Source organism: Camellia sinensis, chromosome 3 (genome assembly GCF_055761805.1).
Source record: "Camellia sinensis isolate YWXY chromosome 3, ASM5576180v1, whole genome shotgun sequence".
Lineage (NCBI taxonomy): Eukaryota > Viridiplantae > Streptophyta > Magnoliopsida > Ericales > Theaceae > Camellia > Camellia sinensis.
In genome coordinates, this window is record NC_138963.1 from 79433070 (window position 1) to 79505158 (window position 72089).

Below are 72089 nucleotides of genomic sequence, written 5' to 3' on the forward strand. Positions count from 1 at the left end.
ACCTGTTGTCCAACACAGTAGTATTTAAGAAGAAAAATGAGCCACAACCGTTACGTAATGGCGTTACGTAACGGTTGCGGCCGCTTTTTAAAACCTTGCACACACTGCACTTGCACTCGAATCTACATCACTTTTTGTGCACGAAATATTGATATACCTATATTCTTGAATTTTATATGTCTTAATCCATTACCCTTGCTCATGTTTTGAATCCACCTTCATTTTCTTTACTGTTTCTAGATTTCCTATCCAATTTTTGCACATTTCCATTACTTTTGCATAATCTTAGATTTAGGATTGGGATTTACTAGAATGATAGGAAAACTGAAACATTTATATTCTAGAATCTCCATAGGATTACCAGAACCTTCAACCCAAAACACTCTAGGGCCTAAATCAGAAGCCCTAGGCATCCAAGCATTTAGCCGAGATAATGGGAATGTTCAATTAGAGAGTAGACTCCCCTAGCAAACTAGAGTACTTCCATCAGAAATTTAACATTTCGGTCGATGTCCAAATTAGACTAGCTGGTGAGAACGAGTCCATCATATTCGAGGAAAACAATATGCCCTTTCCCGTGGTATCAATCATTGAGGATGGAATTAGATTCCCTCTTGACATCATTTTTAGAGAGATGATGCACTACTACTACCTTAACCCCATGCAAATACCAATAAACACATTTAGGATAATCAACGACATAGCCAAGTTATGTCATTGACATAATGCTAGGCTTACCCTACCCGATGTCCAGTACTACTACACCATGTATAGCCTTAAATCTTCCAGTGGCTTTACCTACTACCTCAAATCTCGGTTAGCTGCCTACAAGATGATAACCGACTTCCCAAACTCCAACAAGGGTAACAAGGGTGCTAAAGAAGACTATTTCATTGTCTCGGGTAATTGGGAGTTTGCACTAGATAATGAACTAGGCTTTTTTCCCTTGCGCAGAGGGATCTTTAGAGAGGACAAGGGTAAGCGCTTAGTTTCTTTAGATCACACACTTTCAACATAACTCTCTCATACTTAGTCAAATTCTCATATTTGTTTTCTTATTTTTGAAGTACTTCCTTAGCCAAGCAAGTCCTTTCACAAAACATACGTCAAGCGACAGGACCTTATCCGACTTTTGGGCCTTTCTATCAAGGAGCGCAATGCCCAATTCTGTTCAACTATGTGCTGATATACATATCTTCTTTGCCTGACATTTCATTTAGAAGTAGAACTCCACCATTTGTAACAATACCATCAGTAACATCTTTTCCTCGCCTAGATCAGGCCTTTACCTCTGATCTAGTAAATCAGCTATCCACTTCGGTCCCATCTCAACATATTCCACCTACTCAATGCCAACATTGCTGCTGACCTACTGATGCTCCAGCAAAGAGGACTTACAGAAAAAAGCGTTAAGCTACAGATATTCCGACGTACAACCCTCCAAATCCACCGCTTGCTTTACCCGTCTTCAAACTCGGCACTGGAGTTACCGTCACTACCACCTTAAAAGAGATGGGTCACAAGCCAGCCACCGCTGACAATCTCCTAGCCAGTCTCCCCGACGTTGTGACCGTTCAATCCACTCCTTCTCCATAATCTATCCAGAAATCCAAGAGGGTAAAAAAGACCAAGGAAAGGGCCAAGGTCACAGTAACTTCTTCCTCAAATAAAAAAGACCTTGAGGACTGCATGTCCATCTCTCAGATGGTTGCTGAAAAAAAAAAGACGTCTGAATCCACCGAGGCCCCTACCAACAAGAAGTCGAGATCAGTTGATCTTAGGAGTAAGAGGGACGTACTTCTCGAGGACGCATGGCTCCCCGAGATTCGAGTTAGCGAAAGGCTTTTAAAAGTCAGCAACAGTACGATAAAAGACGTTGAAGTTAGAGTCGCATTAACCATGCGCCTTCTTCTGCCCACTAACATGGATACCACTAGCGACTGCAATCAATATGGGAATTTTGCTCTGATGATAAGGCATTTGATTATGGTAACACTTCTGACTTTCCTTTTTAAATTTAATCTTCCATACTTAGTAAAATAGTGCTAATTTATTTATTTCATTGCATGCCATTCAGCATGCCCACTCCCACGTAGTGAAGACCGAGTTGATGAAGAAGGATTTGACCAAGAAGACGCAAGAAACATTTAACTTCCTCTCCTAACTCAACAAGGCCAAGGCTAGAATCAAAAGTATGTTGGACAAGATCAACGCTGCAATGGCTGGAGAGCGTAAGGCCAAGGCAGCCACTAAAGTCACCGAAGAGAAAACTACCAAGGCCGAAAGGATGCTGCCTGAAGCCTTGGCTACAAAGGAACAAGAGATCAAGGCCACTGATAAAAAGGCCTACAAGGAAGGTTAGGCTAACGTTTTGGACCAATACATGAAGCAAGTCAACCAAGCCTGCAACAAAGGCTACTATCTTGGCTGGGTTGCTGGTCTAAATGAGCTATTAGTCCTTGATGACTCGTCTCTTCGAGATATTAACCAACTTGATGTGCTTTTTCTCCCCTCCTCTGTCCAATCCAAGAAGGAAGAGGAAAAAGAGAAAGACGAAGGCACAGGCGCTACTGTTGTTGGGGCTAAGTCCTCAACTCTAAATGATCAGGTCCTGGACTTGACTAAAGAGGATGGGGACGGGGTTTCCAAGTGTACCTCTTCAAAAAAGGCCGACACCTCTTAAGTCGATAAGAGCCTCGAGGATACTCTAAAGAGATAGACCAAGAAGTCACAGTCGGCGTCGAAGATGAGCAGGCTGTTACACTGTCCACCGAAGCCGACACACTGCCAACGGCCAAAATGGAACAAACTGATACATTACCCCAGCATCCAATACTTAGGATTTTTTTTCCTTTTGCTCTTCAGTTATACTTTTTTCTTTTTTCTATCTGTATCTTACTTTTGATCACTTTTTTGCTTTTGCAAGGCCCAAATGTCATTTGATGAGTTGAAACAAGTTCTTTCATGAATGCAAGTGTATTTTTGACTAAGTGTTAGATGCTTGCTTCTTTATGCTACCTTTATATGCCTTGTATACTTTTGCTATCTTTGATACTTTGTTTCTCATGAATTGTTTTAAGTACAATATCTTTGATATCATCTAAGCATGAATAACAAAACTTTTGAAAATTTCACCAAGTGTCACTCTTTTCAATTCTTAGACCAAAATGTAGCTTATCTCAGTTCTATTCAGAGAGCAACTCATCTCGGCTCTATGCCTCCTAATGTGAACGTAAGTTACAGCTTAGGTTCACATTAAGGTTACATCATCTAAATCTTACCTAAGTCTAACTTAGGAATCCTTGACCAAAGTCATCGTGTTTAGCTCATCTAAACAAAACACTTAAGGCTTGACCTTAGTGCATCGAGAGTACTACTTACCTCGGCTTTTCGTTCGTCTTGTTTCTTTTTGAAATAGCTCTTTAACTTAGTTCAACTCTATCATCTTAGCAAGTCTAAGTTAAACGTCTTGTTCCTTTTGTCTTATCTAACAGGCTAAACATCTTTTAGATTATATCATAACTAAAAATAAAGAAAACTAATGATAGAAAAATTTCAAATTACTAGTATTCCAAAGCCTGGGCAACTTCTTACCATCACAATCTTCTAGTCGATTTGCTCCATTACTGGTAGCTGAGATAATTCTATATGGTCCTTTCCAGTTTGCGCCAAGTTTACCCTCTGTGGGATTTTTCTTGTTGCCGATGACTTTTCTTAGGACAAGATCCCTAATTTGGAATTCTCTAGGATTCACTTTTTTTTTTGTATGCCCTGGCTAGTCTCTGCTAGTATGCCTCTATCCGAATTGTTGCTCGTCCCCTTTTATCTTCGATAAAGTCTAGATCTCGGGCTAAAAATGCATTGTTTGTCTCATTCTTTATTCCTTGACTTTTGACTCTAGGAATGCCGATCTCTAGTGATATAATGGCCTCAGTGCCATATGCCATGACAAAAGGTGACTTTCTAGTTGATCTTCTCGGCATAGTACGATATGTCCATAGAACATTAGGCAACTCTTCCACTTACTTGCCTTTGGCAGTTTTCAGTCTCTTCCTTTTACCATCTAAGATGGTTTTTTTAGAGGCCTTGGCTTGGTCATTACTTTATAGGAACTTGGGAGTTGAATAGTAGTTCTTGATCTTGTATTTTGTGCAAAAATTCTTGATGAATTTGTTGTCAAATTGGCTACCATTGTCTGCCATAATGGCTATTGGAATCCTGAATCTAGTAATAATGTTCTTTCAAATGAAACTTCTTACGTCCACATCTCGAATTTTGGCTTAAGGTTCAGCCTCCACCCATTTTGTGAAGTAATCTGTAGTTACTAGCAAGTATTTCCTCTATCCAATTCCTCGGGCAATTGCTGAATCAAATCCATGCCCCACTATGCAAATAACTATGGACTGGATACCAGGTTCAAGTCTCCGGTTGGCTGATATATTAAAGGCACAAATTTTAACACTTCTTGCATTTCCTAACATAGGCTTCTGCGTCCTTCTATATGTATGGCCATCAGTATCCTTGTGATATGGCTCCGTGGGCAAGAAATTTTCCCCCTACATGGCTTCCATATACTCCTTCATAGATCCCGTACAAGAAGTTTTCAACCTAGAAAGGGTTCACACATCGCAATAATGGTTCGGTGAAAGGCCTTCTGTAAAGATGTCCTTCGGCCAACAAACAAAACCTTGCTGACCTTGGTCTGATCTTGTGTGCTTTTTTTTTTGTCTCCCGACAGCTTGCCATCCCTAATGAATTTGATCAAAGCATTCCATCTAGCTTGGGCCTAACTTTATGCACATTGTCGTATACTCTGTTATCAGGGGCTTAACGCTTGGGCCCGACAAGTAGTCCACATAATGGTTCTCTGCAAGTCTGACTTTATAGCAGATGCTTTGTTTTTCAGTGCATCCGCATGACTGTTGTTTTTTCGACAGATCTGCTGAAGTCGACAACTGTTGAACCGTGCTAACAACTTGATAACCTCTTTGATATAGGCCACCATCCTCTCATCTCGGGCAGTATACTCTCTCATTACTTGGTTTATGATGAGTTGGGAATCATAATAGACTACTACATCATCTGCTTCAACTGTTACTACTAGCTTTAATCCAGCAATCAGTGCCTCATACTTTGTTTCGTTATTTAAGACATTGAACCCAGTTTGATGGACTATTCCAATACTTGTCCATCCGGTGAGACTAGTGCTACTCCTGCCCCCATTCCATGTATTTTTGAACTGTCATTGACAAAAAGGTGGAATGACTCGCCGATGTAAATATCATAAGACTTTGGCTTCTATTGTTTTTTCTTTTGGGTTTCTTTCGGGCCTACTGGCTTGGGTTTCTGCACTACCAGCTGTGTTTCCTCTGGCTATTCTATGCATCCTAGGCCAAGGTTGATGGGTCTTGGCTTCAAGCCTACACTCGATGTATACTCAACAACGAAGTCGGTCAGAACTTGACCTTTGATTGTTGTCCTTGGTTTGTACTCTATGTCATACTGACCTAGAACTACAACCCATCGTGTTATTCTTCTTGATAAGTCTCCATGTTGCAATAGAGACTTCAGCGGGTGCTCCGTAAGCACTACAATCTTATGAGCTTGGAAGTAATGGTTTAACTTTTCAAAGCCATCACAAAAGCGAGTGTCAATTTTTCCAGAGGCAAGTATCTCATTTTCGCCCTTGCCAATATTTTGCTCATGTAATATATTGACTTCTGCTCTGCGTCTTTTTCTTGGACAACCACTACACTGATCACGTGGTTTGAAAGCTCCAGGTAGAGAAATAGTTCCTCTTCTAGGATTGGGTTTGACAATATGGGTGGGGATATCAAATATATTTTTATGTCGGCCAGGGTAACTTCTCATGCTTTTACCCATAAGAAATCTGTGGCCTTCTTTAGTAGCTGAAAGAATGGCTTGCACTTATCTGAACTCTGGCTTATGAATATGTTCAATGTCGCTGCCTTGCTAGTCAAAATTTGGACATTTTTTGCTATTATTGAACTCTTCAGGCCAATGATGGCCTTGATCTGATCAAGGCTTACTTCAATTCCTCTTCTAGTTACTAGATACCCTAGAAACTTACTAGATCCTTCTCTGAAAGCACACTTGAAGGCATTTAGCCAAAGCTAGTATGCTTTCAAGATGTCAAACACCTCATTGAGGTTAACTAGATGATTATAAGGTTCCCTGTTTTTCACAACCATGTCGTCAATGTAGACTTCACGATCTTCCTAATTAGATGCTTGAACATCTTGGTTATGAGTCTCTAGTATGTTTCCCTTACATTCTTCAATCCAAAGGGCATGACTCTATAGCAGTAGAGTCCCTTTGGAGTGATGAATGTCATTTTCTCCTCATCTGGTTCGTACATGGCTGTCTGGTAATAACCTCTGTATGGATCAAGGAAGCTCATCATTCCATGTCCTGAAGTGGCGTCCACGAGCTGGTCTATCTTGGGCAAAGGGAAGTAGTCCTTCGGGGCAAGCCTTATTTAAGCTTGTGAAATCTATGCAAACCATCCACTTAGTTACCGTCACTTAGTTACCGCCACCCGTTACGGCCGCTTTTGCAATGTGATTGAGAATTACAGGTATATCAGCCGTAGCGGCTGCCATAGTGGTCATAATGGTGTTATAACGGCCGTAACGGCCTGTTACGCACTGTTACGTAACGGTTCTGAATTACTTCTTTCAAAAAAATACAAAAAAAAAAAAAAGTTGAAAATAGAGGAAGAAAGATAGAGAGAGAAGAGGGAAGATAAAGAACATATTATTGATTTGTTGAAACTGTAAGACCTATGTTATTCAATTCAACTGCTATCACACAACCATTTTGTTTGTGTGTGTCTATCTATATATTGTTTAATAATAATAATAATAATAATAATAATAATAATAATAATAATAATAATAATAATAATAATAAGTGTGGTCATTATCTATTTGGCTTGATTAATGTATATATATATATTTAGGCTTTTATTTATTCTCTTACTTTTATCATTGTTTATCTTATCTATAATAGTTAGTGATTGATTTTTTGTATAATATAAAGTCATTAATTGTTAAAATAAAATGTAAAAAACTCAGTTTATAGTGATTTAAAAATATGAAATATATTGGATCAAACTTAAAAATTTATAAAAATTGATCAATATTTATTTTAAAACCCAAAACCCAATAAATATGATCATGGAAAAAAAAATGTGCGTATCGGTAAGTTTTTTTCAAATTGTGCGAAAAATAAAAAAATTCACGATTTCGATTACCGCAACCGCAACCGCGCCACCGCCACCGTTACGGCCACCGCAATCGCTTTTCAGAACCTTTAGTGTGTGGTGTTCAGGATATTAAAGGAAACCAGAAACGCATGGAGTATATATATTTAAGGACATGAAGAGATTTTTAGGAATTGAAATAGAGAAGGTGCAAGGATGAAAAACTTACAAAATGAAATCAGAGAAACGAATGCCGGAATTTGGTTCGCCAAGATGAGATGCCTCAGTTGATCGGAACAGAATGGTGGTTTTTGGTCCCTAGAGATGATAAATAGGAGCAGTTGCAGGAAGCTCGAACGGATGTCAATGGCGATTTAGAGAGAGTGAGTATGAGAGCGTTGTGATTACCGAATAAAGAGATGAAAAAAGTGAGAAAAACTTTTGATAGAATTCGAAAGGGCAACAAAGGCAATGATTTAACCGCCTAGAGAGACGTGTCCATGCTGACGTCAAGCGGCATGGGATAGAATTGACGTGACATAGATGTGAAACGACGCGTTTGTTGTGTAGAGGGTATGCTCCAATTTGGTGATGACACGTGGGGAAATGGTTGAGGCAGTTATGGTGTGACAGCTCACACGCATCTTGGATTCTTGGAATTCTTGACATAGTGGGTCTTAATCCCGGTAAGCAATGTGATCTCGGTGGAGATGTTGAATTTGGGTAACATGAGACATGTTAGTTCTTGATCCTTGATAACTGGACACTTGAGTCCTTATTTCTTGACAACGACAAGTCATGATCTCAGTTAGAGGAGTATCTCTAGCCTGTTGTTTAGTCAACATGTTGGAAGATCAGACGATGTAGGTTTCATTACCTCAGGTTACCGAGGTAATAGAAACCTAGGGCAGTTGTGGGGACATATTTTTTAGGGTTGTCCACGTGGCCGAGATGATTAGCTGAGATGCCACGTTGACTAGCCATGTTGCAGAGATTGTTGTGATATTGTTGATATATGGTGTGGTATTATCAAAATTCGAGACATTCAGATAGAGAACAAAAGTCCTAAATAAGTTGAGGCGCTTAGTTCAGATAGAGATAAGGCTCTTTAATGGGATCATTCTTATCTAACTAAGAGTCTGAAATAAATGCTACGCTTGAGTCCTATGAAGTGAGACTTATAAGGGATGAGGGCACTGGTGACTATAAAAATAACGCACCTATTTGGGTCTAAGATATGCTTTTTCTTGTGAATTGTTCACTTGTTTGATATTTTTGAGAGATAATTTACTAACTTGATCGTTAGAGTGTCCTCGGGTGGATAAGCCACCGCGGTATTTCTTATCTTCTTGTATTCAGATGTTTGACTTAATCTATTCTTCTGTGTGCTCTCTAGCTAAGTTATCTAGATCTTGACAGAGAGATCTGTTTGGTTATAAGGTCAGAAATCAACACCTGTAGTAGATCAACCATCATTTTTGCGCCTCTCTTTCTCTCTCTAAATCAATACAAATAGGTGGAGACTTACAAGTTAGAAATAGTTCAAACATTGAGTTTGCATTCTTGTAGCATAAAAAATATATAGTGAAAAAAAAACTACACATTAAATAAAGAGAAAATTATACTAGCAGTTCCTATATTTTGTCGTTTATGTCATTTTAGTTCCTATAATTTCAATAGGCTCAATTCTGACAGTTAATTTTAGATTTTTCATCAATTCTTTTTTGATCAATGATTTTGCATCAATCTGCTCCAATTGATAATGTCGTTGGGACTTTTGACAGAAAAATTTCGTTGAATTGGTTAAGGTAAAGTCATTAAATTGATCAAATTTATAATTTTAGTCCAAAAAATATCACACATGCCACTTAGTTGTACATTTGCCACAAAAAAATGTTAACAATTAAAATCAATTTGATCAATTTAAGATAAAGTAAAAAAATAATCTAATTAAAATTATAAGGACCAAAATAACATAAAAGACAAAATACAAAGACTAACAATTTAATTTGCCCTTAAATAAACTTAATTTGTACTCTCTTTTTTTAACTCCATCCAACTGTAATCCCTTTTTTTTTTTTAAAAAAAAAAAAAATTTAATTCCTTTATTATTTTACTATGTTATGTAATTGTCATACATAAGTTATATTTTTTATGTTACATAAACATACCCTCTATTCAACTTTTTAAGATAAATTTTCAGAAAATTTATAAAATAAACCTTCGAATTTGATTCTTATAACAAAATAAATATTAATTTTTTAATTTTAATAAATTTAAGCTGTAATCTTTTGATTTATTTTCAATATAAATTCTCTGCCTATTTTCATTTAGTAAAACTAATAAAAAAATGATATTTTAGTTATTAAACTCAATAAAAAAAAATTTTTAGACATTTTATTTACACTTATATTAAGTTTAATATCTATTTTTTTATTGATTTATTTAATGGAAATAGGTGAATGGTTTAGATTGAAAAAAAAAATTAGAGTTTAAATTGACAAAATAAAAATTATAATTTATTTTAATTCAAGGGTCAAACCTTGTTTTTTTGTTTTTAATTTCTCCTAAATTTTTTTTATATAGGTTTAGTTTCAATATAAATTTAATTGTAAAATAAATTTAAAAGTAATAATTTAATCATTAAATATATTATCAAACTCATTTAATTAACCATGTTATAATTTAACATCATATAAAATTATTTTGAAGAATATGTTGATCTGTGGAATGTAGAAAAATAATCTGTGGAATGTACAATATATATATATATATATATATATTGTATTTTGCATAATTATTTTGTGTAGTGTATACTCCAACAATATTTTTCAATCTTGAAATTGGTTTGTCTTGGTTATGGGGTCAATGATCATTTTGTGGACTTGCTGTCAGGTATGGGCAGTCCATTCCGTTGGCATTTATGGCACAACCCCCATGCCCACCTATCACTTAGAGCGGGGCTTTATGTTGTCAAGCATATAGGAAAATAAAGTTACGCCTTTATCATTATTTATGAGTTGATATAATAAACGTTTGATCCTAACAATAAATAATGTAACCATTTAGAGGGTTGCTGTTTCTTTCCCCAAAAATATAGCCGTTCCACTCCATTCTATTATTGGTAAAAAACATTACACAAATCAACAATAAAAATAAAAAAGAAAGGACAACCCTCCAAACGATTATATTATTTATTATTAGGATCAAACGTTTATCATCTCATCAAAATTCATAAGTAGTGGCGAAAGCACAAATTTATTTTTTTATATGCTTGGTAGCGCAAAGTCGGCCTCACTAAGTGGTAGATGAGCATGAGGGGCTACCCCATAAATACCAACGGGATGAATTGTCAAGCACTGATACCATAACCATACATGGCAGTGAGTCCATAAGGTGATTGTTGGCCCCATAATCAATGGTTTGCTTAGTCTGTAAATATAGTTAGTAACAAAAGATGAATCAAAATACTTACAGTGATGCCTATCTTGATAGAGGTCTATTTTATGGCAAGATTAGGCAAAATAACTAAAACAGTCTAATGTGTCCCTTTCAATAGTAGGGTTACAAATGAATAGTAATTGTGAACAAACTCGAGTTCAACTGGATAAAAACTCGTTCGAATTCTTTAAAATCTTAATAAATAAGTTCAAACATGTTAAAATTCGGTTCATTAGTTCGACTCGTTAATTATCTCGTTTAATATTTATTTAATAAATAGAATAAATATATTATTTATATATTAAATAATATAAAAATATGTACAAAAAATAACATAAATATGTTATTTATATATTTAAATAATATAAATGTAAGTAATAGCTAAATTTATTTATATGTACATAATAGCTAACTATTATTTCCGATGTACCTAAAAAAAAAATTAATTAACTATAGATAATACATTTATATAATAATAGTAGTATATATCATTATTTTGGTACGGAGTTAACTTTTTTTTATTGTATATATAATTGTAAAATTAAAATTTTAATTTTAACTTTAGTTTCATACGCAAATATGAATTTATAATTTATTTATCTCGTTAAGACTAGTGAACATGTTCAAATTCGAGTCAAGCTTAAATCAATTGTTCGAGTTCGGTTCGTTAAATTTTCATTAAAATCAAGTTCAAGTTCGAACTCATTAAAATTTTAATAAATAAACCCAAATATATTAAAACTCGAATCGGTTTAATTCAACTCATTTGCAACCCTAACCCTATGAATAATAATGTTCTAAAAGATCCATTTTTTAGTTATAAAGATCCTACTGAAATATATATCAGTGGTACAACATGCATTAATTAATATACACACTAGTGTATCAATTAGTGTTATGTCATTATTACTGACCCACCTATTATACAAATTACAAATATCCTAAACTTCTAAAATTATGTCACATAATCTATTAATATACTAATTAATACATCAATTAATATATATAACATTATCCACTATATATATATATATATCATCATCATCATCCATCTCAACTTATCTTATTTAATTATTTTTCAATCCATTTAATTTTAAATTCGTTGAATTGAAATTCACAACTATTTAAATGGATAAATTGAGGGGTATGAAATGCAAAAGGTGTGAAAATTGGTTTTTGGGGCTTCGTATTAAGTCAATCATGATCTTTCTCCAAGTTTCTAGGCCGCCCCTTAGAATTGCAAATTATTGTACTACCAGCATCACCATCTCTCTCTCTCTCTCTCTCTCTCTCTCTCTCTATACAATGGATACACCATGGAATTCTTCTTATCTTCATGAGAAACAAAAAAGGTAAATACTTTTCTCTTCTTCTACTATGCGTTTCCGATTTCTTTCTCCACCTCTTTATTTCACTTGATTCTTGGTTTTCTACAGAGCTTTTGAACCAAAGTCTTTTTTTCTTCTTTCATTAACATTCTTATGATTGTGTTAATTTCCTTTTTTCATTATTTTTTTGAGTGATGTTTGGTTGAGTTGAGTTGAACCTTTCTTTTGTTTTCTTTTCTCTCTCTCTCTCTCCCTCTCTCTGTGTTAGGGTTTTTATCTGTGGTTGTTTGGAACTTTGTATTCAGTGTTTTCTACACTAGAAGTGGTCTTTATTTATTGATTTTCTTTAATTTATTATTTTTTTAAAAGGTTTTCAGTTTGTATTTGTAGTTGACTCCAATTGCTCTGATGTCTTGTGTGTGTTTCAGATTGGGTTTACTAATATATATATACATATATATCACGTTGCATCCTATTGAAATTATTTTAGACACAAAAACTATATGTAATTCAGAATTTCAATCTAAGGTGGAGATTCAATCTTCTTGTTGTGGTGAACGATTTTGGATTTCAAATTCTGGGTCATTTCCTAGATTTCTTTGGCTATGCTCATTAGATCTTAAGCTGAATTAGACTGCAAAACTGATAAGAGGAAGAAAAGAAAAAAAGGTAAATTACATTGACCAACCCTAAAATTTAAGAAAATACTGTAAGTTTTGTAAGTATGACATAATTACATTGAGCTTGCGTGAGCTTTTGATTGACATAGCACTTGGTATTTTTTCCGTTGGAAATTCATCGTTGGAAAATCTCATTTTCTTAATATTTAAATATATATTTTATTTTATTTATTTTTGTATTTTACAATCTTTTCTCTTACCAAAAAGAAAGCCATTGTAGTTATTCTAAAACTTTGAGGTTGGCTGTATTTTCTTTAAATCTGGAGTGAAAAGTGGAATCAACCAACAGCCCCTGCGCTAAAAAGGAAAAAAAAAATTAAAGAAAAAAAATTAAAGTTTTGGCACTAAGGAAAAGTTGGATGGCCTAATTTCAAAATAGGCCTTAAATGGGTAAGTTTTCATAGTCATGATCGTAGCATAACATATGACTTAGCTTGTTGCTTTTCTTGTATGATTCTATAATTGTCCTCAAAGTTTCTCTCTATTGATTTCTTGGAATCAACGGTTAATTTCTTGCTTCTTTTTATGTTGAAATTCAGTGTTTTCTTTTAATTAGATTTATGGCATATTCAAAAAAAGGCTGGTACGTAGCATATTGGCCGGTTCATATCAGAAAAATCAGGTCCCGTTACGGATAACCACCGGTATTGCGGTATGAACGAAAATTGCAGCCGTATCGCCTGGTTCCGTTACATAATGGGTTGTAACCCTTTTTCAAGTTATTACACAAGTCGTGACGAACTAATACTCATCCCGATGGTTCCGTTACATAATGGGTTGTAACCCTTTTTCAAGTTATTACACAAGTCGTGACGAACTAATACTCATCCCGATGGACCGATACTCATCGTGACAGGCTGATACTCCTGTAAAAATGGTTAAAAAATTTCACGGCCACAACGCTCGATGCATGATACGTACCGGCCAATACTATTGATGCCGATATTCCGCGATCGATGTTATCACGTTATCCCATACCGTGCTTAGAACCATGATTTATGGAGGAAAAAGAAATGAAAAAGGAAATGTGAACAAATTTAACCTATAACTCGTACACTTTTCACAAATTTAAGATCCAAATGCAGTCTTAATTTCTTCTTTTTTTTTCCCATGTTCTTGTCATAGGCAGAACTAGATTGTTGATGATCCATCTCTGCATTTCGAATTTAAAATACTCATCTATAAACTTGCAGGTGGTTGGACCCCCTTATCCGCCAAGACAAAGGAGGAGGGGAGGAATATTCAGAGTTCTGTTATAGGAGTAGAATTCTTTTCATTGTATCATATTTTTGGTAAGAAAAAAAACCAGCAATCAATTAAGTTGTTCAATTTGATCATTCTTAAGTTGTTTCTTACTGATGATTTTTTTAATCTTTGTTGCAGATAATCACCAAAACATTGGCATACCATTGCTTGACAACGAGAGAGAGCACGCTAGTCTGCATTCATGCATCGAGCATGACTGTTTACAAGCGTGCTCTCTCTCGTTGTCATAGATTTGCTTGCTGAAGTGGGTTGATTTCTCTTTTTGTTTCTTTGCATATGCAGTAGCAGGTGACTTTTACCTACCCATAGCTTGGAGTTTGTTTTTAGCTAAGCTACTTTCATAACTCCATGTTTTTTAAGTTCCTTTTCCAAAATATATATGCATGCCAAAATCAACTCTAAAAAGTTTGAATCTGGATCCTCTAGTGCATTGTATGTAGTGCTTCTGTGGTTTTCCCCATTTTCTTCCCTCTCCTTCCCTTCCATATCTCCAAAATGACATCGCGTTAAGGCACTACAGACAATGCACTACAGAAGATCTGGATGAATACTTATTGAGTTTCTTATTTCATGTTAAGCTTGATTAGCCACTAAATTTTTATTGTTAGTGAAGGATGAACAGTAGGTATATGTTTAACACATACAAGTCAAACATTTTTCGAAAAGCTGGGCAAAAGGAATAGAAACCTGTGGTAGTGCTGTTGATGCAAAAGTCTTTTTTTCATATACATATATATATATATATATATATAGAGAGAGAGAGAGAGAGAGAGAGAGAGAGAGAGAGAGAGAGAGAGAGAGAGAGAGAATGGTGATGAGCAATTCGATTGTTCTGATGAACAGTAGGCTCTTTCCATTGAGCAACAAAGTCGAGGTAAAAATTTTCAAATCTGTACCTTTAAGCAGTCATTTTAATGATGAATTTGGGTGCTGATAGGTGTTTCTAATTTTCTTCTATTTCAAAAGTTTGAAGGAACATGCGACTTTATGCTATGAAGTGAAATGCATCACGGCTGATTCTTTTCATGGCTGTGATGATGTTTTCAGTGCTCTTCAGGACTTTAGTCTTTGGCCTGTAATTGACTTGTGTATATCTTGTTCTTCCTCCTCTTCTTTAGGACGGTTTTAATGATTTTGTTGTTTGCTTTTTTTGGTATTAGGTACTAAACATGATCTTTTGAACAAAAAACATACCTTTTTTTTTTTATCAGCGAAGAAAAGGAAGCTTTATTGATGAAGACCGAATAAGGAAATACAACAATAAAGAAGAAGGGGAGGGGGAAGGGAAAGGGGAAAGATGGTGAGTTGGATCACAATATATATATATATATATATTCCCAATGTTAGTTGGATTGGATGCAATGTGTATGCATAATTTGTCTATGGACAAACTAGAACTAGGAAAACATTTGACAGTGGACGGAGCTGTTGCAAATAGGAGAGCTAACTACTGAACATTGCAAGAGTTTAGGATTTCCGGTATAAAAAAAAAAAAAAAAAAGAAAGGGAAAATGTTTGGAACTAGGAAAAAAATTTCATAATTTGACTATTAATGATGTGATATGATATGTGTTAATTTTTGATTTGTTATACACTTAATAATATAAAGCTTAACTTTATCATTACATCATTATGAGTGAATTTTGAAATTTAAAATTACAAATTTTGAATATTTTTAAAAAAATGCGGTTTTAACCTCCAACCAACCTACTAAAAACTCATTGTGTCTAGACTAGCTTGTTTTCTACCATATCAGGGACAGAACTGGGGTGGCTAAGATATGAATATATTTGTTTTTAGAGAAATTTCAAAAATAAAAATCTTAGAATTGATTTGGTAACAAATTAGACCTTAATTTTTAATATCCTTGGTGGTTAATTTATTTCTTTCTCATTATAGGAGTTATAGTTAGTGATTGTTGGATTTGGCTTGGTCAGCGGCTTGGGCAAAATTATTAGGCTTTGTTGACTTGTAAGGAGAGATTTTGATATCTTTTATGGTGGTTAATTTGTCGGGGACAATTTTTTATTTTTGGGCTTACTTTCAGTGTGAAAGGATTGTTAAATTCCTATGTGTCTTATTATATATATATATATATATATACAGCTGGCGTTTGGAGCTTTGTCTTAGCTCCAAGCTCCTCTTTATTGATGTACTATTCCATACCTTGTATGTTGTCATCAATAAAGATTTTTTTCGCCGATCAAAAAAAAAAAAAAATATATATATATATATACATCTGTATTTTGATTCTAAAAAAAATGCTATCATATTGTTCTAGTGTATTTGTAAGATGAGAATTAGGGAATTAGTGCACAGCTTGAGTTACAATCAGACAGTTGGCGAAAACAACTGGACATTGGCTTTGAAAGATATGGAATGCCACACACGTGATAGCATATAGTATTTTGGAACATTTCTAGCAATCATTTCTTTCCCAACTACGAGTTATAACCCTCATCCACTAGTCATAGGATAGGGATTTTTTTATTTTTTTTATTTTTTTTAACATCGATCTTCATCACACACACACACACATATATATATATATATATATATAGACAAATATTCAGGCATGATGATATGTTTTAATTTGTGGAAAATGGGATTTTTTTATTTTTTTTTTCTGTGGCTATGCTTAGGTGATTTTTGTAGAATTGGATGGGTTCAGTTATTACAATGAGTGATAAACTCATAACACCAAAACACCCTTTCCTAAAAATTTGGACAATAAGATCATGACAATTTTATTATATAAGGAAAATGAGATTTTTAACGAGAAGACTAGTAAGAGTTTTAAAGTCTTATATTAATTTTTAAAATTTTTCAAATTTTAAAAATTAAAAAAAATTTCATTGGTTAGAGCATCTCCAACCATTGTTGCTATAATACTATTGCTATTGTTATAATTTGGCAATGAATGGTATTATTTTGTCAAATTATAGCAATAATGCTCCAATAGCCATTTGCTATTTTGGCAAATCTCAACCAACTTTTCCTCCAAATTTGTAGGTATTGTTTGGATATAAGTTTTTTTGTAATTTTATTTTTGTTTATTTTTTGTCTTTTGTGACATTTTTTTTACCTGTTTGTAAAAAAAATTATATATTTTTATTATTCCCAACTAAGCAAATATAAAAAATGAAAAAAATTGAAAATTTGAAAAAAAATAAATAAATATAATTCACCCCACCAAAAAACATATCACTACATATTTAATAAATTTTTTTTAACTACACATAAAAAATAAACAATCACTAATTACCCACCAACTAGACAAATATAAAAAATAAAAAAAATTAAAATTCAGATATATATATATATATATATAAATTTTGGCAATTATATTTAAAATGAAATTAAAAAGAGGAGAAAAAAAATGATATATATAACTTTTTTATTTTAGATAATTTTTTTGGCAATTATATAAAAAAAATTAAAAAATTAAAAATAATAATAATAATCACGCTATTTGATCAGACCACTTAAAAAGTTAAAACCTTCACAACCACTTATTTTTCTAACCGTTGGATTATATCAACGGGTGCCATCACATCCTATTTGATCAAACCACACTTTCTTTCTCTCTTAATCTTTTTCATGCCCTCATTTCTTCTCTCATTTCTTCACAGTGAGAGAACTCATTTCTTTTCACATTTTTTCACAGATCGTTCTCCCTTTCTCCCTCTCTCTCTCTCTCTCTCTCAAAATCCCTCTTCACATAACACAAAGAAATGAAAACAAACATGAGATCCAAGATCGTAGATCATTCTCCCCCATTTCGCAGATCGCATCAAGGAGCACTATTCGAGCCCTCTTTGTGGATGGCAGAAATCGAAACCCTCGTCTCAAATTCATCAATCACCAGAAATTCCTGATATTTATTATTTAAAATTAGTTTGAAATTGCTTGTTTGTATTGAAATTTTTTAATTATTGTTGTTGTTGTTTGTGATTTTTATTTTATTTTATTTATTTATTTATTTTTTTTTGTGTGTGAAGGGTTTGGTTGTTGAAATAATTTATGTTTTAAAAAATTCTTGTTTTAAAAAATTTGGTGAATTTGGTTTTACAAAAAATTAACTTTGTTTTGCTGGGAATGATGAGGGAGGGAAGGAAGAAAAACAGTTGATTTTTGGTGAGTTGGCACATTTGGCATCTGCCAAAGTTGGTGCCAAATTTGGCAATAGATTTGGCAGCCGCCAAATTTGGCAACTGCTATAGCATGCTATTCAAGAAGCTATTTTTTGCCCAAACTGTCATATTATGACTTTAGCAGCTATTATAGCAATGCATTAGAGATGCTCTTCGCTTTCATTTAAGAATATAAAAATGTAACTTTAATTAGTTTATGAGTTATTTGATAATTTCACATCGAAAAAAAGAAAAAGAAAAAATGAGTTGTTTCATTTATATAAATTGAATCTTATATTCTTATTTAATATTATAGTGTTGTGTATGTTTCAATTTAATATAGTTTAAATTTTAAAATAAAATGTAAAAGATTTAATTAATTAATTTTTATGTATAAGTTGGTTGGTCTTTTGACTATGATTTATTTTATAATTTCACATCAGGAGAAGAAAGAAAAAATGAGTTGTTTTAATCATATAAAATGAATCTTATACTCCAATTTTACATTTTAAAATTAAAATAAAATTTAAAAATTTTAATTAATTAATCTTTGTATAAATTAGTTGGTCATTTGACCTAACCAATTAGGCTTAACCGTTTTTGGTTTGACTAGTTTTTCAGTTTAACCACGATTTATTATATTGAGTGGGTGTTTCGGAAGTTGTTATTTTAGTAGGTTTTTTTAGTTTTTGATTATTTGTGGAGGAAATTTTTTTTTGTGTTTTGGAAGATAGTTGATTTTTTTGTAGTTGGATGTGATGTTTGTGAGAAAAAAAATGAAATGATTATGGGTTTGATGTGATATTTTGTCTGGATTTATTTTTTTATTTTTTGGTTTTTTTAACCTATTTTGTCTTTTAGCAAAAAACTAAAAAAAAAAAAAAAACTCTTCCGAAACACCCATTGATTTTCTTAATTTTACACAATTAAATTTTTTTTTTTCCATTGGTTAACTTTTATTTAACCATATAAAAATAAAACTATAATTAGTTTATGATTTATTTTATAATCTCATCACATCGGGAGAATAAAGAAAAAGTGAATTGTTTCACTTATATAAAGTAAATCTTATACTTGCATTTAATATTGTAGTGTTGTGTATAGTTCAGTTTAACACAGTTTAAATTTTAAAATAAAAACTCTAATTAGTCTATGATATGATTTATTTTATAATCCTATACCGGGAGAAGAATAAAAAAGTGAGTTGTTTCACTTATGTAAAGTGAATCTTATATTCTCGTGTCTATTTATATCTATCTATATATTATATAAGCAAAGGGAGGTTTTAACCACAAGGGTTGTGAGAGTTCCAAATTCTCAACATGATTTTTTAGAATTTTTATATTTTTAAATAATTAAAAAACTTTCATGGTTAACCCAACTAAGGGGAAAAAAAAAAAAAAAATTCTAATTATCCTTTAAATTTAAATTTAAAAATTTAAACATCCCACTAATATAGAAAATCATGTCAATTAAAAACATAAAAAAAATAAAAATGATTTATGCTTAAAGAAAGATCTATTAGTTAGTTCATTTATTAAAATAAAAATAAAAAAACTATGAGAAGTATTGATTTCTTCCAATCTTTCCTTCCTAAAAATGATAAAAGACCTAAATCTTTAGATACCTTAAACAACTTAAAATTCAATATAAGCAAACTCCATATTCAATCTTTTTTCCGAGGCCAACCAACTCTCTACAAATCTATGTGTGTAAAACAAGGTTAGTCTCTCTCTCAATGATGAAAGGAAAAGGAAGATTACAACAGGGGTGTAGGGGTGTAATGATGAGACACTAAAAGTAGGTGGTCAGACTCATATACGAGGTTCTGTGAGAAGTTTGAGTGGGTCTTCGAGGGCCAGACCTGGTATTAACTTGGAGGTTCTTTTGGGCAAGAAGCAGTGCACTAATATAGCCATTGGGCCATATATAATTACCTAGGTTCAATTAGTTTAACATTATTTAATCTAATTTAATCATTCCAAATCAAATTATAATTAAACCTATCATAAAATCATATAAATCCTAATTAGCATATAACACTAATCAATTTCTGATTCGGTCGCCGATAAGGCCTTCAATTTGCAATTCGAAGTCAAAACATGAACAGATCATTAAATGACAAACAGATAGAAATGCAATTAAAGCAACACACTCATACAAACAGATTAGGATTTCATTATAATCAATTACTTATCATGCTCAATCACAGTTTAACACTAATTAGAGGTAAGGGTTGTCACACTGCCACTACCCTATTCTTTCACCTAAGCAAAACCTTATCTGTCTTAAATTGCAAATAAAATCATGGACTGTGAAGTGGGCTTCCTTGGTGCTTGACTTCATCCGTAAAAGCCACTCTAATTTTTATCAATTTGCACTGCTCAGCCAGATTATGAGTGATTGCCTTGAACACACATTCATTCCTATATTTCCATATGGACCACAGCACAGCTAGGGGAATTATTCTTCAAATCCTTCTTTTCTTCTTCTTTAGACACACTCCAGTCCACCATTGGAGAAGGTCTTCAACTGGTCTTGGCAAGGCACCTTGGATATCCTACCATTTTAGCATCTCAGTCCATACAATCCAAGAAAGGGGCAAAACATCAACACATGCTGCAGTGTTTCATTCTCAAATTTGCAAAAAAAAATAAAATGCATAAAGTTGATGCACTACCTGAGAGGATGACACAGCAGAATACACGGGGATTAGATATCACTCTAATAGATGAAAAAAGCTCTCGAATTCACGAGAAAAATAAAATCTTGAATCCACAAGGAAGACAAAGAATTCTCAAGAAACTGAATTATATTGTATAAAAGTTGAATGAAAGTTATCTTTGCCATAAGGCTTACATAGATATTTATAATAATGTAAATCTTAGAGATCAAGTATTCTTGGACACCAAGAAAACTGATATTAGGAAATAATAAACTAATTTAATTATTGGAAAACAAAAAACCTTCAAAATTAGGAAAATAAAATATTCTAAAATATTTATATTAAATTACAAGAATTGTAATAAACTAATATATCAAAAATATTAAAAATAAAAATATAAAAATTCTAAGAGATATTTTGAATATTTCAGTTGATTGTCCCTCTTCCAAAATTTGTATGTAGAAAAGTTTATTTTTTGAAAGTTCTTCTCTGTATACTTCAACTAGTTGACAAGATCAATTAGACAAGTATTGAAAATCAAATTAAATTGCTCCATAGCAAGAAAAACTTATTTTATGTAGAACTTACATGCTCTCTTGATTTTGCACCATCTCTTATTCAATTGACCCTTAAATTATCAATCTTGGAACATCAAGCATAGCATCTACCAATTTCTTTGTTGCATGGAGTAGCTGTATTATCTCTTCTTTTTATTTTCTCTTTGTTACTGAACTCAATCCGATATCCTTCTTCTTCAATATTTTTATGATCTATTTGTAAAAATTTCTCCCCAATATTCAAATTAGCAAGTGTTGATGCATTATCAACACTCGAACAAGACTTTGTATCTTCTTCATTAGTTTTGCAAACAATCTCACCACAAATAATATTTGTATGTGAAATCTTTTATTTTGGAGCTACAATTTCATTGTAAATTTTTACAAACTCCGTGGAAGTATCTTAATTTGTATATGATAATATATCTTCATGATCATGAAAGTAAAATTTTCTTCATAAATTTTTTTTCATTATTAACTATGAATGAATTTTATCTTTACCTTTGCAAACTCAATAATTTTGTAATCCAATCCACCACTTCAATGCAATTTTATCAAGTTTGTAGCATGTAAATATAACCTTCTTTTCATGATGAACTTCATGAATTCAAAGAAATTTTCAAGATCAAGAAACCAATCAGGAAAATCTTTTTTTTTTTTAAACTTACTTGAACCGTTAAAATATGAAATTTCTGCAAAAATAACATAAGCTAACAGATTGGCCTCGGGTGAATCTTCCAACGTAATTACTGTCAACTATGGTTGCCTCTGGTATACGATTAGTCCCAAATCGGAAAATAGATTACAAATCTCATAGCGAAATTTGTGCACCTCTAGCCGATGTTTCTCAATCGAATCCCATATAGCTTCCATCCTATGATCAATGTCAATAGGGATTGTGTGTTCTCCATTGTCTTGTGTCATTGAGCTGGGTGAATCCATACTCTAATACCACTTGATGCAGCGGAACACACGAGGACTATATATCACTCTAGTAGATGAAAAAGACTTTCGAATCTACGAGAAAAATAGAATCTTGAATCACAAGGAAGAGAAAGAATTCTCAAGAAATTGAATTATATTGCATAAAAGTTAAATAAAATTTATCTTTACTATAAGGCTTACATAGATATTTATAATAATGTAAACATTGGAAATCACATATTCTTGGACACCAAGAAAACTCAAATTAAGAAATAATAAACTAATCTAATTCTTGAAAAACAAGAAACCTAAGAAATTAGGAAAATAAAATATTCTAAATATTTATACTAAATTACAAGTATTCTAATCAACTAATATATCAAAAATATTAAAACTAAAAATATAAAAATTCTTAAAATCCTACATCATAGGACTCCTATTCTTTGAAGGAAATATGCCATTTTACTCTATTCTTCCATGCAAGCCATCCAAAAAATTGAACCTTAGGAGGGATGTGTATTTTTTTTTATTATTATTTTATTTTATTTTATATCCAGAACACCTCCAAGGCAGAATCTTGAGGATCTATCCTTACAAGTCAAACTGGAGGAAAGCTAACCGATCCACTTAAATCGCCGGATTTCCACTTGAATAGTAAGGGATTCGAATCCTGATAAGTAAGGAGAGAAATAAACTCTCTTACCAAATAGGATGGCCCTTGGTGGTTAGGAGGGATGTACTTAACCCATACTAATTTACTAGTTCTAAGAAAAGACCCAAACATTGCTACCTCATGTGTTATAGGCAAATGATACAGTGAACTGACCTGAAGTTGTAACTACCCAAGCTAGGATTTGGGGATTTTATTGGGCTGAAAGGCACAGTAGGCTATTGTGCTTCTTTGTGGAGAGTTATCCCAAGCCTCTTTTGATAATCCGAACCGTTCATATTGTAGGATTCGTCGTGCGAAAAATCAAATTGATTTGATATCTGCAGCTCTATAACAAAAGCACATTTGTTTTTATAAAAATTAACGGTTAACGTAGCTTTCATAAACTTTTAAAAATAATTAGGACCTAATCATGAAGTTACAAATATCCAATTAATTTGATTTTTTGTATGAATAATATTCTTGACAAACTCTATAATATTAACGGTTTAGATTATTGAAAGGCACTCAAGATGACCTCTCATAAAGGGCATAGTAGGTTGTTGTGGATTGAAGGCACAGCAACAGCCCGAGTCCAACCAAGGCACAACAGCCCCATGTCCAACCAACACTGCTGGAAAACGGACTTTTAGTGGCGTTTAAAAAACGCCGCTATATCTTTTAAAAACGCCGCTAATTCCTTTTGCGACGTTTAGTACTAAACGTCGAAGCTGCGGCCGTCGCTGTATCTTTACGACGTTTTAAAAACGTCGCGATATTAGAATATGCGGCGTTTTTAAAAACGCCGCGAAATGTCCCTACCATGACGTCACTATGATTTTAGCGACGTTTTCAAAACGCCGTCATATCTTTTTTAAAAAATTGACCATTAACTTTTTGGAGTTTTGGTGGCGTTTTAAAAACGCCGTGAAATCCTCTTTTTTTTTTTTTTTGTGAAATTGTGCTAATTTTATGTTATTAAACTAAAAAAATACCTATAATAAAATTGAATAACCTTAATATGAAATAATAACTCCTATTCAAATAATAAATGCAGCATTATTTCACTTTCATATTCAATTTAATATCCAATCATCATTACCCACAAAATAACATATTCAAAAATTAAATTCACAATTCTCAACCAAAAAATCAGCAGTCCTATGGCAGCAAAAATCAACACCAGCCAAAAGTCACACAGCCTTGTTCTTATCAACTAGACCAACTTGTATTACAAAAGCTTTTGTAAGATAATTTGCTTCCAAAAAATGAAAAAATGGATCATTATCCACATCCATACTAGATCTACCCATCAGGCTCCCTAGCTAAGACACTGTTCACCACCCTATAATTTCCACTTACAAATGGTTGGTGCTCATCATGCCGCTATTCTCCATCAACAAAAAACTTGTACTGCACGGAAAAGAAAACAACATATCTAAACATCAGATACTAGAGATAGAAGTATCCTTTTAGGATTGTTGATGTAGATGAACTCATCTCTTTGACTAAACACTGAATTTCATGATCAATTTGTTAATCTTGCACAATATTTCTGTGAATATCATGTCCGTTATATACAATTTTGAAAGAATTAAAATGTATAAAATGCATGCACCATTGTGCAACTATGGGATGCATGTTTACTTTCTCAGCAAGTACTATCTGACTTCAACTATATTCAGACACATTCTAAAAAAAAAAATTCTCAAAGACATGCCATACCACCTAAAATTGAAACTCTTTGTTTCTGAACCAGGTGAAATTTTAGTTCAAAATTTATCCCGAGATTCACATAAAGGTATTTGGTCGTTTTCTTTTAGTTCTTGAAGGTAGTTACACAATCAGAGGTTTTCAGGATAATGCCTTTGCAAAAGTTTGTCTGTGCAACAATAACTTCCCACTTTGCTAGGAAAAAGAATATCCCTATTTAGACCACCCTTAATCACACACCCACCATGTCTATATATGCATCCACTCACAGTAGAAAATGCCTATGAATTGAACAAATATCAGCACAATTATCTATGATTGAGAAGAAATCTATACGAAAGCCAGCCAAGTTTATGGTTCAATAAAAGTTTAGCAACCACTATACTTCAACAAAGTCCTCAGGACCAAACTCGCCAGAGACCCCATGACAAGAACTCCATAATGCATAACGAAGATTCTTGGACGGGTCTAAGGCTATTTATGCATGCATGCACCATTAATGATTGCATCCCGATGGTGCAATATGAATTAATACTATCAAGCATACTAGAAGCATATCTAGTATGAAGCATATTAATGAAGAAACCAAAAGTTTCTACAATGCTCTTGATAGAGAAACAACATGAGGGTTAAAGCTTTTAGTTCAAACAATGAACAGAGAAGGAAAAAGAAAAATAGGACTCCATGAATGCCATGTACCACATACATCATGAATAAGCGCCAGCTTAGTCAATAATGCAGCGCCCATTCCGCCACTAATAGAGAATGATTTTGGGCAACCCATATTGATATCTACTGCGGCAACATCTTTGCACCTGAAAGAGCAGTTACCAAGACAAAACTCTAGATTAGAGGTGGCAAAAAATAGGTAGTGGCTATTTTGTATAGCCATACATACATCTTAGTCCAAATTCATATCTGACCAAATTGTTAGGTTAGACCCAGTTAGACAACAGATCCATTAGAGGGTATACAAATCTTGAAACCAAACTGAATTGTATTTTGTATAAACATATATAGCATTTTTTGCATTCTCAATTGTATCCTTATCCAATGTTCAAAACAAAATTATATCATTATTCCTATGTTTTGAGAGATTCTTACGTTTTGAGATTCTTATATCATTATTCCGTTTCGAGTAAATCTGTTGATAATGGAGCAAGCTCCTAAGATAGCCAGTAAGAATAGCAAGATTGCAGTCCACACGCACACCCTGAAAAATCGAATAATCAAGTATTATTAAACAGCAAATGACAATATATCATAAGCTTAGCACAAAAAATTCAAGCAATAAAACTGCCAACAGACGAAAACCATACCAATAGTATTATATCATTTAGGAAGACTAGAAGATTAATAGCTCACCATCCAGTCCATGGAAGAAACAGTTTGTGACCCAAATCTGGTCTCTCTTTGGCAAAGTTAAACATGAATGTATACATTAGTACAGTGGGCTCCGCAACTCCCAAAATCAGTAAAGGTGGAGCATTTAATGTAAAATCATATAGCAAATAAAGGCTTGATACATATCATGATTGTAGTACATACCTGAAGCCATTTAACATCCATTCCAAAATATAAAAGAAATTTCATTTAGGTTGAGAATTATTTACAGTTAATTCCCATACCAGTGTTTCTATCTAGTTGTTCCCCAAATGAAATGACTGGGATTGCAGATGCAAAGAATATATATGTGGTAGGAGGCAAAATCCTGAAAACATAACAAGTTATATTAAAATTCACCAAAAAAGAAGAAAATGGGTTACAGAAAAAAGAAAAAAGAAAAGAAAAAGAAGCTTATAAAGATCATTCTTCTTTGATTGTAGTACATACCTGAAGCCAGCTCTGAAGCCACCAGTCCAATCTTGTTTGTAACACAACAACCTGCCCTTAAGATCATTCTTGATCCCGCGAAAAGGCACAAATGTCTCTTCCACAGTGCTCTGCTCTATTATTATTATTATTATTATTAATTAGTTCAATGTTGTACTCTTTCTTTTTTTAACAGGCTCTTCTTGTGGGCGATCATAAATCAATCCTCTTGTAATTGCTTTAAAAAAACCTTAGTGAAAATTGCAAATTATCTGAATAAAGAGCAGTACTAAATAATAGTAAAAACAATGAATATTATTACCTCTCAAGAACAATGGGTTTTGCAAGCTCTTGTTGTATCTTCTTGGTGCCTGCTAAATGATAAGAAATTGAAGGGCACTTGACAGCGGAGGACTGCACCATTAATAGCCTAGCCTTCCACTCCTATGAAAGGGATGGCGGTTGATAAAGGAAAAAGAATTGTAAGGTTTACCATTGGGACAATGTGAGAGGATGTGAAACCAAATTTTGAAACTAGCCTTCCACTCCTAGTACTAATTCTGTTTGTAGATTAAACTTTTGTTATGCTGATGCTTTAGTTTTATGACAAAAAACTTGATTCAGCAAAAGTGAATCTACTCACTGGTTCTGAGGGATAATCAGTTGGTGCATACCCAGCTCTGAAATAGATGACTGCAATTGCTTGACCACCACTGTAGGAGCAAAGGCTTTCAACTGGTGAAAGTAATAACTTACAAATAAAAACATCACATTGTAATCCAACAAATTTAGAACCCAAAACAAAAAAAAAAAAAAAAAATGAAATATTTTAAGCCACAAAGCTACGTACACGAGAAGGGTTCCATCAGGTAGAAGCTCCGCTTGCTCATCAATTTCTGCCAATGTTTTCCGAGTAGTTGTAACATCATGTGTGTTACAAAGTTGAGGTAAAATAAATAAAATAAAATAAAACACTAAAAATATGTGAAGAAAAAACTCTGAAGCTAAAAGTTTCCATCAAGATGGTATATCTGATAAATAAAGTTAATTTGACAGGTTAATTTTAACTTTGACAGGTTAATTTGACAGTGTAATATTAAAGATGCTGAAAGAACGAGGAGATGGGTTATTTGGGTTCGAAACTCAACTATGGGCTGTTTACACAAGTCTTTACCTACTGTGACAAGTCATTTGCTCACATAATATGAATTAAAATATGGTCTAACATGTTTCTGAATTTAGAGGGATTGAAAGCCTTCAAACTTTTGAATTATGAGAGAAGGTGGTTGCAAGGGTTGAGGTGCTGTAATTTATCACCCAATTTTTTTTATTTTTTATTTTTGGCATTTTCTTCCAAGGGTTTACAAAGTAATGCAATATTTGAAAGTAACTTTAGTGGAAGGAATTTGTTAGTGTCACAAATATGAGAGTCTTGATTAATTGAACCATGGTGTGAACTATAGTGCCATCTCTCATGCTTTTAGTCACAATCCAACCTAACACACGGTGTGAATTTATGTTCCCTTCTTTAAAGGAAAAAATATTTTGAACATATGCCCTAAATCAAGTACAACTTTTGGAGCTATTTCCATACAAAGGGTATTCACTCACTCAAAAGATTGGTATCAAAATTGAATAATCACACCCACCGCATGAATTTGACCTTTTTTTTTTTCTTTCCATTTTACCTATGAATTCATACAATAAATGAATTTGTGACTCTTAGCCCAATCAAATCCATCCAAGTTGCAGCCCTATATGGGACAGGTACATGGATTTGTGACTTCATCCATTTCGGCTCCAAGTCTCACGAGTCTTAACTCCTTGGTGAGACTAGGGTCACACTATTGTCACTATAATTCAAACCTGTACAGAGAAAACAATGCAGGTCCACTATATGGGGTACCCCTTGTTGGGCCGTCTAGATCCCTTCGTCCAGCTTCCTAGTGGGTCAGAGCTCTTATAATCACGACCAGAAAGAGTTATCACATGCCCCTACTACCCTTTTTTTCACTAACAAAACAAAGCAGTCAATACTTGTTCATCAAAATGCAACTCAAAAGAAGGCACCAAATTTTAACTTCATGGTGATTTTTATGTAGTGTAGGCTGAAGAATATTAATGCCTCTCAACTGCCTAGTTGAAAAGTGGGGAAAAAAACAAAAAGGGAAAATGAGACAAAACCAGCAGATTCAAATAAAGGACTTGTCTGTTTCAAGTTGGTGCCTCCTCTACTAAGCAATGTTGAAGGGAAATTTTGCTCTGTATAAACATAATAATGGTTAAATGTTTTGGCAAGCAAGTTTCTCAGCTACAATGCTTAGGAAATACTCAAAACAGTCATGTTTTCATGTGGGCAGATGGGGTCCATTAATTCCTTTTCCCAAAGATTTCTGTTTGGAAGTTGGTTTGGGAAAGCACCAGAGAGAGAGCCTATTCTCATCCTCAGACAGGAATTGTTTGTCCATTCCAATTTGTCCAAACAAGCCACCTAACTCCATTGACAATGGTTTCTCAAAATGAAATGCAGTATATATAACAAAACAATCAAAAAGCAAAAGAGAAAAATAAGTGAAGCATTTATTGGGAAACAAGTAAAATATGACAGAAACAGAGCAATAGCAACGGAGATGAATGTAATTCCACTACAAATTTCCGAACTGAATCTAAACCTTCTTACAAACTTAGCAAACCTGTCGTCAACTGGCTTCAACGCCTCCTTTGGGACCCTGATTGCTACCCCCTTACCCTTGGCAGCCTTCATTGTTACAATTGAATGCCTTAAAAAAGTAAAACAGTCTTAGATTAGAACTGAAAATCTACACAGTAATTTGTTTTAAGACCAATTTAGATCCCAAAAAAGTTAAACAAGACAAATATTCATGATAAAGCCATATAGGTCAACACAACACACACAAACATAGAGATTAATATTAACCTTAAAAAGACAAAATCAAGCATTTCTTAAAAAAAAAAAATGAAATAGAAAAACTAACAAACAAACAAACAAAATAAGGAATTGAATCGATCAAAATAATCACAGAGAAACAGAACAGATCAAAAACAAATAATTAAAGTGATTTATTCTAGAAAAATTATTCCAACAAACTGTTTTTCAGTAACTAAACAGACAGAATCACAGATTTGAAGCTCAAATAACAAACAATCAACAATCAAATTAAACTTCATAAACACAATCATATACATACATACACATATATACATATATATATATATATGCAATTTGTATAGATCAAAAAGAAAAACAAACCTCTGATCGAAGAAGACGAAGAGTTCCAAATCCACGGAGATGAATCATGGAGCTGTGCTCAAAATCGAACTTCGAAATCACAATCCTGAGATGAATCACCGACCTGTAGAAGAATCGAAGAAGAATCACTAAGAGAGTGAAGAAGAATTGAGAGCCCTAAGGGCTTAAGACCTATATAGAGCCCTAAACAAAAGTATTCACTAAGCAAAACATTGATCCAAAACAGGGATAAATCACAAACAAAACAACTAACCTCTGATCGAAGATATAAATCACGGAGCTGTGCTCAAAATCAAATTTCGAAATCGCAATCCCGAGATGAATCACCGAACTGAAGAAGATTCGAAGAAGAATCACTGAGGAAGAGACTGAGAAGAATCGATCCTCTGAGAGAAAGAGATTTGGAGAAACAGATTCGATTCTCTGAGAGAGAGAGAGCAAGAGAGTGAGTGAGACAGGATTTGATCGTCTTGACGGCAGTGCTGAAGATAGGGTTTTCAAAATAAAGGTTTGGAGAGACAAAAGAGGGTGGAAAGAGAAACGGGATTTGGAGGCGCTTTTTAAACGTCTTCCATTCACAAAACGGTACCGTTTTAATTTATAACAAATGCGACGTTTAAAAAACGTCGTTAATTATTAGAAAAGGTGACGTTTACTAAAATGCCGTTAATTAAACGCCGTTAAATCCTTAATTTCCTGTAGTGCAATAAGGTTTGTCAATCTGATCAGATCTAATAACAGGTGCAGCCTCTAAGAATGTAGTTAGTCTTCTAACCTCTAAATCTTCCCAATCATAGAGCTCCATTTTGAATTGGAAATTCCACCCTCCTGATGATCCTCTTTTGACATAAATTGCACACAGTGATTCATCCTTAACCATCAACAATTTGAATAAAGTTGGGAACTCATCTTTCAGACAAACATTATGACACCACTTATCCAGCCAAAATTTGACTCTGTTTCTATCCCCAATCTTTATCTGAAAATTGTTCAAGTATAGCCCAGACAACCTGCACCTCAGCATAGCAAGTATAGCCCACACATTTCACTCACATTTGTTTCTTTATGTTCTTAAATTTCTACTCAAATCTATCATACAACCTAACGAAATTAAAAAGTGTAAAGCAAAATGGGAGGTTATTACAGAATATCATCATTTATCACAAGTGTCGTTAGGATTAGTCCAATGATAATGGTGGTCTCATACAGTTATTATTTTGTTAGTTTATACATGTATTTAGGTTTAGATAGTAAAATTTAGAATTTACTGTGAAATCTAATATGTGTATGATTTAGTTTTCTAATTGTATAGAATTAAGATCTCATGGATAGATTTTTATAAATAGTCATGTGAATTATAAGGTTTCTATGAAAAAGATTGAGAGGTTAAGGTGAAGGAAAAAATAGAGATGGAAGGATGAGAGAAAAAATAGCGTAGGCATTGGGTGAGTAAGGGCTCAACTACCTTTTTGCATAGGGTTTGGGTAGTGGTGTGAGTTTTGTGTGTTTTGGATATCTCACATATATTTTCTATTTTATTCATAGTGGAAACTCTTTCTCCTATGAATGTAAGCAATTTAAACAGAACCACGTAAATCTGTGTGTAATTATTTTTTCTCTTTGGTATGTGCGTAAATGTTTTGCGTTGGTGGAATGTGCCATAAATCCCAACAAATGTCTCCATCAAGCTTTATAGTTAAGACATGAGTTGGTGATTCTATTTAATTGAATGATTTTGTTATGTTAAGAAACGCTACAGGTAACTCACTTTCTTTTGTGTTATTTATAGTTATAATTTTATTTTTTTTGTTGTAAATTTAGCATTTTTTTAAGATTTGAATTAATGTTCTTGCACCCATTGCAATTCTCAATTTGTTTAATTCAGTTTTGCTATATATATATATATATATACATAGAGGAGGATCCCCTCCAGTCCAAAATCTAAACTAGAGGGATGCTATTTGGGTCCATGGGGTCCATTACGGGCACTGTTTTGATAATTCAAACCGTTTATTTTATCAGACATTTCGTGTATTTTATCCACACACAAAATTAGGTCAATCCAATAACTATAACTTGTTTAATTTATTGCGTTTGTTACTAAAAAAATGTATGATTTATTTTTAAAAACATAATTGTTGTCTACTTTTTTAGTGAATAATTGAATAAGTTATAATTATCGGATTGATCTAATTTTTTTGTGGATGAAATATACAAGATACCTGACAAAATAAATGGTTTGAATCATCGAAATGAGGCTGGTGGGCCCCACAGACTCAACCAACGCATTCTAATCTAAAATCTGGACTAGAAGGAATCCTTCTCCCTTACAATCTTCATTAATGAAGTTTATTTTAAAAGGGGTTTGTTTAATTATATTTTGTTTTTAATTTTATAATTAATATCATGTTTATAAACTTATTCATTGTTGAAAAAAAAATGTAAAAATTTAAGTGCACAAGTAATATTAACAGAAAGAGACATACATGCAAATCAAAAAATAAGTCCCCACACATAAAACTCACTCTTTTATGGACTTAATTCATTTTGCTTTAAAAAGCAATAAATAAATAAACTTAATTGCACAATTAAAGGGAAATTTGGCCATAAACCCCTCTAACCTTCTTTTTCTTGTTAAAATTACCAAAAAAAAAAAGTATATTTTCAAAACTCCCTCATAATTATAAAGTCTTGTATAAAGGACAAAAATTTTTAGATTTATATTTTATGTGACAAATTTATCCCTTCACACACACTCTTTATCTTTCTCCTCTTTCTCTTCATCAATTTGTCATATCTCTCTCAGCTTTTTCTTTCTCTATCTCTTTTTAAGAGCTCTGTCCACTACCATCACCACTGACTACACCACCATCACCATCTCTATTACCACGACTACCATGACTACCATCGTTTTCACCACCTTCGTCGTCTCCACCAACACCATCTCAACCATTGATGCTGTTCGTCACCGCCACCACCGCCATCGCCACCATTTCACCACTAGCATCACAACCACCAGCGCCATTTGATGCCACCATCATCATCCTTAGTGTCCAAGACTTCAGATCTGAGATTGATGACCTCATATTTAAGATCTATATTCTCTCCCACTTTTTTTTCTTTGTCTCCTCATTATGCTTTATTTTTCTGACAGTAAAATTTTACTCTAGTTTGAACCAGATTTATGGCAATATATGTGCTCTCTCTATCTCTCTCTCTATTTCTCTATTTTTTTTCACTGGTATGTCCTCTGTTTTTGTTTGACAGAACAAGAGCAAAATTTTACTCGAGTATGTGCTCTGATTTTGTTTGGTAGAATGAGAGTAAAATTTTACTATGGTATAAGCTCTATTTTTGTTTGATAAAATGAGAGTAAGATTTTACTCTGATATGTACTATGTTTTTGTTTGATAAAATAAGAGTAAAATTTTACCTCTAAGGCAATATATGTGCTTAACGATATAAAATTTTACTTTGAATCATAATAAATTTTGAATCAGAGTAAAATTTATTATGATTCAAAGTAAAATTTTACTCTAAAATACACTGTGAGGATGACTTTACAGGAGAGCTAATATATATATATATATATATATGAGGGCAATATAGTAAAAGAAACAAGTTTTAAAATATTATGGGGTTTTTGAAAATATCTATATAATTCTTGTCCTTATTTTTTTTTTTTTTGATAAGCAAACAACTTTATTGATGAAAAAAGCAGAAAACATGCCACCTTACCATAACAAAGCTAGGACAAAACCCAAGATTGGTAAGGAACCAATCGAAACAGCACAAAAAGAAGAAGAAAAACAAAACAAAGCAACAGCAAAGCACCAGAGTAGCAGCAACAATACAACAGAAGCTCTCCTGTAAAACAGAACTGCAGAAACTCCCCTGTAATGACCACAAACACTCCCAGAACAGCAAAAGCAATGGCAGCTATGCAGAGGCAGTAGCAATACCACAGCAGCTCACACAACAAAATAGTAGAGGCAGTAGCAATACCACAGAAGCTCCCCTGAAGTACACCTTTCTTCATAGACCAGAAGAAACACTAACACCACAAACATTCCCAGAACAGTAGTGCATGTGCCTTTGTAGCTCAACACAAAACAACAGCCAATAGGCAACCTGCTAATTCCAGTATAAGCCATAATCTGATGCAAATTAGTGACTATCTCCTGCATCGAATATTGCATTCCCACAATATTCAATTTACTCCAAAGGGCAACCCTTACCTTCACCAACTCTGTTAATATAATCCAATCTACTAGTTTGCCACAAAAAAGACCATCATTCCTTGCTTTCCATAATGACCACAAAACAGCTAAATGTACCACTTTCCATAATCTAAGAATCACCTTACTGAATTTGACTCCTGACCACCAGAGCAGTAGATCCTCAATTAAACCAGGTAATACCCACACCAGACCCCACCACTTCATCATATCAATCCACACGTTCCATGCAAATGGGCAAAACAACATCAGATGATGAACTGTCTCCTCCTCTGATTTACAGAACATACACAATGAATCGGATTCCTCATTTAACACTCCTAAATTTTTTAACACAGCTGTAATTTTAAGTATACCTCTCCAAGTTAACCAGCCACAAAATTTTGCCTTGAGAGGAGCAAGATTTTTCCACAATGCCTTAGTAACACTGAGAGTTGGACCTTTTGAAGACATCCACCACTCCCATGCTACTGCTACTGTAAACGACCCTTCTGGATTGGCCTCCCACTGACAATAATCCTCAGACTCCAAAGAGAGATTAGGTGCTACCCTAAGCAACTCATACAATCTTTGTACATTCTCTTCCTCTCAAGCTAACGATGATCTTCTGAACATTAAGTTCCACTCATTTGAATGACCCCTCATCTGGTAAATCTGCTGAACAATGCTACATTTCTCCTCTGACAATCTATACAATCTAGGAAACTCCTCCTTTAGGCATAAGTTGTTCATTCACTTATCATTCCAAAACTGAATTCTACCCTCATTCCCTACTGATATTTTAAGGTTTGATAAATAAAACTCAACCATAGCAGGTCTTCCATCAACAAGTTTGAGAATATCACTCCAAACCCTGGACACTGAAACAAGAGTAAACCTAAATGAGACCCACCTACTCCCTACCACACCATACTTACAGCATATAATCTGTTTCCACAGAACTATGTCCTCCAACCCAAACCGTCACCATCATTTAAGCAGAAGACAATCATTGACTGCTCCAAGATTTCTTACCCCCAAACCCCCTTGCTCAATGCTTATTGATATCTCCCTCCAATTGTCCATGTGAAGTTTCTTCTTCGTATCAGAATCTCTCCACAAAAATGCTGCCTGAATCCTCTCTAACTGCTTAGCCACACCCACAGGTAGTTTAAAAATTGATAGGAAATATGATGGTAGACTGGATAGAACTACCTTAATCAATGTGATTCTACCAGCAAAAGAGAGCATTTTTCCTTTCCATGAAGCCAATTTTTTCTTGACTTTCTCAATCACTGGTTTCCAAGTGCTCTTTCTTCTTGGATTGCCCCAAGAGGTATACCCAAATAAATAATAGGAAGCTTTTGGCCATGACAGTGCAGAACTGAGACAAGATTTTTGATATCCTCCTCATTAACACCAACCCCACTCAACACACTCTTGTGGAAGTTAATTTTTAACCCAGACATTAACTCAAAACACCTTAAGATTCTTTTTATAGTGACCAATTCCACTCTATCCGCTGCACAAAAAATAACAGTATCATCTACAAATTGCAAATGAGAAACCTTCAACTCATTAGGCCATATAGTTACCCCTCTTAAATAACCCAACTCCTTTGCCCTTTCAATCAGCAAATTCAAACCTTCGGCAACAATGTTAAACAAGAATGGTGATAATGGATCACCTTGCCTAAGCCCTTTTTGAGGTATAAATTCAGCAGATGGAGAGCCATTTACCAATATAGAGATCTTAGCAGCTGATATGCATGTTTTGATCCACTTCACGCATTTTAACCCAAAACCAAAATTCATCATCATTGAAAAAAGAAATTCCCAATTTACTGAATCATAAGCCTTTTCAAAGTCCAATTTAAGAATAATTCCTCTCATTCTAGATGATTTCCACTAATCCACCACTTCATTAGCAATTAATATGCCATCTAGAATAAACCTTCCCCCCCAAAACGCTGACTGGACTTCACTAGTAATTGATGGCATTATTTCCTTTAGCCTTCTAGACAAGACTTTAGCTAAAATTTTATAAACTGAACTAATAAGGTTGATTGGTCTGTAATCACCTAAGTCACTTGGGTTCTCTTTCTTTGGTATCAAAGTGATAAAAGAACTATTTAAAGCTGAGACCAGCTTCCCATTCTCATGAATGTACACGTCCCCGAATGCCCCGGAAGGAACGAGTCCCCCGTTCCGTTCGATATTGGGCTCACTACAGTTCGGACTCTCAATTTGTCACGGTTCTAAATCTGAACCAAAGAGTCCAAATCCGAAAAATCGTTTTGAGAAAACAGATTTCGAAAGAAGTGCCAAACATGGACTGCTTTGCCAGATACAGAGTCGCCACCTAAATATTTTATTTTGGAGAAATTTAGGAAACCCTGACTTGCTTGCCTAAGGCCACGTGTCCGTCATCACCAAAGTTGCCTCGGCTCGGGAACGTGGGTACGATTGGGAAAGGTCACTTTGTGAGCACCCCCACTCGCCCGATCAAAGATCGGCCTCTACTAACCATGATATCTATTTTTGAAAACATTATGCGTTCTTATTCCGATTATTAGCCTAGATTTACTATGTGATACTGTAGACGTCCCCGAACGCCCTGGGAGAGAGGAATGAGTCCCCCATGTTCCGTTCGATATTGGGCTCACTACAGTTCAGGACTCTAAAATTGTCACGGTTCTAAGTTTGAACCAAAGAGTCCAAATCCGGCAAATCGTTTTGAGAAAACAGATTTTTGAAAGAAGTGCCAAACATGGACTGCTTTGCCAGATACAGAGTCGCCACCTAAATATTTTATTTTGGGGAAATTTAGGAAACCCTGACTCGTTTGCCTAAGGCCACGTGTCCGTCATCACCAAAGTTGCCTCGGCTCGGAAACTTGGGTACGATTGGGGAAGGTCACTTCGTGAGCACCCTCGCTCACCCGATCAAAGATCGGCCTCTACTAACCATGATATCTAGTTTTGAAAACTTTATGCGTTCTTATTCCGGTTATTAGCCTAGATTTACTATGTGATGCGCACAGCATACAAGTATAGACTGGATCGCCTGAGTTGGAACAAAACATTTCATGTTTGTTTGTTTGAAAATGGTTTGATGGTGCTACTCTCAAGTAGGCTAAGACGTGGATTTGCCACCCTTAGGTGGGCTTAGAAAAACATGATTTTGTCACTATCTAGTGCGCTTAGAACACACATTTGATGAATTGTTCCAATCCAGATAACCCAACCTTTACCCACAGGCATTCAGGCAGTTATATCACATAAGCAAATAGCCTCATGGTAAGCACGCTATTCATGGTAGCACTCACACGCATGCAAGGATGCCAAAGCATAAAACTCACCGAGTACTCTAAGCCAAAACAGAAGCTAATTAGAAATCCATGCATGATCCTAATTATACAGAAATGCCTAATGCAACACATGCAAAAATGCAACTATAGCAGGCTCGGCTATTTTAAACATGGCATATGAAATGCTACAGCTAACATGTATTCAATATTGAAATTGAAGTACAAACGCAGTTAGTATGATGCGCCGAGCCCGGTGCATGCAAGACAGATGAATGAATGCAAACATGCTATCATACTGTATGCTAATTGAAACATGCCCTAATCTAACCATCATAAGCGGGTAAATAAAAGGTAGAAAGACGTGGGGTTGGAAGACATACATCACACACACATACACACTTATTACAACATTGCCCTCGCGCAGAGGGTCCGAATAAATAGTACAGTCCCGAATGAATAAATAATACAGTCTCGAATAAATACAAAAATCCTAATTAATTTACAAATTAATCTAAGAAAGCTATAAACATGGCATGCAAGCCAGAGACTGCCTCGACTCTGATGAATGATGTATGTTTGGGCTATCTTGCGCGGAAATCCACTGGGATGCCCCAATTAGCCTCTATTTTACAATTATTCTTGGAAAGCGCACCAAGCCCCAGAAGACTGCTGATCCTTGATTTGCTGCAACAGAAAGCAGGAGAGGGGCATAGCAATGTATTTTCACAAATGTATGCATGCCTCGATCCTCGTGCCACCAATCACGCATATCGATGCATGATGGCCGAGGAATCGATTTGCATTACTCAATGTAGAATGAATGCATATGAAAACTCAACTAAACCTAAACTCCATCATGGATAATCCAGAGTGTCGGTGACTGGGGAATTAAGACACGTTCCGTCACTCGGAGTACGGAACGTACCTCGCTTCCGTGCTCGGGCTAACTCCTATCCCAAGCACGATGCAATATGCATGACATGAATGAAATGCAACTAAGATACAACCTAACATGCAACAATGCTATGAAATGGCATACACGATGCACGAGGTAACATGGCATACACAATGCGCTAACATACAACCTAGCATACGCAATGCTATGAAATGAAACGGCATACACAATGCATGAATGGACTTACACTAACATAAGTGGACCTCAGCCACACTCACATAAGAAGCCATTAGATGAAAATGAGACACTCGAGATGCGTGCACACATGCACGCAAACCGAGGACCAAACCTAAGGCACGAAATGCCACTCTAACAAGACATGGCAAGGCATGGAATATGATACGCAAACATGCAAATTTCAGCAGCAAAACATGACCCAAAACAGCCCCGAATCATAGGAATATGATACCCGATGCATGAAATGGTCCCGAGATGCAAGATTAAGCACATGAAATGACTTGTAGCTACATCAAGCATGCATTATTTGCTCATGACATGTGAAGACAGATTCAAGGAAGCCCCAAAATAAGCATATTTACAGTTCTAAGTAAGGCCAAACAGCAAACACAAATAGGGAAAAACTAGCATGCAAAAATGGCCCTAAATGTGAGATAATGAAGCAACTCACAGCTTCTGACCCCAAACAGATTAGGGCCCTTCAACAAAGTTGAAGAGGGGCCCAAAACATGATCTTTTACAGTTTATGGAAAATCACAAAAACCAGCACAGGTATGGCTAAACTCTCATGCAAGAAATGGGCCAAAAGATGGCCAAAGAAGCAAGTGGTGGTTTCTGGCCTTAAACACAAAGGGGCCCTTCAACAATGTTGAAGAGGGGCCCAAAATATAGCACTTTACAGTTGATGGACAGACCCAAAACAGTATGCATACAAGCCTAAGATACTACACAAAATAAGGCCAAAAAGGGAGATATAACACAAAGTGTATAAAGGGTGCCTTAAACAGTGAAAGACCCTTAATGAAATATGAAGATGGGGTAAAAATAAGGCCATTTTTAGTTCAGACCAGAGCCCAGAAACAGAAGCAAAAGAGGCTAACAAATCATGCAAAAATATGGCCAAAATAGAGATATAAAGGCAAGTGGAAGATAGAAGCCTCAAAAAGAAATGAGTCCTTCAACAAAGTTGAATAAGGGCTCAAAATAAACAACTTTACAGTTTATGACATGCCTCAAAACAGTCTACACGTAGGCCAAAAATACTACACAAGAAAATGGCATACAAGAGGGATAATGAAGCAAGTGCAACAAGGAGACCTCAAACAGGTAAATACCCTTAAAAAAACATGAAAAATAGCTCAAAATAAGCCTAGTTCCAGTTAAGGTCGGAGCCCAAAACAGCAAGCAAATATGACTTACAAATAGATCAAGAAAAGGGTAGAAAAGGGAAAATGGAAGCTCACCCTTGAAGACTTGTCTTTGGCAGCTCTTTGGCTTGAGTTGCAGCACTCCTAGGCTCTGGAAAACAACTTCAAATGGCTGCAATGGAGGTTGGAGGTATGGTGCTAGGTGGTGGTGTAGAGAAGGGTGTAAGAACTTGAGGGCTTTGGGGCTTGGAGATATAAAGAGAGAGAGATATAAGGCAAGAGCTCAAAGGGAAATTTTTTTAACCCCTAAACCAGAGCTGGAGCTGCTGTTATATAGACAAAGAAGGGTGGAAAAGAGGGGGGAAAAGGGGGGGGGGAAACAATTCAAGTTTCCCCCCAAAATGGCCAAAAAGTGGGATATAAAGGCAAGTGGTAGCTTCTGGACCCAAATAGCCGAGAGCCCTGCAACAAAGTTGAAGAGGGGCTCAAAACAAGACACTTTGTAGTTTATGACCAAGTCCGAAACAGCTCACAAGTAAGCCTAAAATACTGTGCAAAAATAGGCCTAAAAGAGCGTTAAAGAAGCAAGTGATAGGAGGAGATCTCAAACAGCAAAAGGTCCTTAATCAAACATGAAAAGGACCTCAAAATATGACTATCTCAAGTTCGGGTCGGAGCCCAAAAATGCAGAATGAAGGTTCGGAAGCCAAAACACGCAGTTCGGGGCCCCGAAAGTGGGCTGTTAGGCACAAGAAGTGGTGTCCGACCACGAAGTTGGTCTCTCGGACCGTAGTGTCCCTCAAAAGGGAGTAAATAAGATGCATGCCAAAAACTGGAGCAAACGGAGGTGGTTAAGCGGTCCCGAACCGAGGCACACGGCCAACGGCTCCGAAAAATAGGAAACCAGACTCCAAACGGGCAAAACGGCCTACGACCACGAAACGTAGCCTACGGCCACTGAGAGATGATCTACAAGACCTCTCCCTCCCTTTGGGAAGAGAAAACAGAGAAAACGGAGCCTGGTTCGCAAACCGAGGCAAAGCACAAAAGAGTCTGGAAGTCCGGAGGCAAGGCTCGCAGCCGAGACTCTAAAACTTCTAAATGAGCACAATATGCAATATCACTGAGCGCTCAATTGGTGACGTCTGAGTCTTAAGGTCGGTCAAAAATGGGGTGTCTACAGTTGCCCCTCTTTGACAGAACTCGAAAGTCACACGTGACGGGAGTGAATGTCAAAGCCCAGAGACGACCCATTTTTGACAAGGCCGAAGACTTAGACAAACAGGCAAGATAACAAAGATGTGCCCGCAGGCATGCCCGCAGGTAGGGGCAAAATGCAACATGATATGCAGGAAGATTTTGATAATTGGACTTATACGCTACGCGAAGCCGGTTTAAAAATTGGACTTATACGTTACGCGAAGCCGGTTTGATAATTGGACTTATACGCTACGCGAAGCCGGTTTGAAAATTGGACTTATATGCTACGCGAAGCCGGTTTGATAATTGGACTTATACGCTACGCGAAACCGGTTTGAAAATTGGACTTACACGCTACGCGAAGCCGGTTTGATAATTGGACTTATACACTACGCGAAGCCGGTTTGAAAATTGGACTTACACGCTACGCGAAGCCGGTTTGATAATTGGACTTATACGCTACGCGAAGCCGGTTTGAAAATTGGACTTATATGCTACGCGAAGCCGGTTTGATAATTGGACTTATACGTTACGCGAAGCCGGTTTGAAAATTGGACTTACACGCTACGCGAAGCCGGTTTGATAATTGGACTTATACGCTACGCGAAGCCGATTTGATAATTGGACTTATACGCTACGCGAAGCCGGTTTGAAAATTGGACTTACACGCTACGCGAAGCCGGTTTGATAATTGGACTTATACGCTACGCGAAGCCGGTTTGAAAATTGGACTTACACGCTACGCGAAGCCGGTTTGATAATTGGACTTATACGCTACGCGAAGCCGGTTTGAAAATTGGACTTACACGCTACGCGAAGCCGGTTTGATAATTGGACTTATACGCTACGCGAAGCCGGTTTGATAATTGGACTTATACGCTACGCGAAGCCGGTTTGAAAATTGGACTTACACGCTACGCGAAGCCGGTTTGATAATTGGACTTATACGCTACGCGAAGCCGGTTTGATAATTGGACTTATACGCTACGCGAAGCCGGACATCACTCATGATCGTGCAAAGAGAGCTGTAATGAAGCAATTATGCGAAATAAATGCAACATTTTAAGCGAATGCTAGGCAAGCAAGTAAACTCGAGCCAAACTACACCTCGTGCAGAAAGGATGTAAGAAAATTATGGAATTCTCACTGCGAATACAGTGTGCATGTGTGACAGATACACAGAGCGAACGCGTGTGATTGATACACAAGATAGGCATAGTGTGAGCGTGTGTGATTGATACACAAAGTGGGCAAAGCGAGTGTGTGATAGATACACTATTTGAGCAAAGTGTAATTGATATACAAAGGGTGAAGTGAGCAAAGTGTGATGGATACACTAAAGGTGAACACAAAGTGTGACAGATGCACTTAGTGAATAAAGTATGATTGATATACTAAATGTGAACACGAAGTGTGATAGATGCACTTAGTGAACAAGTATGATGAATATACTAAAAGGGAACACAAAGTGTGATAGATGCACTTAGTGAATAAGTATGATGGATATACTAAAAGCGAATGTGATTGATATGCTAAAAGGGAACACAAAGTGTGATAGGTGTACTTAGTGAACAAGTATGATGGATATACTAAAAGCGAACACAAAGTGTGATAGATGCACTATGTGAACAGAGTGTGATTGATACACTGAAAGCGAACACAAAGTGTGATAGGTGCACTATGTGAACAGAGTGTGATTGATACACTAAAAATGAACACAAAGTGTGATAGCTGCACAATGTGAACAGAGTATGATTGATATACTAAAAGTGAACACAAAGTGTGATAGATGGACTATGTGAACAGAGTGTGATTGATATACTAAATGTGAACACGAAGTGTGATAGATGCACTTAGTGAACAGAGTATGATTGATATACTAAAAGTGAACACGAAATGTGATAGATGCACTTAGTGAACAGAGTATGATTGATATACTAAAAGTGAACACAAAGTGTGATAGATGCACTTAGTGAACAGAGTATGATTGATATACTAAAAGTGAACACGAAGTGTGATAGATGCACTTAGTGAACAGAGTGTGATTGATACACTGAAAGCGAACACAAAGTGTGATAGATGCACTATGTGAACAGAGTGTGATTGATACACTAAAAATGAACACAAAGTGTGATAGATGCACAATGTGAACAGAGTATGATTGATATACTAAAAGTGAACACAAAGTGTGATAGATGCACTATATAAACAGAGTGTGATTGATATACTAAATGTGAACACGTAGTGTGATAGATGCACTTAGTGAACAGAGTATGATTAATATACTAAAAGTGAACACGAAGTGTGATAGATGCACTTAGTGAACAGAGTATGATTGATATACTAAAAGTGAACACAAAGTGTGATAGATGCACTTAGTGAACAGAGTATGATTGATATACTAAAAATGAACACGAAGTGTGATAGATGCACTTAGTGAACATAGTATGATTGATATACTAAAAGTGAACACAAAGTGTGATAGATGCACAATGTGAACAAGTATGATGGATATACTAAAAGCGAACACAAAGTGTGATAGATGCACTATGTGAACAAAGTATGATTGATATACTAAATGTGAACACGAAGTGTGATAGATGCACTTAGTGAACAAGTATGATGGATATACTAAAAGGGAACACAAAGTGTGATAGATGCACTTAGTGAATATGCGCATGGTAGATACACAAAATGAAAATGTGTGTGATAGATACACAAAAGTGAATGAAGAAAGTGTGATAGATACACTAAAGAAATGATCTTAAACCGAACTTCTTTGAATGAACCGTACATACAATATTGTGCATGAATAGGAAAGAAACCTGATAGGTACAATGCAATACAATACATGATGTTTAAGGAACACAATAAACAAGCGTAGCGGTGCTTTTAGAAAGCACCTCATGGGGTGAGTGGCGATGAACCGCTCTACTCTGACGGGGATCTCCCCTCGTGCTCTTCGAACACTTACCTTCAACTCACAGTACAAAGGCTCTGAAATACTGACAAGGATTCTTCATGTAGAACACTTTGGACGCTGCCTTTCTTCCTGATCATATTCACAACTTTCCCTATTCTCCAACGGGGTGACAGACTAGGTTGGTTCGGTATCCAGAATTGAGGTGCATACACGCTATCTCAACCTATGGGGCTTCCATATAGATTTCAAGCCGAGGACACACCTCTGGGTATTTAAACCAGACTTTAGTCCCGGAAATCCCGAACCTTTACGTTCTAGGCATCAGCCATTCGAACTCTAGTTTCTACCGTCGCAGTTGGTCTCCTAGGAACTCATTGCGAACACAGCCAAGATGCCTCTGGCGGGGAATGGTACTCAGGGAGAGCACTTTTGATCGCCATTTTGGCTTGAAGCAGACTTGATCTTGAGCTTGAGGTAGAGGCACACTCATACTTCGGAGCTTTGGCAAGACTTGAAGAGGTACACACGGAATGTAGTCTCGGAACTTACTGAAGTTGGAACAAACTCAGATACCCGACATTTCCTCTTTTCTTTTGCTTTGTAGTCTGGAACCCATATAGCTTCAAGTAGGTCCTAGTTTTGCTGTTCTGACATGACCTGGGTTGAACCCTGCGGTTTTATGAAAGAACGAATCTTGTTTTGCACAGATGTGGAGAATGGCACGGCACTCGGAGCGCAAAACGATTTTATTTTGGAATTGATAAATGAGCTCTCAACCGGGTATCAAGCCTACGACTGAACACAACAAAATGACTCAACAAGGAAATAAAAGGCACACAACCTAGACACATCGAGTAACACTCGAAACGACTCAAAACAAGAATCGAGATAAAACAAAAAGACACGAAACTCAGACGTGCACAGGGAGCCTGTTTCACCGGGTAGTGTTTCCCACCATTTCTCATTTGTGGTTCTCACATCACTCGGCCCTCAAGCTCTGTTTTTCTGAAAAAGCCCTCTTCTCACTTTTCCTCTCATCGCACGTCTCTCTATTCTTCAATCTCTCTTTTTTCATCCCTCCCCTGGGTGGTTGATGGATAAACAGCAAATTGTGGGCTCGTGCCCCTAACATTCTGCTAGATTCTCTTTCTTCCACTCACAGCTAGTGAATTCCTCCCACGGAAAGGTTGCGCTACAACTGGGTACGTAGCAAGTCTACAGCTAACATCAGTTGATGATGCTTTGCTGGGGAGTTTGGACGTGATAAGATCTGTCTAGATGATAGAGTGGAATATCTTGCCCCATTCTAGTTCGTGCTTTGCACTTTGCTTGATACCTCGTTGCTTGGAGGATGTGAGAGCTTTCTGCCCTTTGTTATGCGCTTTTCTGGCGAATAAGGTGTCCTTTCCGACAAGCAGAGTGCCCTTTCTGGCAAGTATTTTGACAAAGGGGAAAAGACAGAACACTTGACTCAACTGTGCCCCTAGTTCATCATTTTGACCATTTTTTATTTTTGCTTTCTACTAAAACAGTTTTGACCAACATGAGAGTTAGATTAACGCGCTTGTTCGATTTTCTGATTTAAAATCATGCAAGTTGGGCTATGAGCACTGAGAGTTTTCCTTTTTTGGGTCCGAGAAATGGTCCAGTTTTGAAAAATGGAGTACTTTTCGAGAAGATTAGTCAACCTCAGTAAAAATTCTCAAAAACTATTTTTGCAAACGACCATTGCTCAACGAGCACGGAACCTACTCTCGAGATGCACAACCTCAGATTCGAAGGAAAATTGCCCCTTGCTTGAGGGGAACTGCATGGCAACGGAAAGTTGCCCCTTGTTTGAACGGCACCATGGCGCATTGAATGGCAACGGAAAGTTACCCCTTGTTTGAACGGCGCCACGGCACATTGAATGGTGACGAAAAGTTGCCCCTTGTCTGAATGGCCCTGCAGCGCATCGAATGGCAACAGAAAGTTGCCCCTTGTTTGGATGGCACCGCAGCGCATTGTAGGCAGTCCTCAGAGTGACGAACACAACCAAATCCTCAGATACAGAGAAGACAAAGATGACTAGAACCATCGCATGGACACAATCGAATTGTTTTACGGCTGGACTTCAGAATGAAGTTGCCTACGTATCCCAAAGATGGGAATCAAGCCTTACGTAGTTCGGGGTTAAGGTACGCTCGGGTATTTAACCTCTCCTTTTTATGCTCTAACTTTTGCCAAGGCGCCCGTCGCGGGTTTTCGACCTTGCGAGCTTTGTTCTTCTTTCTTTTTCATTTCTTTTTTTTCTTCTTTTTTTTTGCATTTTTTTTTGCATTTTTTTTTTCTTTTCTTTTGCATTTTTTGCTTCTTTTTTTTGTATTTTTTTTTTTTTGTATTTTTCTCTTGCTCTAACTTTTGCCTGGGTCGCCCTTCCGGGTTTTCGGCCCAGCGAGCCTCTCAAAGGGTAAAAGTGTAACAAGTCCATGCCAAATGGTTTTAGGATCTCGAAGCCATCTGTATCCAAGAGAGTGGCTGTTGTATCGATTTGTAGAAGGATCCATCTTCGGCTCTTCGAGCACATCGGACATTTTCGCCCCTAGTTCGAGGGGTGTTTCTGTTCTAGCTTTGCAAGCTTCTTCTGATGAGGTCTGATCTTCTTGATCTGACTTTGGTGCCTCTTGTTCGAGGGCTGTTTCAAATCTGGCCACACAGGCCTCATATCGCAGTTGACCGTTGAACACTCTGAATCCAAGGTCAAGGTTTGAAAACAAGGGCTCAAGTCTCAAGGTTGAGAGCGATCCTAAACTGCACAATCTCAGGAGCGATTCCACACAAGTCTTCGCAGGACCGCGCAAAACATTTTGTTTTTTTGAAAATTTTTAAGAAAGCGACAAATCGTTCGCGCTGAAGACGGTGTGGGACCAATTTGGATCAAGCCAGGATCCTTCTCAGTACTCACATTAACAAGCATGATTTCGATCATTAAAGGCTTAGCATGCATCTCTTTCTCTCAAATGTTCAAATTTTGCAAAACCCGAGGAATTCCTTCCTCTTCGTTTTCACCGCAATGTTCAAAAAGTTTTGAAAAACTTAGGTCAATGCAATGATTTTGGGGTGCAGAAGAGTAGGCAAAAAGTACTGCCGTTTCATTCAAACTTTCTGGCACAACTGGCACAAGGTAGAAGCAAGCATAAAAGCATGAAAAACCACTGCTGTTTTATTCAAATCTGTTGGTACAACTGGCTCCCCGGCAGAAACAGACTCAAAAGAAAGCCAAAAAAAAAAGACAAGCTCAAAACAAGCAAGTGATGTCCGAGGTAACACCCCCGAAATCACCAGACTCAAACAAAACAGGACTGACTCGATACAACAAGACAGACCCGACTGACTCAGTATGAAAAGATTGACTCAATACAAAACGACAAGACTGACCGAATACCCAAGTCACAAACTGGCATTCGCAAATGCTCAAAACAGTGCCTGTCCTTCCCATATCTGGAGTAAATCGAGTGCCACTCGCAGCTGGTTCAACCTCTGATCAGATCACATTATCCCCCCACAAATTCACTAATTAAGTGCCGATAGACTTTGCTGGACTTGGTGCAGCAATGACCCCATTGTCAAACAGATCTTGTACATCATGGCACAGACGAAAGCAACTTTCGGTGTCATGACCGGTTTGTTGATGGTAGGCGCAATATTTAGTCTGATCATGCTTTGTAGGGATAGGATCGGGTAGGGGCCGTTGTTCCAACAGTTTCAGATGCCCTTTCCGGATTAAGACCTCTAGAGCTTTTGACAAAGGCATATGAAGTGGGGTGAAAACCCTCTTGACTCGAGGTGGATATTTAGTTTCTTGTGAGCTACTCCTGGACGCACCGGTGAATGGGGTAGCTGTTTTTGATGCAGAGGTGGTAACCATGCCCACTTCAGAAGATCTTGCAGCTGCATCACCACTGGTGGTCGCATTTGAACTGCGGAAAAATGCCCTCCTGGGCTGCTCTTTCTCTTGGTCAAGAAGGCCCTGCTTCATAGCGTCCTCAATCTGTACCCCCATCTCATGCAGATCAGAAAAGGTAGGGAAGTGGAGTACAATCATCTTTTGCATCAGTTTTGGCTGGAGATTGCGCACAATCATCCTGATCTGGTCCTTGTCAGTGGGCCTAAGGGTCATCATCGAGGCCTTGGCCCTCCAGCGGGCTACGAAATCAGAAAAACCCTCCTTAGGCTCTTGCCTTGTTGTCTCAAGATCATGAGTTGTGACCTCGATTTGCGTGTTATAGGAGTACTGCGCAACGAAGGCCTCGGCCATCTCAAGTTCCGTTTGACATCATCTTCTAATTTTGCATACCAGATAGCGGCCACACCCGACAGGGTCCGGCCGAATAAAGAAAGTTTCTGTGGTCGGGTTAGGCCCATTGGCCGCAGTATATCGGAGAATAACCGAAGGTGGACCATGGGATCCCCGGATCCGTCGAAACGATCAATCTGTGGCATCTTAAATCTGTCTGGCAGCGTCACAGCTGCATCGGTATACCCGTCCTCAATGTCCGGAATGGATTTTACTCCCTGAGATCTCTTGAACATCTTTTCTAACTTGCTCACCTTCAGCGCTGTAGGGTCTAACTCGAACTCAAACGGTGAATCCGGCAGGTTGATCGGTGCTTTAGACAGCTGGGGTAAGATTGGGGGGGGGGAGCCGGTCCTCTCGAAATGTTCGTATCCCCCTGGACATTTGGTGCCTCCTTGGGTGCTGAAACTCCTGGTGGGGGAGAGGCTTGGTGCGAAATAGATGCTCCATTTTGCTATTGCAGCCTGCTGATCAGCTCAGCCTGCTGGGCCATGATCGCGGCCTGCTGTTTAGCAAATTCCACTTGCCGGGCAGCATCTTGCTGCATGAGTTTCATACTTTCTTGCATTTGGCGCATCATTGCCTCCATTCCTAATGTGTTTTGCTGATCCATCTAACTGACTGGTATCTATCCCTGCAGTATAAACCGAGACCTCAGCCTGACTGTTCACTAGTGGGGTGGATAAGGGCCACTGATCTGGTAACTGCTGAACTGGTGATTTGTGCCTGATTGGCCCTTTTACCCTGCCTCTGGCAAAGGAACACTGATTGCCCTTGAACTGAATCTCTGACCTGACAAAGTCTATCAGCACAAGTTCGATGAACCTCGGGGGATACCGGAGCCTTCTGAAGCTATGGTTCCCAGACTACCTAGCAAAAGAGAAAACATGCAGCATCTCAGCCTAACTTCACCAAAACAGATACGAGCATAGTAGGATGACTGTGCCTTCTACTGAATTCTGCCCCCAAAATTCTGCCTCAAATATGATACCCTCGGGTAAAACTGATTCCCAGATACTAATGCCCGCAGGCCTGATGCCCAAACTACTAAACTGGTGCCCGCAGGCCTGATGTCCAAACTTGTAGATTGATACATGCATTCCTATAGAGACGCACTCTAAAAGCACATAGCAGACAAGTGAGAGCCAAAACACCCCTATGTTGGGGTAGGGTTTCCCTGTCCTATTTTGTCAGGAGCTAGGATTTCACTACGCACGCAGCGGTTTCAAACAACCTATGATCGGGTAAGCAACCTATTCTAGCTTGGAATGGTTACTACGGATTCCGAATATGCACTAGGTCGAATGGTCAAAAAGGGTGCCCCGGTAAAATCGGGGTTTGTGTTCCCATACTGGCAGAGCCCACAACCGGTGCCTTGACAAGACAAGCCTCCGGCAAACCGTTCAGGAATAGCAGATGGCAAACACGGTGTCCTAGGCGCACCAATGTACATGCAATGCAAAGAAACACATAAGTGTAGTCAAAAACAGATATCATGAGTTCGAGTCAAATTCTCTAAATCCCCAGCAGAGTCGCCAGAAACTGTAGACGTCCCTGAACGCCCCGGGAGAGAGGAACGAGTCCCCCCCGTTCCGTTCGATATTGGGCTCACTACAGTTCAGGACTCTAAAATTGTCATGGTTCTAAGTTTGAACCAAAGAGTCGAAATCCGGCAAATCGTTTTGAGAAAACAGATTTTTGAAAGAAGTGCCAAACATGGACTGCTTTGCCAGATACAGAGTCGCCACCTAAATATTTTATTTTGGGGAAATTTAAGAAACCCTGACTCGTTTGCCTAAGGCCACGTGTCCGTCATCACCAAAGTTGCCTCGGCTCGGGAACTTGGGTACGATTGGGGAAGGTCACTTCGTGAGCACCCTCGCTCGCCCGATCAAAGATCGGCCTCTACTAACCATGATATCTAGTTTTGAAAACTTTATGCGTTCTTATTCCGGTTATTAGCCTAGATTTACTATGTGATGCGCACAGCATACAAGTATAGACTGGATCGCCTGAGTTGGAACAAAACATTTCATGTTTGTTTGTTTGTTTGAAAATGGTTTGATGGTGCTACTCGCAAGTAGGCTAAGACGTGGATTTGCCACCCTCAGGTGGGCTTAGAAAAACATGATTTTGCCACTATCTAGTGGGCTTAGAACACACATTTGATGAATTGTTCCAATCCAGATAACCCAACCTTCACCCATAGGCATTCAGGCAGTTATATCACATAAGCAAATAGCCTCATGGTAAGCACGCTATTCATGGTAGCACTCACACGTATGCAACGATGCTAAAGCATAAAACTCACCTAGTACTCCAAGCCAAAACAGAAGCTAATTAGAAATCCATGCATGATCCTAATTATACAGAAATGCCTAATGCAACACATGCAAAAATGCAACTATAGCAGGCTCGGCTATTTTAAACATGGCATATGAAATGCTACAGCTAACATGTATTCAACTTTGAAATTGAAGTACAAACGCAGTTAGTATGATGCGCCGAGCCCGGTGCATGCAAGACAGATGAATGAATGCAAACATGCTATCATACTGTATGCTAATTGAAACATGCCCTAATCTAACCATCATAAGCGGGTAAATAAAAGGGAGAAAGACGTGGGGTTGGAAGACATACATCACACACACGCACACTTATTACAACATTGCCCTCGCGCAGAGGGTCCGAATAAATAGTATAGTCCCGAATGAATAAATAATACAGTCCCGAATAAATACAAAAATCCTAATTAATTTACAAATTAATCTAAGAAAGCTATAAACATGGCATGCAAGCCAGGGACTGCCTCGACTCTGATGAATGATGTATGTTTGGGCTGTCTTGCGCGGAAATCCACTGGGATGCCCCAATTAGCCTCTGTTTTACAATTATTCTTGGAAAGTGCGCCAAGCCCCGGAAGACTGCTGATCCTTGATTTGCTGCAACAGAGAGCAGGAGAGGGGCATAGCAATGTATTTTCACAGATGTATGCATGCCTCGATCCTCGTGCCACCAATCACGCATATCGATGCATTATGGCCGAGGAATCGATTTGCATTACTCAATATAGAATGAATTCATATGAAAACTCAACTAAACCTAAACTCCATCATGGATAATCTAGAGTGTCGGTGACTGGGGAATTGAGACATGTTCCGTCACTCGGAGTACGGAACGTACCTCGCTTCCCGTGCTCGGGCTAACTCCTATCCCAAGCACGATGCAATATGCATGACATGCATGAAATGCAACTAAGATACAACCTAACATGCAACAATGCTATGAAATGGCATACACGATGCACGAGGTAACATGGCATACACAATGCGCTAACATACAACCTAGCATACGCAATGCTATGAAATGAAACGGCATACACAATGCATGAATGGACTTACACTAACACAAGTGGACCTCAGCCACACTCACATAAGAAGCCATTAGATGAAAATGAGACACTCGAGATGCGTGCACACATGTACGCAAACCGAGGACCGAACCTAAGGCACGGAATGCCACTCTAACAAGACATGGCAAGGCATGGAATATGATACGCAAACATGCAAATATCAGCAGCAAAACATGACCCAAAACAGCCCCGAATAATAGGAATATGATACCCGATGCATGAAATGGTCTCGAGATGCAAGATTAAGCACATGAAATGACTTGTAGCTACATCAAGCATGCATTATTTGCTCATGACATGTGAAGAAAGATTCAAGTCAGCCCCAAAATAAGCATGTTTACAGTTCTAAGCAAGGCCAAACAGCAAACACAAATAGGGAAAAACTAGCATACAAAAATGGCCCTAAATGTGAGATAATGAAGCAACTCATAGCTGCTGACCCCAAACAGATTAGGGCCCTTCAACAAAGTTGAAGAGGGGCCCAAAACATGATCTTTTACAGTTTATGGAAAATCACAAAAACCAGCACAGGTATGGCTAAACTCTCATGCAAGAAATGGGCCAAAAGATGGCCAAAGAAGCAAGTGGTGGTTTCTGGCCTTAAACATAAAGGGGCCCTTCAACAATGTTGAATAGGGGCCCAAAATATAGCACTTTATAGTTGATGGACACACCCAAAACAGTATGCATACAAGCCTAAGATACTACACAAAATAAGGCCAAAATGAGAGATATAACACAAAGTGTATAAAGGGTGCCTTAAACAGTGAAAGACCCTTAATGAAATATGAATATGGGGTCAAAATAAGGCCATTTGTAGTTCGGACTAGAGCCCAGAAACAGAAGCAAAAGAGGCTAACAAATCATGCAAAAATATGGCCAAAATAGAGATATAAAGGCAAGTGGAAGATAGAAGTCTCAAACAGCAATGAGTCCTTCAACAATGTTGAAGAATGGCTCAAAATAAATAACTTTACAGTTTATGACATGCCTCAAAACAGTCTACACATAGGCCAAAAATACTACACAAGAAGATGGCATACAAGAGGGATAATGAAGCAAGTGCAACAAGGAGACCTCAAACAGGTAAATACCCTTAAAAAAACATGAAAAATAGCTCAAAATAAGCTTAGTTCCAGTTAAGGTCGGAGCCCAAAACAGCAAGCAAATATGACTTACAAATAGATCAAGAAAAGGGTAGAAAAGGGAAAATGGAAGCTCACCCTTGAAGACTTGTCTTTGGCAGCTCTTTGGCTTGAGTTACAGCACTCCTAGGCTCTGGAAAACAACTTCAAATGGCTGCAATGGAGGTTGGAGGTATGGTGCTAGGTGGTGGTGTAGAGAAGGGTGTAAGAACTTGAGGGCTTTGGGGCTTGGAGATATAAAGAGAGAGAGATATAAGGCAAGAGCTCAAAGGGAAATTTTTTTAACCCCTAAACCAGAGCTGGAGCTGCTGTTATATAGACAAAGAAGGGTGGAAAAGAGGGGGGAAAAAGGGGGGGGGGGGGGAAACAATTCAAGTTTCCCCCAAAATGGCCAAAAAGTGGGATATAAAGGCAAGTGGTAGCTGCTGGACCCAAATGGCCGAGAGCCCTTCAACAAAGTTTAAGAGGGGCTCAAAACAAGACACTTTGTAGTTTATGACCAAGTCCAAAACAGCTCACAAATAAGCCTAAAATACCGTGCAAAAATAGGCCTAAAAGAGCGTTAAAGAAGCAAGTGATAGGAGGAGATCTCAAACAGCAAAAGGTCCTTAATCAAACATGAAAAGGACCTCAAAATATGACTATCTCAAGTTTGGGTCGGAGCCCAAAAATATAGAATGAAGGTTCGGGAGTCAAAACACGCAGTTCGGGGCCCCAAAAGTGGGCTGTTAGGCACCGGAAGTGGTGTCCGACCACGAAGTTGGTCTCTCGGACCGCAGTGTCCCTCAAAAGGGAGTAAATAAGATGCATGCCAAAAAATAGAGCAAACGGAGGTGGTTAAGCGGTCCCGAACCGAGGCACACGGCCAACGGCTCCGAAAAATCGGAAACCGGACTCCAAACGGGCAAAACGGCCTACGACCACGAAACGTAGCCTACAGCCACTGAGAGATGATCTACAAGACCTCTCCCTCCCTTTGGGAAGAGAAAACAGAGAAAACGGAGCCTGGTTCGCAAACCGAGGCAAAGCACAAAAGAGTCCGGAAGTTCGGATGCAAGGCTCGCAACCGAGACTCTAAAACTTCTTAACGAGCACAATATGCAATATCACCGAGCGCTCAACTGGTGACGTCCGAGTCTTAAGGTCGGTCAAAAATGGGGTGTCTACAGATACGCACAACATACAAGTATAGACTGGATCGCCTGAATTAGAACAAAACATTTCATGTTTGTTTGTTTGAAAATAGTTTGATGGTGCTACTCACAAGTAGGCTAAGACGTGGATTTGCCACCCTCAGGTGGGCTTAGGAAACATGATTTTGCCACTATCTAGTGGGCTTAAAACACACAGTGAATGAATTGTTCCAATCCAAATAACCCAACCTTCACCCACTGGCATTCAGGCAGTTATATCACATAAACAATTAGCCTCATGGTAAGCATGCTATCATGGCAGTCACTCACACGCATGCAAGGATGCTAAAGCATAAAACTTACCGAGTACTCCAAGCCAAAACAGAAACTAATTAGAAATCCATGCATGATCCTAATTATACAGAAATGCCTAATGCAACATATGCAAAAGTGTAACCATAGCAGGCTCGGCTATTCTAGACATGGCATATGAAATGCTATAGCTAACATGTATTCAACTTGGAATTGAAAATTCAATGCAGTTAGTATGATGCGCCGAGCCCGGTTCATGCAAGACAGATGAATGAATGCAAACATTCTATCATACTGTATGCTAATTGAAACATGCCCTAATCTAACCATCATAAGCGGGTAAATAAAAGAGAGAAAGACGTGGGGTTGGAAGACATACATCACACACACGTACATTTATTACAATATTGCCCTCACGTGGAGGGTCCGAATAAATAATATACAGTCCCGAATGAATATTACAGTCCAAATATGTACAAAACCCTAATTAATTAACAAATTAAATTAGGAAAGCAATAAATTGGCATGCAAGCCAGGGACTGCCTCAACTCTGCTCCGGATGATGGATGATGCATGCTTGAGTTGCCTTGTGCAGAAATCCACTGCGATGCCCCAATTAGCCTCTGTTTGCAATTATTCTCGGGATACATGCCAAGCTTCGGAAGGCTGCTGATTTCTGATCTGCTACAACAGAGAGCAACAAAGGGGCATGACAAAGTATTTTCACATATGTATACATGACTACTCTTCAGGGAGTGTAGTCCTCGATCTTCGTGCCACCAATCACGCATCTCGATGCATGATGGCCGAGGAGTCGATTTGCACGACTCAATATGAAATGAATGCACATCTGGACACAACAAGGCCTAGACTCCATCATGGATAATCCGGAGCGTCGGCGACCAGGAATTGAGACACGTTCTGTCACTCGAAGTATGAAACGTACCTCGTTTCCCGTGCTTGGACTAATTCCTATCCCAAGCACAATGCAATATGCATGACATACATGAATGCAACTAATATACAACCTAACATGCACAATGCTATGAAATGGCATATACAATGCACGATGTAACATGGCATACACGATGCTCTAACATACAATCTAGCATACGCAATGCTATGAATTGAAATGGCATACACAATGCACAATGGACTTACACCAACATGAGTGGACCTCAGCCACACTCACATCGGTAGCCATGAGATGAAAATGAGACACTCGAAATGCGTGCACACATGCACGCAAACCGAGGACCGATCCTAAGGCACAAATGCCACTCTAACAAGGCATGGCAGGGCATGGAACATGGTATGCAAACATGCAAGTTCTGGCACTGAAATGTGATGCAAAATGATCCCGAAACATGGAAACGTGGCACTCGATGCATGGAATGAACCCGAAACACAAAACTAGGCATATGCATTGGCCTATAGCTATAAAAAACATGCATTATTTGATCATGAAGTATGAAGAAAGAAGCAAGAAAGTCCCAAAACATGCATATTTCCAGTTTATAACAAGTCTCAAATATGAACACAAATAGAGATAATCTATCATGCAAAAAAGGCCCCAAAATAGAGATTAAACACAAAGGGACAGCAGCTGGACCCAAATGGCAAAGAGCCCTTCAACGAAGTTGAAGAGGGGCTCAAAAAAAGGTATTTTACAGTTTACATTAAGCCACGAAAATAATCACAAATAAGGCCAAACTATCATGCAAGAAAAGGCCTAAAAGAGGCGTAAAGAGACAAGTAGCAGCTTCTGTTCTCAAACAGAGGAGAGCCCTTCAACAAAGTTGAAGAGGGGCTCAAAACAAGACATTTCATAGTTTACGGAAAAGTCCAAAACAGCTTACAAATGCGCCTAAACTACCATGCAAAAATTGGCCCAAAAGAGAGATAAAGAGGCAAGTGGCAGTAGGGGACCTCAAACAGAGAAGAGCCCTTCAAAAATGTTGAAGAGGGGCTCAAAATAAGACTATTTCCAGTTTATATTGGAGCCCATAAATGATAAAAAAAAACAAGGCTAATATATCATGCAAGATTAGGCCCTAAGAGAGAGATAAAGAAGCAAGTGGCAGTAGGAGACCTCAACCAGAGAAGAGCCCTTCAACAATGTTGAAGAGGGGCTCAAAATAAGACTATTTAAAGTTTGGCTTGGAGCCAAGAAATGATCAAAAATAAGGCTAATATATCATGCAAGATTAGGCCCTAAGAGAGAAATAAAGAAGCAAGTGGCAGTAGGAGACCTCAAACAGTAAGAGGTCCTTAATAAAACATGAAAAGAGGCTCAAAATATGACTATTTACAGTTAGGGTCGGAGCCCGAAAGTGTAAGAAAGTATGGCTTAGATATGGAACAAAACAAGGCAATAAAGAGGGAAAATGGGACTCACCTTTGTAGATCCAAACTTCAACCACTTTTGGACCAAGTTTAGAAGCTCTTCACCTCTGGAAATCAGCTTCAAAGGTCTGGAATGAAGTATGGAGGCTTTGTGCTATGAGGTAGTGTAGAAATGGTGTAGGAAACTTGGAGTTTTGGAGCTTGGAATAGAGAGAGAGAGAGAGATATATATAATGCAAGAGCCTTAAAGAAAATTTTGTAACCTCTGAAAACACAGCTGGGGGTGCTGGTTATGTAGGCAAAGGAGTGGAGGAAAAGGGGGGAAAATGAAATTCAAATTTCCCCCCAAAAATAGGCCTAAAAGAGAGATAAAGAGGCAAGTGGTAGCTGCCGGGCTCAAACTGAAGAGAGCCCTTCAACAAAGTTGAAGAGGGGCTCAAAAAAGACATTTTACAGCTTATGACCAAGTTCGAAACAGCTCACAAATAAGCCTAAAATACCATGCAAAAATAGGCCTAAAAGAGAGTTAAAGAGGCAAGTGATAGTAGGAGATCTCAAACAGCAAAAGGTCCTTAATCAAACATGAAAAGGAGCTCAAAATATGACTATTTGCAGTTTGGGTCGGAGCCCAAAAATTCTTGCAAGCAAGGCTTAGATATAGAGCAAGATAGGAACAAAAAAGAGGGAAAAGAAGCTTACCCTTGAAGACCAATGGACCAGCAGCTCTTGGTCTGAGAAATGGTGCTCCTAAGCTCTGGAAAATAGCTCCAAGTTGTTGGAATGGATGGTGGTGGGGTGTATACCAAAAACCGGAGCAAACGGAGGTGGTTAAGTGGTCTCGAACCGAGGCACACGGCCGTCGACTCCGAAAAACCAGAAACCGGGCTCCAAACGGGAAAAATGGCCTACGACCAAGAAACGTAGCCCACAGCCACTGAGAGATGATCTACAAGACCTCTCCCTCCCTTCGGGAAGAGAAAACAGAGAAAAGGGAGCCTAGTTCGCAAACCGAGGCAAGACACGAAAGAGCCCGGAAGTCCGGAGGCAAGGCTCGCAGCCGAGACTCTGAAACTTCTGAACGAGCACAATATGCACCATCACCGAGCGCTCAATTGGTGACGTCTGAGTCTTAAGGTCGGTCAAAAATGGGGTGTCTACAGTTGCCCCTCTTTGACAAAGCTCGAAAGTCACACGTGACGGGAGTTAATGTTAAAGCCCAGAGACGACCCATTTTTGACAAGGCCGAAGACTTAGACAAACAGGTGAGATAAACAGAGATGCGCCCGCAGGCGTGCCCGCAGGCAGGGGCAAAATGCAACCGACAATGCAAGAAGTCGAAGGTACTCAATGATCATGCAAATGCAGCAAGCATATACAAATCTAACTACATTTCATGCAGTAAGGATCATGTAAATAAAGCTGTAACGAAGCAAATATTCATAATAAATGCGATAGTTTTAAGCGGGAAGGCAAATCAAACTACATTTTATGCAGTTATGATGCAATCTTAGCGAGCATGTGTGATAGATACACAAAAGTGAAGAGAGTGTGATGGATACACTATATGAATAAAGTGTGATTGATACACTAAGTGAAGCAAAGTGTGATAGATACACAAAGCGAAACGAGTATGATGGATACACTAAGCAAACACGCGATAGATACACTAAGCGAATGTGTGTGATGGATACACAAAGTGAACACGTGATAGATACACAAAATGAGCATAATGTGAAGTAAGTGTGATGGATACACTATATGAAGCAAAGTGTGATAGACACTAAAAGTGAATACAAAGTGTGATAGATGCAATATGTGAAGCAAAGTATGATGGATATACAAAAAGTGAACGCAAAGTGTGATAGATGCACTAAGTGAACGGAATGTGATTGATACACTGAAGGTGAACACAAAGTGCGATAGATGCACTATGTGAATAGAGTATGATAGATACACTAAAAGTGAACACAAAATGTGATAGATGCACTATGTGAACAGAGTATGATAGATACACTAAAAGCGAATACAAAGTGTGATAGATGCACTATATGAACAGGTGTGATGGATACACTAAAAGCGAACACAAAGTATGATAGATGCACTATGTGAACAGAGTATGATAGATACACTAAAAGCGAACACAAAGTGTGATAGATGCACTATGTGAACAGAGTGTGATTGATACATTGAATGTGAACACGAAGTGTGATAGATGCACTTAGTGAACGAGTGTGATGGATACACTAAATGAACACGAAGTGTGATAGATGCACTTAGTGAACAAAGTATGATTGATATACTGAATGTGAACACAAAGTGTGATAGATGCACTATGTAAACAGAGTATGATTGATATACTGAAAATGAACACAAAGTGTGATAGATGCACTATGTGAACAGAGTATGATTGATATACTAAATGAATGAAGTGTGATTGATACACTAAATGAATGAAGTGTGATTGATACACTAAACGAGAATGTATGTGATAGATACACTAAAGTGAATATGTGCATGGTAGATACACAAAATGAGAATGTGTGTGATAGATACACAAAAGTGAATGAAGTGTGATTGATACACTAAGTGAAGAGAGTGTGATTGATACACTAAATAAATGAAGTGTGATTGATACACTAAGCGAACGAAGAAAGTGTGATAGATACACTAAGGGTGAATGAGGTGTGATTGATACACTAAAGAAATGAAGTGTGATTGATACACTAACTGAATGAAGTGTGATTGATACACTAAATGAGTGAAGTGTGATTGATACACTAAATGAATGATCTTAAACGGAACTTCTTTGAATGAATTGTACATACAATATCGTGCATGAATGAGAAAGAAACTTGATAGGTACAATGCAATACAATGCATGATGTTTAAGGAACGCAATAAACAAGCGTAGCGGCGCTTTAGAAAGCACCTCATGGGGTGAGTGGCGATGAACCACTCTACTCTAACGGGGATCTCCCCTCGTGCTCTTCGAACACTTACCTTCAACTCACAGTACAAAGGCTCTGAAATACTAACAAGGGTTCTTTACGTAGAACACTTTGGATGTTGCCTTTCTTCCTGATCATATTCACAGCTTTTCCTATTCTCCAACGGGGTGACAGACTAGGTTGGTTCAGTATCCAGAATTGAGGTGCATACACGCTATCTCAACCTATGGGGCTTCCATACAGATTTCAAGCCGAGGACACGCCTCTGGGTATTTAAACCAGACTTTAGTCCCGGAAATCCCGAACCTTTACATTCTAGGCATCAGCCATTCGAACTCTAGTTTCCACCTTCGCAGTTGGTCTCTTAGGAACTCATTGCGAACACAGCCAAGATGCCTCTGGCAGGGAATGGTGCTCAGGGAGAGCACTTTTGATCGCCATTCTGGCTTGAAGCAGACTTGATCTTGAGCTTGAGGTAGAGGCACACTCGTACTTCAGAGCGATGGCAAAACTTGAAGAGGTACACACGGAATGTAGTCTCGGAACTTACTGAAGTTGAAACAGACTCAGATGCTTGACATTTCCTCTTTTCTTTTGCTTTGCAGTCTGGAACCCATATAGCTTCAGATAGGTCCTGGTTTTATTGTTCCCACATGACCTGGGTTGAACCCTGCGATTTTTATGAAAGAACGAATCTTGTTTTGCACAGATGTGGAGAACGGCACGACACTCGGAGCGCAAAACGATTTTATTGATAAATGAGTTCTCGACCGGGTATTGAGCCTACGACTGAACACAGCGCACTACGACTCAACAACGGAAAACAAAAGGTAAACAACCTAAACACAAACACAGATACTTGAAACGACTCAAAACAAGAATCGAAATAAACAAAAAAAACAAGAGACACGACACACAGACGTGTTACAAAGATGAGAGACCTCTCAGTTCGCAAGGAGCTAGTTTCTCCGGGTATTGCTTCCTACCCTTTCTCATTTGTGATTCTCACATCACTCTGGTACTCAATCTTTATTTTTCTGAAAAAGCCCTTTTCTCACTTTTTCTCTCATCGCACATCTCTCTATTCTTCAATCTCTCTATTCTTCAATCTCTCATTTTTCATCCCTCCCCTGGGTAGTTGATGGATGAACAGGAAGTTACGGGCTCATGCCCCTAGCATTCTGCTAGATCCTCTTTCTTCTGCTCACAACAGTGAGTTTCTCCCACAGAGGAGTGGTGCTACAACAAGATGTGTAGCAAATCTGCAGCTAACATCGGTTGATGATGCTCTGTCGGGGAGTTTGGACATGGTTAGACCTGTCCAGATGAGGGAGTGGGATATCTTGATTCATTCCAGTTCGTGCTTCACACTTGGCTTGATACCTCGTTGCTTGGAGGATGTGAGAGCTTTCTGCCCTTTTGTGGTCAGCTTCAGTGGTCCCCCTTTCTGGCAGGTAGAATGCCCTTTCTGGCAGATAGAGTGCCTTTTCCAGCAAGTGTGTTGACAATGGAGAAAAGACAGAACACCTGACTCAACTGTGCCCCTAATTCATCATTTTGACCATTTTTTGTTTTTGGCTTTCTACTAAAACAATTTTGACCAATATGGGAGTTAGATTAACATGCTTGTTCGATTTTCTGATTTAAAATCATGCAAGTTAGGCTATAAGCACTGAGAGTTTTCCTTTTTTGGGTCCAAGAAATGGTCCAGTTTTGGAAAATGGAGTACTTTTTGAGAAGATTAGTCAACCTCAGTAAAAATTCTTGAAAACTATTTTTGCAAACGACCACTGCTCAACGAGCACAGAACCTACTCTTGAGATGCACAACCTCGGACCCATAGCAATGGAAAATTGCCCCTTGTCTGAAGGACACTACATGGCAACGGAAAGTTGCCTCTTGTTTGAAATGACACTGCGGCGTTTTGAATGGCAACGAAAAGTTTCCCCTTGTTTTAATAGCACCGCAGCGCATTGTAGTCAGTCCTCAGAGCGACGAACACAACTAGACTCTCAGATACAGAGAAGACAAAGGTGACCAAAACCATCGCATGGACACAATCGAATTTGAAGTGTTTTACGGCTGGACTTTAGAATGAAGTTGCCTACGTATCTCAAAGATGGGAATCAAGCCTTACGTAGTTCGGGGTTAAGGTAGACTCTGGTATTTAACCTCTCCTTTTGCGCTCTAACTTTTGCCAGGGTCGCCCTTTGCGGGTTTTCAACCTTGCGAGCTATGTTTTTCTTCTTTTCAATTTTTGTCTTCTTTTCTTTTCTTTTCTTTTTTTGATTTTCTTTTTTTTTTGTTCTTTTCTTTGCATCTTTCTTTTTGTTCCTTTATTCTTTTCTCTTTTTGTTCTTTTTCTTCTTTTCTTGCTCTAACTTTTGCTTGGGCCACCCTTCCGGGTTTTCGGCCCAGCGAGCCTCTCAAGGGTAAAAGTATAGCTTTGTCCATGTCAAATGGTTTTGAGATCCCGAAGTCATCTGAATCCAAGAGAATGGTTGTTGTTCGCTGACGATGCAAGAGTCCATCCAATGGAGGGTGAATTTGCCCCTAGTGTTTGTGGATAGGAACTCGGTTGTCCTTCAACAATGTCTTCTTCTTTCCTCCCTTCTGGGGTTTGGCCTTCTTGCTAGTCTTTGTCTTTGACTCTTCGAGCACATCTGACATTTTGCCCCTAGTTTGAGGGGTGCTTCTGATCTAGCTTCGCAAGCTTCTTTTGACCTTCTGATCTTCTCGATCCGACTTTCCTGGCCTCTTGTTCGAGGGCTGCTTCAAATCTGGCCACACAGGCCTCACATTGTGGTTAACCGTTGAACATTCTGAATGCAAGTTCAAGGTTTGAAAGTAAGGGGCCGAGTCTCGAGGCTGAGAGCGATCCTAAGCTGCACAATCTCAAGAGCGATTCCACACAGGTCTTCGCAGGATCGCGCAAAACATTTTTTGAAATCTTTTAAGAAAGCGACCAGTCGCTCGCGCTGAAGACAGTGTAGAACCAATCTGGATCAAGCTAGGATCCTTCCCAGTACTCACACTAACAAGCATAATTTCATTCATTAAGGGCTTAGCACGCCTCTCTTTCTCTCAATTTGATCAAAGTTTTGCAAATCCCGAGGAATTCCTTCCCCTTTGTTTTCATCACAATGTTTAAAAGGTTTTGAAAAACTTAGGTCAATGCAATGATTTCAAGGCACAAAAAAGGCAGAGTTCTTAGTCAAATACTGCCATCTCATTCAGAACTTCCGGCATAACTGGCACAAGGCAGAAGCAAATACGAGAGCGTGAAAATCACTGCTGTTTCATTCAAAATCTGTCGGCACAACTGGTTCCCTGGCAGAAACAGACTCAAAACAAAACGAAAAGATAAACACAAAACAAAATGGTGACGCCCGAGGTAACACCCCCCCGGAATCACCCGACTCCTATACAACAGGACTGACTCGATACAACAATGACAGACCCAAAACAAAAAGAGACAGACTCAAAACAAAACAACAAGACTGACCCAATATCCAAGTCAGAAAGCACAAAAGCTAGCATTGGCAAATGCTCAAAACAGTGCATGCCATACACCATATCTGAAATAAACTAAACGCCGCCCGCAGGTGGTTCATCCCTCGATCACATCACATTATCCCCCACAGGTTCACTGGTCGAGTGCCGATAGACTTTGCTGGACTGGCGCGGGGATGACCCTGTTGTCAAACAGATCTTGTACATCATGGCGCAGACGAAAGCAACTGTCAGTGTCATGACCGGTTTGTTGATGGTACGCACAGTACCTAGTATGGTCATGCTTTGGAGGGAAAAGATCAGGTAAGGGCCGTTGTTCCAATGGTTTCAGATGTCCTTTCCGGATTAAGGCCACTAGAGCCTTTGACAAAGGCATATAAAGTGAGGTGAAAACCCTCTTGACTCGGGGTGGATATTTGGCCATCTGTGAGCTACTTCCAGACGCACCGGTGAATGGGGTAGCTTTTTTTGATGTGGTGGTGGTGACCATGCCCACTTCAGAAGATCTTGTAGTTGCATCACCACTGGTGGTCGCATTCGAACTGCGGGTAAACACCCTCCTGGGCTGCTCATTCTCCTGGTCAAGAAGGCCCTGCTTCATAGCGTCCTCGATCTGTACTTCCATCTCATGTAAGTCTGAAAAGGTGAGGAAGGGGAGAACGATCATTTTCTACATAAGCTTGGGTTGGAGATTGCGCACAATCATCCGAATTTGATCATTGTCAGTGGGCCTAAGGGTCATCATCGAGGCCTTGGCCCTCCAGCGGGCTACGAAATCAGAAAAACTCTCCTTAGGATCCTGCCTTGTTGTCTTAAGATCATGGGTTGTGACCTCGATTTGCGTGTTATAGGAGTACTGCGCAACGAAGGCCTCGGCTATCTCATCCCAGTTCCGTTTGACATCATTTTCTAATTTTGCATACCAGATAGCGGCCACACCCGACAGGGTCTGGCCGAATAATGAAAGTTTCTGCAGCCTGGTGAGGCCCATCGGCCTTAGTATGTCCGAAAACAACCGAAGGTGCACTATGGGATCGCCAGATCCATTAAATCGGTCGATGTGTGGCATCTTAAATCTGTCCGGTAGCGTCACAGCTGCTTCGGTATACCCGTCCTCAATGTCCGGAATGGATTTTACTCCCTGAGATTTCTTGAACATCTTTTCCAGCTTGCTCACCTTCAGCGCTGTAGGGTCTAACTCGAACTCAAAGGGTGAATCCGGCAGGTTGATCGGTGCTTTAGACAGCTGGGGTAAGATTGGGGGCGGAGCCGGTCCTGTCGGAATGTTCGTATCTCCCTGGACATTTGGTGCCTCCTCGGGTGCTGGAACTCCTAGTGGGGGAGGGGCTTGGTGCGAAGCAGATGCTCCATTTTGCTGTTGCAGCCTGGTGATCGTCTCTGCCTGTTGGGCTATGACCACGGCCTGTTGCTTGGTGAATTCCGCTTGACGGACAACATCTTGCTACATGGCTTTCATACTATCCTGGAGTTGGTGCACCATCTCTTCTAGATCTGACATATTGTCCTGATCTAACTGAGCAACTGGTATACCTGTGTTTGCAGTAGGCTCTGAAATCTCAACCTGGCTGTTCAAAGACCACTGAGCTGGTAGCTGCTGTACTGGTGGTCTGTGCCTGACCGACCTTTTCACCCTGTCTCTGGTAAAGGAACACTGATTGCCTTTGAACTGAATCTCTGACCCGACAAAGTCTATCAACACAAGTTCGGTGTACCCGGGGGATATTGGAGCCCTCTGAAGCTATGGTTCCCAGACTACCTAGTAAAAGAGAAAACATGCAGCATCTCAGCCCGATTTCACGATAACCCATATGAGCAGAGTTGAATGATTGTGCCTCCTACAGAATTCTGCCCAAAATTCTGCCAGTAAACTGATACCCTCAGGTGAACTGAATCCCAAAGTACTGAACTAGTGCCCGCAGGCTTGATGCCCAAACTTGTAGATTGATACATGCATTCCTATAGAGACGCACTCTAAAAGCACATAGCAGACAAGTGAGAGCCAAAACACCCCTATGTTGGGGTAGGGTTTCCCTGTCCTATTTTGTTAGGAGCTAGGGTTTCACTACGCACGCAGCGGTTTCAAACAACCTACGATCGGGTAAGCAACCTATCCTAGCTTGGAATGGTCACTACGGATTCTAAATATGCACTAGGTCGAATGGTCAAAAGGGTGCCCCGGTAAAACTGGGGTTTGTGTTCCCATACTGGAAGAGCCCACAACTGGTTAGCCTTATGGTCATGCCTTGACAAGACAAGCCTCCGGCAAACCGTTCAGGAATAGCAGATAGCAAACACGGTGTCCTAGGCGCACCAATGCAAATGCAATGCAAAGAAACACACAAGTGTACTCAAAAACAGATATCATGAGTTCGAGTCAAGTTCTCTAAATCCCCAGCAGAGTCGCCAGAAACTGTAGACGTCCCCGAACGCCCCGGGAGGAACGAGTCCCCCGTTCCGTTCGATATTGGGCTCACTACAGTTCGGACTCTCAATTTGTCACGGTTCTAAATCTGAACCAAAGAGTCCAAATCCGGCAAATCGTTTTGAGAAAACAGATTTTGAAAGAAGTGCCAAACATGGACTGCTTTGCCAGATACAGAGTCGCTACCTAAAAATTTTATTTTGGAGAAATTTAGGAAACCCTGACTCGTTTGCCTAAGGCCACGTGTCCGTCATCGCCAAAGTTGCCTCGGCTCGGGAACTTGGGTACGATTGGGGAAGGTTGCCTCGCCAAAGTTGCCTCGCCCGATCAAAGATCGGCCTCTACTAACCATGATATCTATTTTTGAAAACATTATGCGTTCTTATTCCGGTTATTAGCCTAGATTTACTATGTGATACGCATAGCATACAAGTATAGACTGGATCGCCTGAATTGGAATAAAACATTTCATGTTTGTTTGTTTGAAAATGGTTTGACGGTGCTATTCACAAGTAGGCTAAGACGTGAATTTGCCACCCTCAGGTGGGCTTAGAAAACATGATTTTGCCACTATCTAGTGGGCTTAAAATACACAGTAAATGAATTGTTCCAATCCAAATAACCCAACCTTCACCCACAGGCATTCATGCAGTTATATCACATAAGCAATTAGCCTCATGGTAAGCATGCTATCATGGCAGTCACTCACACGCATGCAAGGATGCTAAAGCATAAAACTTACCGAGTACTCCAAGCCAAAACAGAAACTAATTAGAAATCCATGCATGATCCTAATTATACAGAAATGCCTAATGCAACACATGCAAAAGTGCAACCATAGCAGGCTCGGCTATTCTAGACATGGCATATGAAATGCTACAGCTAACATGTATTCAACTTGGAATTGAAAATTCAATGCAGTTAGTATGATGCGCCGAGCCCGGTGCATGCAAGACAGATGAATGAATGCAAACATACTATCATACTGTATGCTAATTGAAACATGCCATAATCTAACCATCATAAGCGTGTAAATAAAAGGGAGAAAGACGTGGGGTTGGAAGACATACATCACACACACGCACACTTATTACAATATTGCCCTCACGCGGAGGGTCCGAATAAATAATATACAATCCCGAATGAATATTACAGTCCAAATATGTACAAAACCCTAATTAATTAACAAATTAAATTAGGAAAGCAATAAATTGGCATGCAAGCCAGGGACTGCCTCAACTCTGCTCCGGATGATGGATGATGCATGCTTGAGTTGCCTTGTGCAGAAATCCACTGCGATGCCCCAATTAGCCTCTGTTCGCAATTATTCTCGGGATGCGTGCCAAGCTTCGGAAGGCTACTGATTTCTGATTTGCTGCAACAGAGAGCAACAAAGGGGCATGGCAAAGTATTTTCACATATGTATGCATGACTACTCTTCAGGGAGTGTAGTCCTCGATCCTCGTGCCACCAATCACGCATCTTGATGCATGATGGCCGAGGAATCGATTTGCACGACTCAATATGAAATGAATGCACATATGGACACAACAAGGCCTAGACTCTATCATGGATAATCCGGAGCGTCGGCGACCAGGAATTGAGACACGTTCCGTCACTCGGAGTATGAAACGTACCTCGTTTCCCGTGCTTGGGCTAATTCCTATCCCAAGCACAATGCAATATGCATGACATGCATGAATGCAACTAATATACAACCTAGCATGCACAATGCTATGAAATGACATACACAATGCACGATGTAACATGGCATACACGATGCTCTAACATACAACCTAGCATACGCAATGCTATGAATTGAAATGGCATACACAATGCACAATGGACTTACACCAACATGAGTGGATCTCAGCCACACTCACATCGGTATCCATGAAATGAAAATGAGACACTCGAAATGCGTGCACACATGCACGCAAATCGAGGACCGATCCTAAGGCACAAATGCCACTCTAACAAGGCATGGCAGGGCATGGAACATGGTATGAAAACATGCAAGTTTCGGCACTGAAATGTGATGCAAAATGATCGCGAAACATGGAAACGTGGCACCCGATGCATGGAATGAACCCGAAACACAAAACTAGGCATATGCATTGGCCTATAGCTATAAAAAACATGCATTATTTGATCATGAAGTATGAAGACAGAAGCAAGACAGTCCCAAAAAATGAATATTTTCAGTTTATAACAAGTCTCAAATATGAACACAAATAGGGCTAATCTATCATGCAAAAAAGGCCCCAAAATAGAGATTAAACACAAAGGGACAGAAGCTGGACCCAAATGGCAAAGATCCATTCAACGAAGTTGAAGAGGGGCTCAAAACAAGGTATTTTGCAGTTTACATCAAGCCACGAAAATAATCACAAGTAAGGCCAAACTATCATGCAAGAAAAGGCCTAAAAGAGGAGTAAAGAGACAAGTAGCAGCTTCTGTTCTCAAATAGAGGAGAGCCCTTCAACAAAGTTGAAGAAGGGCTCAAAAAAAGACATTTCACAGTTTATGAAAGAGTCCAAAACAGCTTACAAATGAGCGTAAACTACCATGCAAAAATTGGCCCAAAAGAGAGATAAAGAGGCAAGTGGCAGTAGGGGACCTCAAACAGAGAAGAGCCCTTCAACAATGTTGAAGAGAGGATAAAAATAAGACTATTTACAGTTTGTCTTGGAGCCCATAAATTATCAAAAACAAGGCTAATATATCATGCAAGATTAGGCCCTAAGAGAGAGATAAAGAAGCAAGTGGCAGTAGGGGACCTCAAACAGAGAAGAGCCCTTAAACAATGTTGAAGAGGGGCTCAAAATAAGACTATTTAAAGTTTGTCTTGGAGCCCAAAAATGATCAAAAACAAGGCTAATATATCATGCAAGATTAGGCCCTAAGAGAGAGATAAAGAAGCAAGTGGTAGTAGGAGACCTCAAACAGCAGGAGGTCCTTAATAAAACATAAAAAGAGGCTCAAAATATGACTATTTACAGTTAGGGTCGGAGCCCGAAAGTGTAAGCAAGTATGGCTTAGATATGGAACAAAACAAGGCAAGAAAGAGGGAAAATGGGACTCACCTTTGTAGAACCAAGCTTCAATGACTTTTGGACCAAGTTTAGAAGCTCTTCACCTCTGGAAATCAGCTTCAAAGGTCTGGAATGGAGTATGGAGGCTTTGTGCTATGAGGTAGTGTAGAAATGATGTAGGAAACTTGGGGTTTTGGAGCTTGGCATAGAGAGAGAGAGAGATATACTGCAAGAGCCTTAAAGAAAATTTTGTAACCTCTGAAAACACAGCTGGGGGTGCTGGTTATATAGGCAAAGGAGTGGACGAAAAGGGGGGGAAATGAAATTCAAATTTTCCCCCAAAAATAGGCCTAAAAGAGAGATAAAGAGGCAAGTGGTAGCTGCCGGCCTCAAACTAAAGAGAGCCCTTCAACAAAGTTGAAGAGGGGCTCAAAACAAGACATTTTACAACTTATGACCAAGTTTGAAACAGCTCACAAATAAGCCTAAAATACCATGCAAAAATAGGCCTAAAAGAGAGTTAAAGAGGCAAGTGATAGTAGGAGACCTTAAACAGCAAAAGGTCCTTAATCAAACATGAAAAGGAGCTCAAAATATGACTATTTACAGTTTGGGTCGGAGCCCAAAAATGCTTGCAAGCAAGGCTTAGATATAGAGCAAGATAGGAACAAAAAAGAGGGAAAAGAAGCTTACCCTTGAAGACCAATGGACCAGCAGCTCTTGGTCTGAGAAATGGTGCTCCTAAGCTCTGAAAAACAGCTCCAAGTTATTGGAATGGATGGTGGTGGGGTGTATACCAAAAACCGGAGCAAACGGAGGTGGTTAAGTGGTCCCGAACTGAGGCACACGGCCGTCGGCTCCGAAAAATCAGAAATCGGGCTCCAAACGGGAAAAATGGCCTACGACCACGAAACGTAGCCTACAGCCACTGAGAGATGATCTACAAGACCTCTCCCTCCCTTCGGGAAGAGAAAACAGAGAAAAGGGAGCCTGGTTCGCAAACCGAGGCAAGACACGAAAGAGCCTGGAAGTCCGGAGGCAAGGCTCGCAGCCGAGACTCTGAAACTTCTGAACGAGCACAATATGCACCATCGCCGAGCGCTCAATCGGTGACATCTGAGTCTTAAGGTCGGTCAAAAATGGGGTGTCTACAATGAAATTCAGTCATGAACTGCAGAATCTCACTCTTCATTATCTTCCAGCATTTTTGAATGCAAGCCATGTTAAACCCATCTGGCCCAGGAGCTTTATTCCCATCACTATCATGTATAGCTTCCCAAATCTCTTTCTCCGTGAATGCTGCTACCACATTATCATTCTGCATAGAGTTAATAGATGAAAATATGCTAGAGAGTTTAGGCCTTGAACACCACTCCTCAGTAAATCTTCTTACAAAGTAATTAAACACTGTTTGTTTAACCCCATCTGGTTCGACCAACCTCACTCCCCCCTCCACAATTGAATTCAACATATTTTTCCTTTGCGTAGAACTTTCCATCGGTAGACACCCCATTTTTGACCGCCCTTAAGACTTGGACGCGACTGATGGTTTACTTGATGGAGAAAGGTGTGCAGGGCAAAGGTTCAGTTTCTTCGGCAAGGAGAGGGTCAAATCTCAACTTCATACCCCTTTCTTGGACCGAAACAATCTTGATCAAAAGATTTTAGACTTGAAACCCTCTCTTTCAAAACGTTTTGAAAATAAAGTTCCTACGATGTTCCGAGGCTCGTATTTTGTCGAATGTTGCGCTTTTCGGTAAACCGAGCAAGGACAAAGTGGAAATGAATGAAAGAGAGATAAAATCTTTGAAAAAATTTTCAAAACACCTTGTCTAGGGGTTTGGAGTTGAATAAAAGAGGAGAAAAGAGAGGAAAACTAGTTTGAGAGAAGTTCGGCATGAATCCGGGTAGAACTGAAACTGCGCGGCTTCACCAAAACGGGCATAACTCTTTGCACAGGAGGAATTTTGATGCAAGGTTGGTGCCATTGGAAAGCTAAATTCTGGGGCTTCAATGTGGCCACATGTATGACCAGAAAATCAGATGGCAGACCAGAAAAATCAGGTGGTCCAAAGTGGTTCAGCATGAATCCGGGAGGACCAAAAACTGCGCGGCTTCACCGAAATGGGCATAACTCTTTTTATAGGAGGAATTTAGATGTGAGGCCATTACCATTGGAAAGGAGACTTCCGGGGATTCATTTCACACTCAAGAATCTCTTAAAACCAAGTCCGGGTGGGGGAGATATGGTTGGTTGAAGTTCGGTTGGACCGAATCTGCGCGGCTTCACCAAAACAGGCATAACTTTTTGCACAGGAGGAATTTTAATGCAAGGTTTACGGCATTGGAAAGCTAACTTCAAGGGCTTCATGGCCGACCAGCTTTAGACCTTGAACCTTTTGAACCCTGGTCGGCTAACCAAGGCAAGTGGTCGGCCGGCCACTTGAACTGGTCGGCCAGCTACCCTCTGTTTTGTCTCTCTAAGTGTGTTCCAGCTATGCCAGCTGGGAGCCATTTGCAGCATCCTCCACACACGTGTATGGAGGATCTTCAAAGTTGTTTTTAGCTTCCAAGAGAAGCTTTAGACCTCTTTGTCTATATAGGAGGTCTTCTCCCTCCTTTGGGCTGGTTAGAAAAAACTAGCTGAGATATACACCTATTTCCCCTCCATCTCTCTACTTCAAGCCTTCAAACACCCTTGTTCTTGGTCATTTTACACTACAACTCCTAGCCTACCACCTCAACCATCCATTCCAGCCCCTTGAAGCTGATTTCTAGAGGTTGAAGGTTCACTAACTTGGTCCAAAAGCTCCAGCTTTGCTGCTCTTCAAGGGTAAGTGCCTATTTCCCTTAAACTTGCATTTTTTTGCATGATTGGTTAGCCTTATTTGCAAGTATTTCTGGGCTTTGACCCAAACTGTAATGTGTCTTATTTGGACCCCCTCTTCAACTTTGTTTAAGGGAATTTTGCTGTTTGAGGTCACTTACTTCCCCTTGTCCTCTATCTCTCTTTTAGGGTTATTTTTGCATCCTATTTTAGCCTTACTTGTGAGCATTTTTGAGATTTTCTATAAACTGAAAAAAGTCTTTTTTTGACATCCTCTTCAAGTTTTTTTAAGGTCCCATTTCCGTTTGGGGTCATCTTCCCCCTATGCATGCTTCATCCGTTCATGATTAAGGCTATGCATTAGAGTACTTGTATTGTCCATGGTTTGGCCTCTTAGCCACTAAAATACAGTGGATTTTCAGTGGCTTAAATGCATTTTTGAGGGCCAAAATTAGAGGGGGGTGACCTCCTCTCTCCTTGTCTTGTTTGGTGGTCTTTTGGGCCTTCCAAAGGGACCCTATTTTTCATGCTTCGAAGTCATGTTTCAGGCCTCATTATGTGAGTTTTGGGGTCTTCCTTGGCTCTGTCCAAGGCCCTTTTGGCCATGTTTTATGTCTACAATGCATGTGTAGAGCAATCCCATCCAAGGCCTTTCAAAGGGGCCTTTCTTTGCATGTTTCCTAGACCCATTTCAGGGCCAATTTGGTGAGTTTTAGGGCTGTCATAGTCCATTTCTAGAGATGTTTTTGCTATGCTTCATGTCTATCTTGTATGTGCTTAACAACCCCTTGCATGGGCCTCCAAAGAAGCCCCTCATTTTTGCATGTGTTGGCTGCATTTCAATGATTATTTGGGCATATTTTGGCATGTTTTGTTCACTGTTTTTGGCTGGTTTGATGAGATCTCATGCGCATCATATAGTTGTAATACAACCCATACTTACTAGCCAATGTTGCATGCTATTTTAGTCCATCATGTTAGCATCTTTTGGCCATGCTTTAAACTGGAAATGTGCATGTTTTGGGACTGCCTTGGCTCTGTCTTTA

The 72089-nt window shown here is 38.5% G+C and overlaps 2 long non-coding RNA genes across 3 annotated transcripts; one reads left to right on the forward strand and one right to left on the reverse strand.

The window, feature by feature from the left end:
• The first annotated feature begins 11875 nt into the window (after positions 1-11875).
• LOC114272574 (uncharacterized) lies at positions 11876-14887 on the forward strand. Its single transcript, XR_003632774.2, has 3 exons — positions 11876-12018; positions 13868-13966; positions 14058-14887. It is a non-coding gene; the product is annotated as an uncharacterized LOC114272574 (long non-coding RNA).
• Positions 14888-23983: 9096 nt separating this feature from the next.
• LOC114286581 (uncharacterized) lies at positions 23984-30363 on the reverse strand. 2 transcript variants are annotated; one of them, XR_014364202.1, is made up of 10 exons: positions 29918-30363; positions 29665-29767; positions 29087-29173; positions 27244-27289; positions 27037-27106; positions 26415-26837; positions 25947-26292; positions 25686-25794; positions 25288-25396; positions 23984-24281 (listed from the first exon to the last, which is right to left on the reverse strand). It is a non-coding gene; the product is annotated as an uncharacterized LOC114286581 (long non-coding RNA). The 2 variants fall into 2 exon arrangements; XR_014364203.1 differs by lacking the exon at positions 23984-24281 and having other exon boundaries at positions 24802-25396; positions 25947-25992; positions 26210-26292.
• Between the last annotated feature and the right edge of the window lie 41726 nt (positions 30364-72089).